We start from the raw sequence: 72,089 nt of genomic DNA on the forward strand, positions 1-72,089 counted from the left end.
TAGGAGCTCCTCAATGTCATCCTTACCCACACCCAGGTTAAAGTTGTTTGCCGTCTCAGCCACAGCCTTGTTGAATCTTGCAATCTCCCTATCCTTGGCAAATCCTTTGAAGTCATGGACAAACCTCTTAAATATCTTCTTCCAGATACCATTCATACACTCCTTGATGACATCACTCCAAGCCCAAGCAAGGGTCTTGATGCAGTCATCAATGTTGTAATCCTTCCTGAATTGCATCAGTGTCTTCTCAATGTCTTCCTTAGTTGCAGCAATAGCCTGGGCAAAGGTCTTTCTCCGAGAGTAGGCTTTAAGAGCGGCTATAACTCCTTGACCCATTGCTTGGATCAAAGAGGTGGCATTTGGAGAGACAAATACCATTTTATATTGGAATGAAGATCACCAATAAAAGAAGGATGCCCAGGAGCATTATCAACAATAAGCAAAATCCTGAAAGGTATGTTATTCTTCAAACAGGACTTCTCTATTTCACTGGTATAGCAATTCAGGAGGGCATCTTGGAAGAGGAGCTGGGTCACCCATGACTTCTTATTGCTCCTGTAGTACACTGGCAATCTGTGCTTATTGATATGCTTGAAGGCCCTGGGGTTCCCAAGTGCCAGATCACAAAGGATTTCAATTTGTAGCCTGCAACATTGCTCCCAAGCAGAATGTTATCCTGTCCTTAAAAGCCTTGAAACCTGGCATTGACTTGGCCTCCTATGGATGAAAGTCCTTTCAGGCATCCATTTCCAGAATAGGGAAGTTTCATCCATAATGAATATTTGCTCTGAAAGTAATTTTCTTCCACAATCAGCTTATCTAGAGTTTTCAAAAATTCTTCAGCTGCCTTCACATCACTCATAGACTCACCACTCATTTTCACATTATGTAATGAATAACAATTTTTGAATCATTTAAACCACCCCAAGCTAGCAGCAAATTCAACATGGTAATCAGGTCCAGCCTTTTCTTTCAACATCACAAACAAACATTTTGCTTTGGCCATGATTGTCATGGTGCTGAGAGGGACATGCTTCTGTGTCTAGTCTTCAATCCAGCTTATTAAAAATTTCTCTATGTCTGATATAGGACCTTGAATTTTTGTTAGTCTCGTTGCTTTCAATGAAGCAGATCCTTTAACAGTTTCCTTTACTTGTTCTTGTTCTTCAAGATCGTAGTTATGGTGGAACGGGTCATGCCTGGCTGGTAAGCAATAACCATCACCAATTTCCCACCTTTGTAGTCCTTAATCACTTTTAATTTTGTTTCCAGGTCAATCACTCCATGGGGCCTCTTGCCAGCAACATTAGCAGTGGATTTTGTACTCTTAGTGGCCATGATGAACAAAACAAAATGAGATTAAGTCAAGCAAAAGAGAAAATGATGCAATCAAGAGATGTGGTAAACATGATATGTATGAGGCTGCTGCCATTGTAACAGCATACTGTTTTTCAGTAAACTATTCTTTTATAGGCACAAAGAGTACACTCTAAAATAATGACAAAAAGTATAGTATAGCAGATACATAAACCAGTGACATAGTAGTTTATTATCATTATCAAGTATTATGTACTGTACCTAACTGTATGTGCTATACTTTTATATGACTAACAGTACAGTAGGTTTTTTTACACCAGCATCACCACAAACACATGAGTGATGCATTGTGCTATGATGTTACAATGGCTACGACGTCGCTAGGAGATAGGAATTTTTCAGCTCCATTATAATCTTATGGGACCATCATCATATATGTAGTCTGTTGTTGACTGAAACAATGTTTTGCAGTACATGACTATATAATGGACTCTTTGAGAAACTCTCTGAAAAGCCAGAGTGTCTATGAAGGTACATCAGTTCTCACTAAGCTCAAACTCCCCAACATGAAGACAAGTAGGATTTGAATCATCAGACAAATTACCTTTCAGCTGAGTGCAGTTTTTGAAAGGGATGCAGCTGTGTGCTGTCAGCCACCAATACTCTCAGTAGCTGGGGGAATGAGTGCTTAAGACCAGATGTGGGGAATCTGGGTGGTGCACCACAGCACCCATCACACTCATTTGTCCTAACTTCTTTAAAAACTCTTTTCTTCTACTCCAAAAAAGACAGGTGTACCAGACAAACATAAACTCACATGATAGCTTAAAGATACTGTCTTTAGTTATCTCTTGCTATTTAACAACCTACCTCCAAACTTAAAAGCTTAAAAGAAGGAAGATTTACTATCTCACAGTTTCACTAGGTCATTAATGTCACTAGTTGTGACATACCTTGGGGCCTCTGGCTCAAGTTCACTGATGAAATTATAGTTAGGCAGTTGGCCAAGGCTTTGGTCTCATCTGAAGGCTCTCCTGGGGGAGGATCCCCTTCCAAGCTCACTCACGAAGCAGTTGGCAGGATTCAGTTCCTCACAGGTTGTTGGATAAGGCCCCCCTCAGTTCCTTGATACATGGGTCTTATTATAAACTGAACTGCGTCCCCCCAAATTCATATGTTGAAGCCGAAAGCCTCAGTATTTCTGAATATAACTGTTTGGAGATAGGGCCTCTAAGGAGGTGATTAAGTTAAAATCAGGCTGTCATGGTGGGCCCTAATCCAATCTGAGTGGTATCCTTATAAGAAGAGGAACATTGGACACAAAAAAAGAGATCAGGGGGCAATCATGTGAAGAGGCCACAGGGGGACAGCCATCTGCAAGCCAAGGAGAGAGGCCTCAGGAGACACCAACCATACTGGTATCTTGGTCTTGGATTTATGAGAAAATAAATTTCTGTGGTTTAAGCCACCCAATCTATGGTATTTTGTTATGGCAGCCCTAGCAAACAAATACAGTCCTCTACATAGAACAGCTCAAAGATGGCAGCTGGCTTCCCTCCCTCAGAGTGAGGAAGCAAGAAAGTACACCCAAAATGAAAACCACAGTCTTTTTGTAACCAAATCTCAGAAGTAACACTTTAGTACTTCTGTTACAACCTATTCACCGGGAGTCAATAAGTCCAGCGCAAACTCAAATGGAGGGGATGGTATGAGGGCGTGAAAACCATGAGGTAGGAATCAGGTGCCATCTTAGAGGCTACCTGCCCTAGACACTTACATAACATCTATAATAACTTAGGTAATCTAACTTAGATGAAGCAAAAAGAAAACACAGAGAATATTATATGATAAATGGATTATATAGGAGCTGGGATAAACAGCCTTTATGAGTGTCTGGATGGAGCTTAAATTGGAGGAGAAATTTTAAACACAGGACAGCTGTACCCATTTTCTTCACATGGTGTTACATAAAAAGAAAGTTAGTAGATCCCTAGCAACCATCATAGTTGCTATGACGGCTAAATCCAATTTTGTTTCCTTTATCATCATGTGCGTCTACTATCTTGTTTTACAAGCAAGAATACAAGGTAGAAGGCATTTTAATTAGGTGAGCGTCATCAGTTGCCCTTGTACTGCTGCTTTGCATTTCGTTTTCCCTCCACCTCTTGCCGGTTTTCACGCTTGGCTTAGTAACACCTCTTCATGAGTAAAGTTTGCAGTCAATTATTATGTGACAGTACCAACTACTGCCCTAAATATATATTCAAATTAGGGGTTACATAGTGGGCATTTCTAAAGCAGAACATTCCTGTAAAACAAACAAAAACCAAGCCAGCTGGAACATTATTTTGGGTGCATCGTCCTGCCTCAGGACCATTATTAGTTTTTCGGGACCTAGCTCCAAAATTTCACTCAGAGAAAAGAAAAGGTAGATTTGGTTATAAGCAAATGCTAATAAAATATGTGCCATTGACGGTGAGAAAGGGGTGCTGAGAATCCCGAGCAGTCTTTCTTTTAGGAAAAAAAAGAGAAGCTCCACATATTTTAGGAGATAAAAAGACCATCAGAGACATATTTATGATTATTTCTTTCTACAGCAATTACAACAAGATAAAGAGGAAGAAGGTCATTTTGGAAAATTTTGGAGAAGACCAAAATTTTTGCAGGTCCCATTTTTTTTTTTTTTTTTTTTTGGTGAGAGAGATTGGCCGTGAGCTAACATCTGTTGCCAATCTTCCCCTTTTTGCTTGAGGAAGATAGTCCCTGAGCTAACATCTGTGCCAATCTTCCTCTAGTTTGTATATGGGACACTGCCACAACATGGCTTGATGAGAGGTATGTAGGTCTGTGCCTGGACTCCGAACCCGCAAACCCTGGGCCGCCAAAGCGGTGTGCATGAACTTAACCACTACACCACCAGGCCAGCCCCATGTACCACACTTTTTAAGTCAGTAGACCAAATTCCTAAGTTTAAGTTCTGAACTAAAAAATATGCTCACACAAAAAAAATGTATTTATACTTTTGGAATAGGCATATTTGGAATTGCTGCCTCTGAGGTTTAAAATTGGCATTGGGCAGGTTTAGCTCCATTACCAAAGCACTCCAAACTCTTTCACCTCCCAACTCCTTTTCCTGTGCCATTTAAGTGGCATAGTAATTAAGAGTATGGAGCCTGGGGCTGGCCCGGGGGCACAAGCGTTAAGTGCGCGAGCTCTGCTGCGGCGGCCCGGGGCTCGCTGGTTCAGATCCCCGGGCATACCGACTCACCGCTTCTCGAGCCATGCTGTGGCGGCATCCCATATAAAGTAGAGGAAGATGGGCATGGATCTTCCTCAGCAAAAAAAGAGGAGGATTGGCAGATGTTATCTCAGGGCCAACCTTCCTCACAAAAAAAAAAAAAAGAGAGAGAGAATATGGAGCCTGGAGTTGGACTGGCTGAGTTGGAATCCCAACTCTATCCTTTACTAGCTATAAGATATTTCTGGGACTCAATTTCTTAATCTGTAGTGTGGAAATAATAATGGTAATTATAGGGTGTTTATGAGGGATATAAGAACACTTTTTATCCAGCCTGACAGATAATAAGCATTCAAACCATATCTATCTATTATTAATATTATAAGTTGATTATTCTGTCTGAAATGCCCTTCTTCAATCTGTTGGCTTGTCAAATGCATTTTCCTCTTTCAAGATACAACTTAAATATCTCCTGTTCTAGGATATCTCTGAAAAGTTCTCCAAACTCCTTCTTCTGAGTGTTCATGCTATTTTATTTTATCTTTATTTTGGCACTTGTCACTTTTACCATGACTTTTTTTCTTTTTGACTCTGACTCTCCACTTGACCTGAGCTCCATGAGAGTATTGGCCATGATTTATTCCTTTGGTTCCACATGGTAGGTGCTCAACAAATGTTTATGAAATAAATGAATGGCCACTCAGACACTGGTATGACATCCTGTTGAGTAAGTGGATGTCAGAGTAGAGTAAGTTACTCTAAGTAGCATTTTTGAATGGAAGATTAAGAAAAATATCTTATTCTAAAAATATCTCGAATTAATATATTCTATACAAAACAAAAGCTACTCATCACTAATGTTTTGGCATGACTGGACATTCTGAACAAGGAGGATGTTTAAAAGATATGATGCTCATGCCACCAACATCACTTACAAAAAAAAAAAATGTGTGCATAAAGGTTCATTGTGGTTTGTTAGGTAGTCATTTGCATTTGGCATTTTAAGCCATTTATTGGAGTAATATATCATGGATCCAGATAAAAATAGCCTAAATTAAGAATGCTAGTCAGTGATTAAAAGGTTTTGAAAAGTGATATTTAAGGGACCACTCAAAGCAACTATTGAGCCTCTATATTTAACCACAACCAGTATTTAATATTACAGTTATTGATATCCATCCTGATGCCCTATGAACGAGCAATATCCATTCAATCACATCTTAGTTCAAATAAATCATTGCTCTGTGCTTCCACATCTTTCATCTAAATATCAAAATCTCAAAGCTTTACCTTCTAACCTGACCTTTAATGATATGTTTTCTAATTAACTTTGCACTTGTGTATCATTATCAATTCTTCAGTACTTGGTTTGAAATCCTAAGTAATTAGCACCTATCCAAATCAATGCTATTTCACAATGTAAACAAGATCCTCATTTGAATGAAAGATTTCAAACTTTAAAAATAATGTAATTTAATTATCTGAAAATGTTTTTAAGTGTTGCAAGTATCAGTATGTATCACAGTATGAATATTCAACTTCGTCAAAAGATGGTGATATTATATATGTCACTCACATAGTTGGATATCAAAGGATTCGAGGTATAATTAAACTGAGTACACTGAAATAAGAAATTTTGAATTAACTCTCCAAACCTACTACAGATGTCCTTATAATTGTTTGTCGGTCCCTGAGCGTGGCTTATCAGAGAAAACCAGAGTGAACTCAAAAAGAATCTAAATTCTTAAAACTCATGCCTCAAATTAGGATTCACTTTTTATTTCTCAATTTCCTCACCTACTTGGCCTCTACTTTTAATTCATTATAGAATGCTGTACCTGTCACCTCCAAATCATAACTAAAACTATCTTTTTCTTTCTTTTTCCACTGCCACCATCAGAGACTAAGTAACTCTCATTTTTTGACTCACTACTGGCAATCACTTTCTAACAGATAACACTAATGCTTCCCCTCTTCTATAGGTTTTTCTATAGTGAATATATTTTGACATTCAGTCAAATGTCTCATTAGACCTTTTTGAAATATTCTCAAACCAGTACTAACAGTCCCCAGTTTAAAGGAATGGTGCCGGTATCAGTGTGCTCGTATCTGAGCACACTGCAGAATAAACAGCTCCTCACCTGATGCCTCCCTTTCTATCTTAGAGCAATGGGTCACAGGGATGAAGCTGTAAAGGCTGATACTTAGCCTGACAACTATGTCATTATATATTTACTTTTTCATCTGATGGAGAAAAAAAGTTGACAGAAATAAAAACAGAAATAGGCAAATCTTCAATTATAGTTGGAGACTTTAACGTAGCTCTCTCAAACAAAACAAGTAAGCAGATATAAAATCAGTAAACATAAAGATTTGTGTAGCACGATTTAACCAACTTAATCTAATTTATACCAACAACTGCAGAATGCATAATTTTTCAAGTTCATGTGGAACATTTACCAGAGTAGTCTACTATCACCACATTTATTTAATAATGTATTAGAAGTCCTAAACAGTGCAATAAGGTAAAAAAGGAGAAATGGAAATTACAAAGACTGGAAAGGAAGAATAATGATTTTGCATTTTAAAAATCAAAATGAATCTTTAAACATGCTATTAGGAGTAATAAGTATAGCAAAATCATAAGATAGAATATTTAATTTTACATAAAAATACAAAACTTAATTGTATTTTTATGTAAAATAAAAAACAAATAGAAAAGGAAAACTTAAAAATATAAACATTTACAATAGTATAAAAAAGCTATAATCGTAGAGCTAAGAATCCTGTGGCTATAATCCTATAGCTATAATTCTATAGCTAAGAATAAGCTCTGCAAAAATATGCAATAATTCTGCATTTAAAACTACAAAACATTGATGAAAGAATTTCTAAAAAACCTAAACAAATTGAGAAACATATCATGCACATGGATTGGAAGACTCAGTACAGATAGTCCCAACTTACAGCAGCTCGACTACAATGGTGCAAAAGCGGTATGCATTCGGTAGAAACCGTACTTTGAATTTTGATCTTTTCCCAGGCTAGCAGTATGCAGTAGATTACTCTTTCACGATGCTGGACAGCAGCAGAGAGCGGCAGCTCTCAGTCAGCCACTCGATCACAAGGGTAAACAACCGATACACTTACAACCATTCTGTATTCAATAACCATTCTGTTTTTCACTTTCAGTAAGTATTCAATAAATTACATGAGATATTCAGCACTTTATCAGAAAATAGGCCTTGCATTAGATGATTTTGCCCAGTTGTAGGCTAATGTAAGTATTCTGAGCACATTTAAGGTAGGCAAGGCTAAGCTATGATGTTCAGTAGGTAAGGTGTATTAAATGCATTTTCAACTTACAATGGGTTTATCAGGACGTAACTCCATTGTAAGTCAAGGAAGATCTGTAATGTTAAGATTTCAATTCTCCCCAAGTTGATCTATAGATCCAATATAATTCCACTCAAAATCCAAGTGGGATTTTATTTCATCTTGTTAATTTATTTAGTTTTTAAATTAAATATTTCTTTATTGTTGAAATTGCCAAGCTGATACTAAATTATATAAGGAAATAGTCAAGAATAATCGAGAAAATCTTGAGGAGCAAGTTGGAGAGTTATGTTACCAAGTATCAAAACTTACTGTAAAGTTGCAGTCATTAAGCCAGTGTGATATTGCTATAACATTATATAATACACTAATGGAACAGAGTAGGGTTGAAAAAGGCTAACACATATACATTTTCCTGATTTACAGCAAGATGCCACTACAATTCAGTAAGGAAAAGAGGATCTTCCTAATAAATGGATAACCAGGGCCGGCCCCGTGGCTTAGCGGTTAAGTGCGCATGCTCTGCTGCTGGAGGCCGGGGTTCAGATCCCGGGCGCACACCGACGCACCGCTTCTCTGGCCATGCTGAGGCCGCGTCCCACATACAGCAATTAGAAGGATGTGCAGCTATGACATACAACTATCTATTGGGGCTTTGGGGGAAAAAATAAATAAATAAAATTAAAAAAAAAATGGATAACCACATGGGAAAAATGATCCTGGACCTCCTCTTCATACTATATATAAAAATTAACTCAAGAGGTATGATATACTTAAATGCAAATGGTGAAATATTAAAACCTCTAGAAGAAAACATAGGTACATATCTTTGCAAACATGAACTAGTCAAAGTTTTCTTAAAGAGGATATGAAAAGCACTAACCATAACAGAAAAGACTGGTAAACTACCTTTTTAAAAAATCAAGATAGCAAAAGGACAAGCAACAAAATGAGAAAAGAGATTCACAACAGAAAGCAACTCAATTAAACATTGGCAGAAAACTTGAACAGGCATTTCATGAGAAACTATACCAGAATGGCCAGTGAATATATAAATATGTGGTAAACAACATTAGTCATCAGAAAAAACGAAAATTAAACTATAATGTGATACCACTACACACCCATCAGAACTGCTAAAACTAAAAAGACGTAATATCAGGTGTTGGCAAAGATTTGGAGCAATTGGAAGTCTTTGTCAACGAGAGTGCAAATTGGGTTAACCAATATTGAAAACTCTTTGGTATTATTTACAACAACATACATATGCCCTCTACTCAGCAATTACACTGCTGAGTATACACTCCCCAAAGTAAGTAATTATGTTGACTGAAAGGCACAGTCAATAATATTCATAGCAGCTTTGTTTATAATGGCCTCATAATGGAATAAACCCAAGTTCTCCTCAACATGGAATGGATAAATAAATTATAGAATAATATTCATACAGAATACTGCACAGCAGTAAAAAGGAATGAACTATTATACACAGCACTAAAGAGAATGAACTCAGCAACATTGCGGAATCTTACAGACATAAAGTTTACAAAAGGCTTCAGACACAAAAGAGTACATACTGTATGATTCAATGTTCAAAAATAGGCAAGGTCAATCTTTAGTGTTAGAAATCAGAATAATCACTACGCTTGCTGGGTTGATTTGGTACTGACTGGTTGGGGCATAGCACGAGAAAGGCTTCCAAGTGATGAAATTTTCTTTATCTTGATAGAGAAAATACATATTATATGTAAAAAATGTATTTAGGGGGGCTGGCCCGGTGGTTTAGTGGTAAAGTTCGCGCAGTCCTCTTTGGCGGCCCGGGGTTTACGGGTTTGGATCCCTGGGGCAGACTTATGCTCGCTTATCAAGCCATGCTGTGGCGGTGTCCCATATAAAGTAGAGGAAGATGGGCATGGATGTTAGCCCAGGGCCAATCTTCCTCAGCAAAAAAGAGGAGGTTTGGCAACGGATGTTACCTCAGGGCTAATCTTCCTCACACACACACAAAAATGTATCTAGTGTAACTTCATGTAATTTATATTTCAATAAAATATCACTAAAAACAGGAACAAAAACAAAAAATAAATTCTGAGTGCATAACAGTAACTACCCTATGCGATTATTTTGGAGGCTGAAGAGAATGAATAAATTGGTAATAAAAATGCATTTACTATAATACCTAGCACATAGTAAGCACCCAATAAATATTAGATGTTGGGGGAGAAAAAGTAAAGATGGACAATACCAAGTTTTGTCCGTGATGTGCAGCAACTGGAAATCTGATACACTGCTGCTGGGAGCATGTATTGGTCCAGCCATTTTGGAAAACACTTTGGCAGTATCTACTAAAGTTGAACATCTATCCTATGATAGAAGTTCCTCTCTTAGGTACAGAACTAAGAGATATGAGTACATATGGCCCCCCAATAAGATGCATAGGATTATTCATTGCAGCTTTATTCGTAATAGCCAAACACTGGAAGCAATGCAAATACCTATCAACTGAACAGATTAATAAGTTGTACTTATTAATGAAATACCACCCAGTGATATAACAGAACAAACTACTACCACAAGCAACAACAAAGGTAAATGTTCAACAAAGAAATCAAGGCCAAAAAAAGAATACATAGTATGCACTTCAGATCAAAAGGGTAGATGCTATATGATTCTCTTTATAAGAAGCTCAAGAGTAGGCTAAATTAATCCACAGTAACAGAAAACAGAGTGGGTCTACCTCTTTGCAGGAGAGGTAGTATTATTGACTGCGAAAGGGCATGAAAAACCTTCTGCAATACTGGTAATTTTCTATATGTTGATATGGGGGATGGTTACACAGTTTTATACATATTTAAAAGTTGTGTGAAGCTGTACATTCAAGATTTGTGTACTTCTCCATATGTACATTCTACCTCAATACAAAAATTTTAATAAATATTTTAAACTTTAAGATATAGAATAAATAAAATAAAAAGTTTTACCTAGTTCTACTATGATTTTTTAAAATCAGAAATACTGTTGATACGTCTTATAAATATGCTACAATAACGTTTGGATTATATGACAAAAGCAAGGGTCATTCTTGGATAAAGAAGAACAGCAACATCAGTATGTTCACAATATTTAGGGCATAAGTCTGTGAGCATACTACATTTAATAATTCATGAGATGTAGGGATTGCTGAAATAAGAGGAAAGATAAAAATCTTACAATTTAATTACTATATAAAAACAAATAAATAAATTAACATAACCCATAAGTTTGTAAAAAAGAACATCACTCTTCTCCTCCAATCTCCAAATAAAAAATATAGAAAAAGCAGAAGGAAAGGATTAAAGTGAAAAGTTCATGAACTAGAAAAATATGACAATTCAATTGATTTAGACAAATCTAAGAACTGGTTCCTTGAGAATATCAATAAAAGAGATTTTCTACTTCTAGGTCAATCTAGAACAAAAAGAAAAAAGACAATTAAATTAAGAATAGAAGATTATATTAGCAAAGATACAAAAGATTCTTTGAATTTGTTATTTTCAGGCTCACTAATTTGGAACCTAAATGAAATGGCTGAATTTTAAGGAAAATATAAATTAACAAAATTGATCAAGAACAAAATGGATTATAAAAAAGCCAAAGGGAACAATTTAAAAAATTGAGAATGCTGTCAAACAACTACTCCTCAAAAAATAAAACACCATTCTCTGCCAATTTTCCTCTTTTGTTTTAGCAGTGATTTCATATCTTCAAGGAGCAAACATAATTTAGCATAATTTTGCAAAATTAATTTGGAGACTTGTGATAAAATAAAACCTCACTATTCTATTTACAGAAGTAGCATACATTGATAACAAACCTGAAAAAAAGCCCTTCTAAGATTACACACAAATATTACTACTAAATATAAGTTGAAATTTACAAATGAAACATTTGTATATATATTTTTCAAGCTAATTGGGGTTGTGGTGGTTTTGTACTCTTAATTTAGTTACACAGAAACTGCATTTCCCAGAATTCAGGCCCTTTTCTGGTTCTGGGCCAGGGTTGGCTGCAGGAAAAATTTGCATGAGATTTGGGAAGCAGAAGTGGAGCAGCAGTCATTACCCTCTGAAAGTCAAGGTAGGGATCCAGGTGCCACTGCACCTCATGAGTCATCTGCTGGCTCATTTTGCTGCCAGAGGCAGCAGCCAGGCCTGTAGCTCCTTCTGCTCCAATGGCACCTCCTCCTGCAGATTCTGAGTCCTGGGTCAGATGTAGCTTTTTCAGCCAATCACTTTATGATCAAGGTTAAAGATGGTGAATGAGAGACATCGGATTGTACTCATGGCTTGCAATTTGACCCAACTTTTGCCTGATTTTCTTCCAGACTGTCAACCCTGTCAATATACAGTGATTTCTGACCCATCACCAGACACAGAAGGATAGCCTTCCATAGCCTCTTTTACCAGCTCTCTCCTTTGGGATCCCTGGTTAGTGACTTGTTTCTGGTACTCCAACTACCCCTTTCCAGACCACTATTCCTCACTTCTCCCTTACTTAGTCCTTACAATAAATCTCATATTCTATTTCACTCATAATTGTTCTGTTTCCCTGATCAAACACTCACTGGTCAAGTGCTATTAATTCCAAGAATGTAAGGATTGCTTACATAAGGAAATCTACCAATATATTTCATCATACTAATATGTCCAAACATCACGTTTCAAAAAATCCTTCATTCTCAGAAGGCTTCCAGTAAGTTCTATAAAACATTCAATCTTATATCATCTCTTTCAGAGAATGAAAAAACAGGAAACAGTCCCCAACTCATTGTATGAGCTAGGTTAACCTTAGTATTAAAACACAGCAAGGACAATGTGAGAAGAAAAATATATGGATTATCTTTCCTCATTAACATAAACACAAAAGTCTTAAACAGAGTTTTAGCACACCAAATCCATTAATGTGTATGTATGTATGTAAATATATTCAAGTTAGATTGTATCCCAGAAAGACAAAGTTGGCATAACTCAGAAAATCAAATAATACAATTCCCCACATTAACAGGTAGAAAAACCATTTGACAACTTCAACAGATGTAGAAAAAGCATGCAATAAAATATACAAGTATTCATCCAAAAAAAACATAGAAAGAGGAATGAAGGAAAATCTCTTAAATTAAAGTGTATCTTTTTTAAAAGCCTTCAGTAAACACCATACAAATGCTGAAAAATGTCCCTTGGAGCTTAGGAATCAGACAATGAATGAGCTTCCGGGTTGGTGAACACATGGAGGTGCTGGGAGGGGCCCACCTGGAGAGAGCATAAAAGTTCCACGCCCCTTCCCGCATACCTTGCCCTATGCTTCATTTCCATCTGACTGTTCCTGAGTTACAACCTTTTAAAATAAACTGTTAATCTAGTATATATACAATGTTTTCCTGAGTTTTGTGAACAGCCATAGAAAGAAAGAAGAATTTGAGAAGTATGATGATGACATGGGCTTTGGTCTTTTTGAGTGAACCTCTTTTGCAACATGTTCATGGAACACGTTCAATAAAAAGCTGAACTCAAAAAAAAAAAAAGGAAATGAAGCTCTCTCTCACCACTACTATTTAATATTGTCTACACAATAAAGTAAGAAATATTATAAGCAAGATAAGGATAGGAAAAGAATACAAAAAACTGCCATTATCTGAAGATAATTTAACTGTATAAGTAGAATATCCTGAAGGGTCTACAGATAAATTAATAGATTTAGTAAGAGAGTTTAGCAAGATATAAAAGATCTGTCTATAAAACAATTTATTACTATATATTATTGACAATTTTAGAAAGTGAAATTCAGAAATATAACATTTATAATAGTATCGAATAATGTGAAGATACGTAAAATATTTCAGGAAAAATTATTAAATTTTATTGAAAATTATTAAAAGAGGAAGTATTTACATGGAGAGATATATTATGACCATAGTTTCAAAGAGTCAAAATTTTAAAGATGTTAATTCTCCACAAATTAATGTATACAAGCAGTTTTTTTCTAATTAATCTTCAAAAATTTATATAGAAATGCCTAGGTCCACAGAGGATCAAGATACAATAGACAAAAAGAACACATGGAAAGAGTTACCCTACCAGATACCAAAACTTATTATATGGCTCTAATAATTAAGACTGTGTGTATTGGCACAAGGATTGATGAAGAGATGAAGAGAATCTAAATAGAGACCCAGGAAAAAACAAACTCAGGAATATATGAACACTTGGTATGTGACAGAGTTAACAAAACAGACAGGGAGGAGAGAGTTTTGAATAAATGATGCTGAAATCATTGGATATTTATGTGTGAAAAAAATAAAATTAGATCCCTGCTTTATACTATACAGAAAAATCAATTAAAATGAATCAAAGATCAAAAATGAAAGGTGAAAGTATAAAGGTTTTAGAAGATAATATAGAACTTGAAGTTAGTAACATGTCTTTAACAAAATACAAAACTTATCTCCCCCTTCCACAAGTCAAACAATTGACAAATTGAACTATATTAAAATTAGGAATTTTTCTCCATTGTGATATGAATAAAAGAGAAGAAAGATAAGGCATACAGTGGGACAAGATATGTGCGATGCATATCATTGACAAAGGCTTAGTATAAGAATATTAAAAGAACCCTTACAAATTAATATAGAAAAAAACAAATAAAAATAGGCTAATTTGGAGTACTTCCCAGAAAAGAAAATCCCAAATGGCCAATGGAAATATGAAACATTGTTCAATCTCATTAGTAATCAAGGAAATGAACATAAAAATCGTTGCACACCCTCCGATTGACAGAAATTTAAAAGGCTGGTAATATCCAATCTTGGCAAGCATATAGAGGAAAGGAAATTCCCATACACTGCCAGCTTATATATTTAATTATAAGACAGTGTGGTTTTACTTACTTAAACAGAAAATCACCATACCCTGCTATGCAGCAATTCCATTCCTAGGTATATACCCTCAGAAGGACACATATATACACTTATATCTGTATCGAGTACCTATGTAAGAATGTTCTTAGCAGCATTGTTTGTAAAAGCCAAAACATGGTAAGAAACAAAAGCCCACCAGTTGTAGAACAAATACATTGTTACAATCTTTTAATGAGCTTCTATATAACAATGAAAATTAATAGACTACAGTTACTTGTAACATCATGGGATGAATCTCAGAAATATAATGCTGAATGAAAGACAATTAGCTCAGATATGTAGTAATGTATAAAATCAATGGATTTCTTATATAAGAATAATAACTACTTGGAAAAATAAATTGAAATAGATCGATAATGGCAATAAAAGATACAGCAATAAATTTATCATGAAGTGTTAGAGATCTATGTCTACAAAACATTACCCTCTAAGAAGGAAAATTTAAAATACCCGAATAAACATAGAGACTTCTTATTGTTGGAAGAAAAAACTTCAAATAATAGAGAAATAAGTTTTGAACAGACATTCATGAGTGATTAATGAATGAAGAAGTTCATTCAATGAACTTATGTTCAATGAATAAGTTATCTCAATCAGCATCCCAAAGGGATTTGAAAGTAATTCTAAATTAATCTGTAAAAATTAACATAGGAAAATACCCAGAAAAAATATGATCAAGAAAATTAAAGAGGAGTGACTTATCATATAAGATTTTTAAATTAAAGCAACACTTTTGAAAGTGTGACATCATCCCCCAAATAAACAACTTATTGCAGAACGCAGCTATCGAGTGACTCACTATGAGACATTAAATTGACATAAAAGTGGCATTTCGAACAAATGAGGGAAACATGAAATATTCAAAAAATTGTGTTTGGACAAGGATTAAATTTGGGAAAATTAAAAGCTAGTTCCCCACTTCACTTTTTAAACCAAGTACCACTGATTCAAACTAGAGTAAATAACATTATTATGATGACTTTACATTCCCTCTAAAACTGGCGCTTCAACTTTCCCCTTTCTGCTTATTTGCTTTACTAAATGTTGTCTTCTGTGCCCTCACCTAGTCTTCAGATATCATATTTTCTCCATCTTCAAAATACACTCAAAACTCAATTTCGCTTTCTTCTTTCTTTCTACTTATTGAATTCTTTGTTAATATAAAATTTCCCACCTCGCTGTCAAATTCATGAGAGATTTTTAAGGGAGCTCACATTTTCAGTTTAAATTTAGTTACACACTGCAGTACTTTTTGCTTACCGTCTCATTTCTCCTTCTAACTCCTGCTGCTAATACTAGAATCTGTTTTCATTTACACGCAGTCTGTGCCAGGTACACAGTGAGCACTAAACTAATCTGTGTTGATGATAATAAATGGAGAAATAAGGATTCCTTCAACAGTGGGGAAGAAACCTAGCCACTCCTCTGCTATCATGGCTTGCTTTCTTCAAGTCTAGAGCAATGACGCTTAGAGTTTTCACCGAGTAGGAACGTTCCCCCAATTAACGTGTGTCAAAATATTCCTTTTGCAATAGAATATTATATTAACGGTAGTGTAGCTATAGGTGAGGTTACAAATGCAAAAAAACTAGTTACTTTAATGTTAAATGAATTGTTTTCCTTAGATAACAGGCATTGAGTGAATCTCAGCAGGAGAACCATTTTCAAGTTTTGACAGAGTCAGGTGCAAGGATTGTTAAGATTGCAGATTGACCAGCCCTACCCACAGAGAGTCTGATTTAGAAATTCTTGGATGAGGCTTAGTGATCAATATTTTTAACAGGCAACACACTCATTCAGCAGATATTTTTGAGTGCATGACATTAATATTTTGTTTTATATGTAGCTGTGACCAAAACAGATCAAAATTCTTGCTTTTGTGAAGCTTACAAGTCAGTGAGAGATTCTGGCACAAGGGTTTGCAGGACATTCCCAAGCTTTCTAAATAGAGTCATGCAGCACATAATAACGTGTTCCTCAATGACAGACCGCATATACGATGGTGGACCCATAAGATAAGTACCATATAGCCTAGGTGTATAGTAGGCTATACCATCTAGGTTGGTGTAAGTGCACTCTATGGTGTTTGCACAAGGACAAAATTGCCTAAGGACGCGTTCTCAGAACAGAACATATTCTCGTCCTTAAGCGATACATGAATGTACTGTTGTTTTGTATTAGACTATCTAATATCTCACAGCATTTAGTGTGAAATTTTGATAAGGAAATATTTTGAGAAAGTGTAACATGCAAGGTTGATGTTACGATGACTCCATGTCTGTATGCTATATCCTGATTTCCTCTCTAATTTTCAAAGCCAAGTTCCTGATTTGTATCTTTTTGATTGTAGAATTGGTTCTCTCAAATAAAGCCATTAATGAGGTCTATGATGATATAAAATAAAAGAGGCTTTCAAATCTATTTATGAAAGAGTATTTAAACTCTCAACTATAACACTATAATTTTTAAAATGAAGTGATGGACACTGATGTCAATTAGAAAAACAACATTCAAATTTACCTTAATATCAGCATATTAAAGAAAAGAATGTTTCTTTCTAGTTCTGAACACCTTCATGTGGCCCTTCCTCCCCACCCTCTCCGACCCTCCCTGTGGAAAAAGACCAGTTATATGAGCCGTAGAATTTTAACAAGTGTTAACACACCGTTAGTCATATCAGGCTCCACAACTGGAAACAGGAGACAGGTTCTGATGCATAAGCATCTCACCCCAGGAAAATACACTTTTAGGCAGAAGGGATGAGGTGGTGCTGTCCACAACAGGAAATTGCCCAAAAGCCAAGAAAGTATAGTTGATCCAAGCAGATATGCCAGACTAATGAGAGACTGTACACTATTTGAAATGTTTAATTCAAATACAACCACAGTGTCTGTCAGTATTTTTAGTTACAATCACCAGAAGCTTTCCTAAGCTGACTGAAAGGAAAGAAATTTTGGGGAAGCTGGTGAAAAAAGACTTGAGGCTAATGTTTCGGGTAAAGAAATGACCCAAACTGCTGTGTAGCACCATTTTTATAAAGAAGCCACTGCCTTTGCCCCTGAGCATAGACACTGTGGTTTTCACTACTGTGCTGTTGCCCTTGCACCAGAGGCTCAAGTCTGCATTCTCTGACTCTTTGTGCCACCAATTCCTGAGAGTAACTCTGATGAGGGTGCATTTAATTGGCAGAATCCTGTGCCTTAGCTGCAAGTGAGCCTGGGAGAGAACTTGGCACATTTAGCTTCAAAAGAGGAGACTGTATTTGTCCCCTACCAAATTCATAAAAACAACTAATTCCTTAACTGAGTTCAGATGATGGACAAACTGAATGATAAAGGACAATTACCGTCATCTTCCTAATTTATTTTTATTTTATTTAGCTTTCCAATTTTGTGAAATGTGCTATGAGAACTCTGAGAACTTTGCTATGGAGATCATGACTCCATACTCTTAAAAACTTTCTAGATGAGTATCCTTTTAGGAGCAAGAAAGAGTTGATGATTTCTTTCTCAGTGAATTACTTGCCAAATGGAGTGATCCTGAGTTATATCTGAACAGAATAAAACGTGGCCACTGAAATGCAATTCTTTTTTTTTTTTTTTTTGTGAGGAAGATCAGCCCTGAGCTAACATCCGTGCTAATCCTCCTCTTTTTGCTGAGGAAGACCGGCTCTGAGCTAACATCTATTGCCAATCCTCCTCCTTTTTTTCCCCCAAAGCCACAGTAGATAGTTGTATGTCATAGTTGCACGTCCTTCTAGTTGCTGTATGTGGGATGTGGCCTCAGCATGGCCGGAGAAGCGATGCCTCGGTGCACGCCCAGGATCCGAACCCTGGGCCGCCAGTAGCGGAGCGCGCGCACTTAACCACTAAGCCATGGGGCCGGCCCTGAAATGCAATTCTTCCTGCAACATAAACACAAATAATTCAAGTGATTCTAAATTTGATAGAAGAGAAGGAAGATTTTCAGTGGGTTCTGATACTGCTTAGTGTTCTTCCAGTGGCAATGGTTAGTTTCATCAGAATTCTCTCAGAATGGAAGCCATGCCACTTCAGCCTTCCTGTTTCTTAAGCTGCAGTAAATATTTTTAAATAATTTTAAAAATTACATCATACCTCCTCTAACAGGCCTAAATTTATCCCTGGCTAGAGAGCAAATTAAAATCAGAGACTGAAATCTCAAACTTTAAGGTGCACATCCCAATTGCCTGAGTTGAAACAAAAAAATACGGGTTCTGCTTCCAAATGTGTGGGTGGGGACTGAGATCTGCATCTCTAACCAGCTTCCCAGTGATGCCAGCTGCTGGCCCACAGACCACACTTTGAAGAACAAGGGTTTCACTCTTATTAGCAATGGTTAATGAAGAATCCTGAGCACATTTATCAAGGTTGTTGTGAGAACTGGAAGGCCCTGAGCTAGCCATTCCTACCTAATTAAATTTGGATAACAGCTTGGGGCTCTTTTGAAGAAAATTTCTTTAAAAAGACTGAGAATAGGAATCTTAATTTCTATTGGAGTGAAGTTCTCTTTCTGTTCAATTTACACTTATTTTGTATCTTGTGACTGAAAGGATCACTACTGGTTTTCTGATAGTCCTCTTGAACTTATGCTCTGTAAATTACAACCCACTACCTCTGACATCACAGAGTTTATTCTAAAATGTATCTGGGAGATGAGTGGTTTAAATTTATATATTAAGAAGGTTCAAGTACTTTTGTCTCAATTTTCTCATCAGGCCTGACTATAATAAAAGTTATGACTAGCAGTTCTTTTTTCTCTTGAAAGTAATATAAATGCTCAGCTTTCCTTTGGTAAATGATTTGCTAAGTTATGATGTGACTAAAATACAGCTAATGTACAAAACAATTATACTAGGGGATAGGTAGAGACAATTACCTGCCCAAGTTTACTCCTGTGTAGCTGCTTTCTTCAATTAGAGAGGCAACATACTATAACGGAGAGAGCTCAGGCTCCGGAACAGGCAGAACCAAGCTCCTACCCTAGCTCTAATTTTCCCAGGTCACGTAATCTTGGACAAGTCACTTCACCTCTCTGAACTTCAGTTTCCTCATCTGTTAAATGAGGTTATTAACAGCAAGCTTGGCACAAGGCCTGTCAAATGCCTATTATTTTTACTACTAATTATATAATCTCTTAAAGAAAGAACAATAGTTGCATTAAAGTAATGAATACTTGATAAAATTTCATTAAGTTGACTAAAGGAATAATGGTGATGTTTGTAAAATTATGAGAAGTATTTTCTCTTAAGTTGTAAAATTTTAGATGTTCATGAAGCGAGGTAGCATATTGTTAGAAAATTGATGTAGATGATATAATATTGGTAGATGTATCTTGGTCCTGTTCCAAAGAAATAGAAACTTGAGTTTTTATATTCATGTCTCTTAGGCATGAACTAAATTAGCCAGTTACGTAAAGGTCAATTCTGCTTAAAGCAGTGCAAATGTATTCATTCACAATGATAAATTTAGCTGCTAAGAAGAGATACTCAAATCCTCTAGTCAGTATATTTTTTATCTATGAAGAAATTTACTTTGGAATTCAAGTTTTAATCTGAGGGTAGTTTAGGGGTTATGGAATCAAGAAGGTTGAACACTTAAGTAAACACTAGCCTAGTAATGCAGTTAATATTACACAGAAGTGAAAACTGATTTTCGGAGAGGCCATAACTGTCCAAACTAGTACAGCTATTAAGTGATTAAGACAAGATTCAAATCTAGTTAGGATGTTTCTCAAAAGTCTTATCTTCTGAATTCTGTTTAGTGTCATTGGAATAATAGAGTCCTTGCCATATGTAGCACTTGGATGCACTCTCAATATTGTATTTATGACTTTTTGATGTTCTAAATATGTCCAACCATGCTATTGCTAAGCATGTTCTCCCTTAAGAAATGTCAATAACGTCATCCAAATCTTACTCTAACCTGAGAGCCATTTTAGCTATGCATATTTCTCCTTTGATCCAATGTGGCTTCCTTTGTAATTTAAGTCTTAGAGAGTGTATTAGTTTTCTATTACTTCTGTGACAAATTAACAGAAACTTAGTGACTGAAATGACCCAAATTTATTCTCTTTTGGTTCTGGAGGTCAGAAGTCTAACATCAAGTAGTCAGCAGTTCTGTGTTCCTTCTGGAGGCTCTAAGGGAGAATCCATTTTTTAACCTTTTCGAAATACTAGAGGCCACTTCCATTCCTTGGCTTATGGCCTTTTCTCCAGCTTCAAAATCAGCAGTCTAGCATCTTCTCTGCTCTCTGACTTCTGCTTCCGTCCTTACATCTTTTCTGTGTATAGCTCTTCCTCCTGCCTCTCTAAGGACCCTGGTGATACACTGGCTCTGCCTGCATATTCCAGGATAATCCCCCAATCTCAAGACACTTTACTGAACCATATTCACAAAGTCCTTTTTACCATGAGGTAACATATTCACAGGTTCCTGAAATTAGGTCATGGCCACCACTGGGGTGCCGTTATTCAGCCCGCCACAGAAGGCAAATGACTTTCCAAATTCTTAGGGAGGAGTTGCCTGACGGCTTCATTACTGTGTTGTTTACACAAGTGAAGGAAAATAGGTTAAAGAAGTTGAACAGGTTGTTATTCTACTATAAAATTTACAATAAAATTCAACTCCTAATGAAAAGAACAATAAGTGAGTAAAAACATTTAAGAATAAAAGTATGAAGAGATTATAGAATCTATGTCATGGGTAATGTACTAATTTTGCATCCTTGGAGGATACTATGCTATATCATTTGATTACACAAACTTGTATGACAGTATTTTCACCTTGATATAATAATAAATAAAAAGCAAGAATGTTATCTAATATGTACTGTCAATGCTTTTCTGAGAACTGCAGCAATAAAGCAACAACAGCAAAAATGCCTTACCTGAGGGAATAGGCAGTTCCTCCCATAAATGTTATACTAGAAATCTTTGAAAAATTTTTAAAATTTAAACTGAGCACATATTTCCAGAATTAGCTGTTTAAATTGGTTATTGAAACCCATTAGGTTAAATCTTAGGATCTGCCCGAGTTACTGCATTCGTCTATAAAGCACTGAGGCTTGAGTCTATGCTTGTATCCTCACTGTATTCGATCTTGAGATTTAGAGTAGAGCAGAAAAATAATTCTAAGACTTCACCTAACCCATTTTGGAGTGGCCACAAGATTAGGAGTATCTAAGTATTTTGTAAATATTGCCTTAGGAGGGAAATGAAAAGCTATTTGAGTTGGAAGAGGCCATTGAACTTCCTTCAATTTTATGGATTTTTTTGTTTTTAATTTTACTTGAAGTTAATAACTTTACTATTTCCCAAAGAATTCAAGATGCCTACAATACTCAGCTCTATGCATCTCCTTCCTTTTGGTATTGTTATTATATATATTTATATATATATGTTATATAAATATATATAACATTTACTTATGTTATATAAATCATACAAACATTAATACTATTGTTGTTTTAAATGATCAGTATTAATTTATATTTATCTTTTTTGTGCTCTTCATTGCTATCTGCAGTTTTGTGTTTCCATCTGAGATTACTTAGCTTTAGCATGAAGAAATTTTGTGTTTCTTTTAGTGCAGGTCTGCTTGTAATGAATTAATTCAAAGGTTTTGTTCATTTGTTTTGTTTTGTATGAAGAGATTGTTACCTTGCCTTCACATTTGAAAAATACGTTCACTGAGTATAAAATTCTTGGATGGCAGATCTTCTTTTGCACTTTAAAAATGTCATTCTATTATATTCTACCTATTATAGTTGCTATTAAAAAGTTAGCTGTAAGACTATTGATGCTTCCGCAAAGGTAACATATCGTTTGTTTACTACTTTTAAGATTTTCTCTTTGCTTATTTTTATCAGAGGTTTGATGACAATGTGCCAAGGTGTGGCTTTCTTTGTATTTATCTGCTAAGAGTCTACTGACCTATTTGAATTTGTAGGTTGTTGTCTTTCATTAAATCTTGGAAAATTCTTGGCCAATATTTCTTCAAATAGTGCCTTTAGTCCCAGTTTTCTCCTATTTTTCTGGTCCTCCAGTAACATATATGTTAGATGTTTTGAGCAGATGCCTTATGTCTCATATTTAGTGTTGTACTTTTTTTCATTAATTTTCTTCTCTGAGCTTCATTTTGGGAACTTTCTACTGATCCGATTTTGCCCTTACTTCTCCCTTATTCTGTATGTCTAGTTTGCTGTTAACCCCATTCAATAAGTTCTTAATTGAAGATATTTTATTTAACAGTTCTAGAATAACCATTTAATTATTTTATTGATTTTAATCCTTTGTTGACATTTTACATTTCTTTATTCATTATGGCTATCTTATTGTCTATTTTCTTTAACATATTAATCATAAGATGTGAAATCCTTATGTGTTAATTCTAATATTTGGATCATCTTTCTGTTTCTATTGAATATTTTATCTTTTTACTATTGGTCACTTTTTTCCTGATTATTTGTATTTCTAGTAATTTTTGATCATATGCCTCATATTATTGATGATATATTGCAAAGGATCTGGATTTTGTCTTCTTCCTCCAAAGAGTGTTAAATTTTGTTTCTGTAGGCAGTTAAATTACCAGCAAATTGTCTTGATCACTTTGAAACTTGACTTTTATAATGGGCAAATTTTATTGGGCCTTTCTGTGGTCTTACCTAAAAGGCTGGGATATTTACCAAGGTATTCCCACTTAAATTTGGCTGCAACTCCAATATTTCCACAGCACTGTGCAGCATCTGAAATCTCATCTCTCCAGCCTCCCAGCATCTTCTAGGCTACCTGGAGTCTTGATCTGTGCAGGTACAGCATAAAAGACATCCAAAGATATTTGTTGCTATCCCAGAACTCCAATTTCTATTTGCTACATCCAGTGAGATCTTTGTTGTCTACTTGGACTCTATGCCACTATGTGGCAAATTTGGAAGAATATCCTTAGAAAGAAAACCAGGAAGAGTGTGGAGCTCACCTCTCTGCAGACTTTTCTGCAAGAATTTTATCCCTGAATTGATTTCTATCTGATGACAAGAAAAAAACGTTTTATAAATCTTGTAACTTTGATATCAGTCACTCAATCATGACTGGAATGGGAGGTCCTACTGCAAAACTCATTTTAATCATCTAGACCAGTAAGAGTAGTTTGAACACTCAATAAACCCTACGTTTCTGTCTAAATCATCAAAGTCTCCAAGAGTAAGAGAGACATCTTTCTACCTTGTACTGCTATTATAACTTTTTTCTCCTATTCCTATATAAAAAATATATTCCCATTTCAATAACATGAAGAACAAATACTTATATGTACCCACATACATACAAACACATATTCATATACACCTTTACACACATATTTACATACAGTAATTTGACTTCTATAATTTTTAATGAAACTAAAGGATTGGTAAGAACAAATAACTGATGTCTATTTGATAGTAGTTTTATGAAGCAGACACTAAAGAAAATCTGAACAGATATTTAACTTCAGTTTTTAAAAGATGATGGCAGATATAGAAATAATTTTCCCTTGAATTATTATTAGGATTTCAACCAAGCTCCTTTCATGTGCATCAATAGCACATATAGCCAGGGATAATAAATTATTTTCCCACCTAAAATTGTTACTATGTGTTTTTAATTGGCTCCTATAGTCTGGGAACCTGCCAATTAGAACAAGATATCACAAAATGGTCAACAAAGTTTGTCTGCCAAAAGTTGTGATCTGAAATTATGCTTCTCATCCCACTTATTTAATGTAACTAAAACCTAATTTTTTCCAAAGAGGAGATTAGAAGAACATGACAACCTGACTCTGAACTGATTTTATTTGTGCTACCAAATAATGATCAAAACACAGGGGCTGGCCCAGTGGTGTAGTGGTTAAATTCGCGCGCTCCGCTTCAGTGGTCTGGGGTTTGCAGGTTCGCATCCCGGGTGTGGACTTATGCACCACTCATCAAGCCATACTGGGGCAGCATCCCATAAAAAAAATAGAGGAAGATGGGCACAGATGTTAGCCCAGGGTAATCTTCCTCAGCAAAAAGAGGAAGACTGGCAAGAGATGTTAGCTCAAGGCCAATCTTCCACACCAAAAAACAACAAACAAACCCCACAAAACAATATTTTTTGTCAGATCCACTGTCATGGTTTTCAATTACTTTATTATTATTTAACAGTAGTTTTAAACAGTACATTGATTTTTTATTGGTCCATATAATCCATATTCTCAAATTAACTTAAAGGCCATTAAAGTAATTTGAAAATTATTATTTTGCTTACTATATACTCTAAATTAGAAAAATATTATGGTAGAAATTCATTGAGTAGAAATGAAAGGTTCATATTTAAAATATTAAATTTTGAGAGAAGAGACAATAAACCAGATTTCTAGAGAAGATACTTGTTTAATGTCAGAAAATGGCACAGCTAAAACAGAAGTTCAAAAATAAAAGAAATGCAACTTTCTTTGGATATTTAGTATGTGCTGATTACTCTGAGAAGAACCTCACATATATGGCATGATTTAACCTCTATAACAAGCCTACAGTGGTTATTTTCAGCCTTCTTTTGTAGACGAGGAAATAAGGCTCAGAGAGGCTACATAACCTGCTCAACATCATATAATTTAGAAGTGGCAGAGTTGGGATGCAAACAAAAGTCGGCCAGTCTCCAAACCCATGCCTTTTGCAAACCAATGAAACTGAATTTGAAACTTCGCTCTGGAGTAGAAAGTAGAGAATAACCATTTCTCACTTGTAGAAGTACCTGAGTCTCCTAATTTACAGCTGAAGCAAGCAATATGGTTTGCCTTTCAAAGCACTGTGTGTTCTCCACTCAATACTCATTCGGGCTAAATGTACTCCCAATTCGCTTTGTTGCTTCTATTTTTTCCCTCTGGCTACTATGCATCAGCTTGATTTTTCATCTTTATAATGTCAAATGTGGCAGGTTTAATGTGCCCTTTATAACATAAACTCTTCAGCTAAAGATATACCATTTGCCCAATACAAAATAAGTAAATAATTTCAAGATGTGTAAGTTCTGGGGATTTAATGTACAGCATGGTGCCTAAAGTTAATAATACTGTATAGTACACTTGAAATTTGCTAAGAGAGCAGGTCTGAAGTGTTCTTACCACACCCACACAAAGGTAACTATGTGAGGTGATGGATGTGTTAATTAACTTGATTGTGGTAATCATTTCACAATGTATTCATATATCAAATCATCACAACGTACACCTTAAATATATATAATTTTTCTTTGTCAATTATACCTTAATAACGCTGGAAAAAATAAGTAAACAGTATTTCATTTCATCTTTACTCATAATGTGTATGGTTAATTTTTAAATTAAAAAAAGAGTCTGCTTGATTCCTTTTAAAAAGTGGTTTATGTCTTGAAACACTAATTTTTTAACAGCATGATTGATTTACCACCTTCAGCTTGATGAAATAACAAAACACAGATGGCCAGTACACAATAGCAAGAGAAATCTATTTTTAGGAGAATTTTATCACCTCCCATTATATATTAAGCATGTTCTTGGTATCATAGTCTCAATAAACCTCATTCTTAATGGCTTGATATTCCGCTGAGTCAGTGTACCACAGTTTATGTAGCATTTCTCTATTCTTGGATATTTAGATTGTTCAAAAAATTTTCCTATCAAAAATCAAAATAATGCTAAGCAACAAAAGCAAAAATAAGCAAGAGGGACTACATCAAGCTAAAAGCTTCTCTACAGCAAAGGAAACCATCAAGAAAATGAAAAAGCGGAGAGAAGTCAGGATGGCGGCATAGGCAGACTCTGAACTCACCTCCTCCCCCGGAACACAGCCAATTTTCAACTATTCGTGGGAAAATTACCCCTGAGAGAGAACTGAAAACTGGATAAGAGGACCTCCTGCACCAAAAAACAATCCTAATTGAGATGGAAGAGGCAGAAATGCCCTTCTGGAGAGAAAAAAATGTCACCTTCACAAGCCGCAGGGCTTCACAGCCACCTTGGAACAGCTCAAAGGTGAGCAGCCCTCCCTGGAGGAGCGGGGCCCTGAGCCATGGAGCACTCCCGCTGTGGGCATTTTGTGTACCCAGCACAATAGAGACAAGTGGCATAATATCTGACTTTGCCTGCTACTAAAACATTGGGGAGTACCCCCAGAAAAACTGGTACACAAAGAAATTAAAACCGGCTCTTAAAGGGCCCACACACAAATTCACCCGTTTCAGAAAGCAACCTAAAATCACCAGAAAGAAAGGTGCACAGTGCTTTGGTGAAAATATACTCAACTGATAGGCTCTGAGTGCATCTCAGTGAGAGGTGAGACCTCTCCAGGGACTGGGACATTGGCGGTGGCCATTGTTGTGGCCTGGTGTGGGCATGCTGACACAGACACTGGCAGACACCATTGGAGTTCTCCCTGGGGACTGCTAGCCCGGGGTCTGCACCACCCACTAGAGCATTGATTTAATCCAGCTCAGCTGGGGCAGGCAGCCCACCCTAGGGACCGGCCCCATGCAACAACAAGCCCTCTAGCAACTTGTGGGCCTGCTAAGTGAGCTGTCTGGATTCTCCGCAGACTGGTGAGTAGGTCCAAGGAGTGGATGGAGAGTGTGGGGTGGTGGTGGAGTGTGTGGGGCCTGCCTTGGAGAGATGGGGTCCACTTCAGGAGGTTGGGGTATGCACATGGGGCAGGACTGTGTTGACTGTGTGTGTGGACCTGTGGGCGACAGGGCTGGTCAGCTGCAGAAAGACTTGTGCTTCTGATAGACCCACATAGGGGGTTTGCCCCACCTTCCAAAGCCTAAAACAATTGGGTGCTCCTGTGCCTGAGGCCAGCCCCACCCAGCTGCAATCCTCAGAGAGATGACAAGAAACCTAAAGGCTGGAGGCTTATAGCAATTGTAAGCCCCTGAGCCTAACAACATGCCATGCTGGGGGCCTACTCACCTAAAAGAAATACTGCAACACAAATGTGGTATTAGAACTTGCAGCCAACTGTGCTGGGGCTCCCCACACCTGATAAAGAGAGTGAAGGGCCCACAACAACTACAAGCAGCTGAGCATTACAACTGCTGGCCAAGGGCACAGCTCAGCCTCCCTGGGCATGGACAGGGAAAGCAACCACGCCACAACAGAAGGACACACGTAGCCCACATAGGGGTCACTCCTGGAACATTCAGAACTGAAGGGAGCATACTGCAAGACCTCATAAGGCATCACTTATATAAGGTCATCTCTCCAAGAGGGAGGAGATGTAGCTGACCTACCTAATACATAGACACAAGCACTGGGAAAGAGGCAAAATGAGGAGGCAAAGGAATACATTCCAAGTAAGGGAACAGGACAAAACCTCAGAAAAGGAACTAAGTGAAACAGGAATGAGCAACCTACCCAACAGAGAGTTAAAACAAAGAATGTTAAGGATGCTCACTTATCTTGGGAGAAGAATGGATGAACTCAGTGAGAACATCAACAAAGAAATGGAAGATATAAAAAAGAACCAATCAGAAATGAAGAATACAATACTGGAAATGAAAACTTCACTAGAGAGACACAAAAGCAGAGTAGAGGATATAGAAGAACGGATCTGTGAGCTGGATGAAAGACTAAATCATCCAAGCTGAACAGGTAAAAGAAAAAGGAATTAAAAGAGTGTGGACAGTCTAAGGGAACTCTGGGAAAGCATCAAGCACACTAACATCCGTGTTATAGGTGTCCCAGAGGAGATGAGCGAGACAAAGGGACAGAGAATCTATTTCAATAAATAATAGATGAAAACTTCCCTAACCTAAGGAAGGAAACAGACATCCAGCTACAGGAAGCAAAGAGAGCCCCAAACAAGATAAACCCAAAGAGGCCCACACCAAGACACATCATAATCAAAATGTCCAGAATTAAAGATAAAGGGAGAATCCTAAAAGCCACAAGAGAAAGGCAAGTTACATACAAAGGAAACCCCATAAGGCTATCAGCTGACTTCTCAGCAGAAACCTTACAGGCTAGAAGAGAGCGGCACGATATATTTAAACTCCTAAAAGGAAAAAACCTACAGCCAATAATACTCTACCCAGCAAGGTTACCATTCAAAATGGAAGGAGAGAGAAAAAGTTTCCCAGACAAGCAAAAATTAAAGGAGTTTGTCACCAAGAAACCAGTACTACAAGAAATGCTAAAGGGACTTATTTAAGGGTAAAAGAGAAGACCACAAATAGGAAAAAGTATATATTTCCATGATAAGATGGTAATGGATACAAATGCACAAAAAAGAGGTTAGATATGATATCAAAAACATAAAATGTGGGAGGAGAGAAATTAAAGAATAGAGCTTTCAGACAGAGGTCAAACCAAAGAGACCATCAACATAATACAGATTCCTATATATGTAGGTTACTGTATATGACCCCACGGTAATCACAAACCAGAAACCTATAATAAATACAGAAAAAAGTAAGAGAAAGAAACCGAAACATAACACTAAAGAAAGCCATCAAACCACAAGTGAAGAGAGCAAGAGAAGAAGAAAGGAACAGAGAAGGACTACTAAAATACCGAGGGAAAAAAGTTAAAAAATGGCAGTAAGTACCTACTTATCAATAGCTATTTTAAACCTCAGTGCACTAAATGCTCCAATTAAAAGGCATAGGGTGGGGCTGATTGGATAAAAAAACAAGACCCAGGGGGCCGGCCCCGTGGCGTAGCAGTTAAGTGCGCGTGCTCCGATGCTGGCGGCCTGGGTTTGGATCCTGGGCGCGCACCAACGCACCGCTTGTCAGGCCATTCTGTGGCGGCATCCCATATAAAGTGGAGGAAGACGGGCATGGATGTTAGCCCAGGGCCAGTCTTCCTCAGCAAAAAAAGAGGAGGATAGACATGGATGTTAGCTCAGGGCTGATCTTCCTCACAACAAAAAACAAGACCCATATATATGTTGCATACAAGAGACACACTTTAGACCTAAAGACACTCACAAACTGAAAGTGAACGGATGGAAAAAGATACTCCACGCAAATGGCAATGAAAAGAAAGCTGGGGTAGCACTACTCATGTCAGACAAAATAGACTTTAAAACAGAAACTATAAAAAGAGACAAAGAAGGGCGTTACATAATGATCAAGGGAACAATCTAACAAGAGGATATAACGCTTGTAAATATCTATGCACCCAATGTAGGAGCACCTAAATATATAAAGCAATCATTAACAGATGTAAAAAGAAAAATAGAGAGTAACACAATAATAGTAGGGGACTTGAACACTCCACTTACACCAACGGATAGATCATCCAAACAGAAGATCAATAAGGAAACATTGGCCTTAAATGACACAGTAGAACAGATGGACCTAGTAGATATATACAGAACATTCCATCCAAAAACCGAAGAATACACATTCTTTTCAAATGCACATGGAATATTCTCCAGGATTGATCACATATTAGGCCACAAAACAAGTCTCCATAAATTTAAGAAGATTGAAATAATACCAAGTATCTTTTCTGACTACAACGGTGTGAAACTAGAAATTAACTATAGGAAGAAAATCAGAAAAGCCAAAAATATGTGGAGATTAACCAAATGCTACGGAAAAATGATTGGGTCAACGAAGAAATCAAAAAATACCTGGAGACAAATGAAAATGAAAATATGACATGCCAGAATTTATGGGATACAGCAAAAGCAGTTCTAAGAGGAAAGTGTATAGCAATACAGGCCTATCTCAACAAACAAGAAAAATTTCAAATAAACAGTCTAACAACGCACCTAAAGGAACTGGGAAAAAAAGAACAAACAAAACCTAAAATCAGTAGAAGGGAAATAGTAAAAATCAGAGCAGAAATAAATGAAATAGAGACTGAAAAAACAGTAGAAAAAATAAATAAAACAAGAGCTGGTTCTTTGAAAAGATAAACAAAATTGACAAACCTTTAGCTAGATTCACCAAGAAAAAGAGAGAAAAGGCTCAAATAAGTAAAATCAGAAATGGAAGAGGAGAAATTACACAGACACCTCAGAAATACAAAAGATTATAAGAGAATACTATGAAAAGCTATATGCCAACAAATTGGACAATCTGGACGAAATGGATAAATTCTTAGAATCATACAACCTTCCAAAACTGGATCAAGAAGAAATAGAGAATTTGAATAGACCAATCACCAGTAAGGAGATCGAAACAGTAAGCAAAAACCTCCCCAAAAATAAAAGTTCAGGACCAGATGGCTTCCCTGGTGAAATCTACCAAACATTCAAAGAAGACTTAATATCTATCCTTCTCAAATTCTTTCAAAAATTGAAGAGGGGAATCTCCCTAACTCATTCTAAGAAGCCAACATTACCCAGGTACCAAAACCAGACAAGGACAACACAAAAAAAGAAAATTACAGGCCAATATCACTGATGAACCTCAACGCAAAAATCCTCAACAAAATACTAGCAAATCGCATATGACAATACATTAAAAAGATTATATACCATGAACAGGTGGGATTTATTCCAGGGATGCAGGGATGGTTCAACATTTGCAAATCAATCAATGTGATACACCACATTAATAAAATGAAGAAAAAAAATCACATGATCATCTCAATAGATGGAGAAAAAGCATTTGACAGGATACAGCATCCATTTATGATAAAAACTCTGAATAAAATGGGTATAGAAGGAAAGTACCTCAACATAATAAAGGCCATATATGTCCAATCCACAGATAATATCATCCTCAATGGTGAAAAACTGAAAGATATCCCTCTAAGAACAGGAACCAGACAAGGATGCCCACCCTCACCACTCCTATTTAACATAGTGTTGGAAGTCCTAGCTAGAGCAATCAGGCAAGAAAAAGAAATAAAAGGGATCCAAATGGGAAAGGAAGAAGTGAAACTGTCACTATTTGCAGATGACATGTTTTTATATATAGAAAACCTTAAAGAAGTCACCAAAAAACTGTTAGAAGTAATAAGCGAATACAGTAAAGTTGCAGGATGCAAAATCTCATACAAAAATCAGTTGTGTTTCTATACACTTACAACAAAGTAGCAGAAAGAGAAATTAAGGATACAATCCCATTTACAATTGCAATAAAAATAATAAAATACCTAGGAATAAACTTAACCAAAGAGGTGAAAGATCTATACACTGAAAACTATAAAACATTGCTGAAAGAAATTGAAGAAGACACAAAGAAAAGGAAAGATATTGCATGCTCTTGGATTGGATGAATTAACATAGTTAAGATGTCCATACTTCCTAAAGCAATCTATAGATTCAGTGCAATCCCTATCAAAGTTCCAACAACATTTTTCATAGAAACAGAACAAAGAATCCTAAAATTTATATGGAATAACAAAAGACCCCAAATAGCTAAAGAAGTCCTCAGGAAAAAGAACAAAGCTGGAGGTATCACACTCCCTGATTTCAAAATCTACTACAAAGCTATAGTAACCAAAACAGCAGGGTACTGGCACAAGAACAGACACACAGATCAATGGAATAGAATCAAAACCCAGAAATAAACCCACACATCTATGGACAGCTAATATTCAACAAAGGAACCAAGAGCATACAATGGAGAAAGGAAAGTCTCTTCAACAAATGGTCCTGGGAAAACTGGACAGCCACATGCAAAAAAATCAAAGTAGACCATTACCTTACACCATACACAAAAATTAACTCAAAATGGATTAAAGACTTGAATGTAAGACCTGAAACTATGAAACTTCTAGAAGAAAATATAGGCAGTACGCTCTTTGACATCAGTCTTAGCAACATATTTTCAAGCACCATATCTGACCGGGCAAGAGAAACAATAGAAAAAATAAACAAATGGGACTACATAAAACTAAAAAGCTTCTGCACAGCAAAGGAAACCATTAACAAAACAGAAAAGACAACCTAACAATTGGGAGAAGATATTTGCAAAGCATACATCTGATAAGGGGTTAATCTCCAAAATATATAAAGAACTCATGCATCTCAACAACAAAAAAACTACCAACTCAATTAAAAAATGGGCAAAAGACCTGAACAGACATTTCTCCAAAGAAGATATACATATGGCCAACAGACACATGAAAAGATATTCAACATCATTAACTATCAGGGAAATGCAAATCAAAACTACAATGAGATATCACCTCATGCCTGTCAGAATGGCTATAATTAACAAAACAGGAATCAACAAGTGTTGGAGACGATGTGGAGAGAAGGGAACTCTCATATACTGCTGGTGGGAGTGCAAACTGGTGCAGCCACTATGGAAAACAGTACGGAGAGTCCTCAAAAAATCAAGGATAGAACTACCATATCATCCAGCTATTCCACTGCTGGGTATCTGTCCAAAGAACATGAAAACACGAATGCATAAAGATGCATGCACCCCTGTGTTCATTGCAGCGTTATTCACAATAGCCAAGACTTGGGAGCAACCTAAGTGCCCATCAAGGGACGAATGGATAAAGAAGATGTGGTATATACACACAATGGAATACCAATCAGCCATAAGAAATGATGAAATCCAGCCATTTGTGACAACATGGATGGACATTGAGGGTATTATGCAAAGTGAAATAAGTCAGAGGGAGAAGGTCAAATACTGTACGATATCACTCATTAAGTAGTAGGTAATAACAACAACAAACAAACACATAGAGACAGAGATTGGATTGGTGGTTACCAGAGGGTAAGTGGGGAGGGAGGAGGGTGTAAGGGATACTTAGGCACAAGTGTGTGGTGATGGATTGTAATTAGTATTTGGGTGGTGAACATGAGAACATGACGTAATCCATGCAGAAATAGAAGTATAATGATGTACACCTGAAGTTTATACAATGTTATAAACCAATGTTACCACAATAAACAAAACAAATACAAAAAAAAAGAAAATGAAAAAGCAACCTAACAAATGAAAGAAAACATTTGCAAATCATATATGTGATAAGGGGCTAACATCCAAAATATATAAAGAACTCATACAACTCAATTGCAAAAAGACAAACAATCCAATTAAAAAATGAATGGGGGAGCCAGCCTGATGGTGTAGTGGTTAAGTTCAAGTGCTCCACTGTGGCCGCCTGGGGTTCGTAGGTTTGGATCCCGGGCATGGATGAACGCACCACTCATCAAGCCATGCTGTGGCGGCATCCCATATACAAAATGGAGGAAGATGGGCACAGATGTTAGCTCAGAGCCAGTCTTCCTCACCAAAAAAAAGAAAAAAATGAGCAGAGGATCTGAATAGATATTTTTCCAAAAGAAACATACAGATGGACAACAGGTACAAGAAAAGGTGCTCAACATCACTAATCATCAGGGAAATGCAAATCAAAACCACCGTGTGATATCACCTTATACCTGTTAGAATGGCTATTATCAAAGAGACAAGAAATAATGTGTTGTTCAGGATGTGGAGAACAGGGAACATTTCCGCACTGTTGGTAAGAATGCAAATTGGTGCAGCCACTGTGGAAAACAGTATGGGGGTTCCTCAAAAACTTAAAAATAGAACTACCATATGATCCAGCAATTCTACTTCTGGGTATTAGCCAAAGAAAACGAAAACACTAACTCAAAAATATATATGCACCCCCATGTTCATTGCAGCACTATTTACAACAGCCAAGATATGGAAACAACCTGTGTCCATCGGTGAATGAATGGATAAAGAAAATATGGAACATATGTACAATGGAATATTATTCATCCATATAAATGAATGAAATCTTGCCATTTGCAACAACACAGATAGACTTTGAGGGCATTACGCTCAGTGAAATAAGTCAGACAGAGAAAGACAAACCTGTATGATCTCACTTATATGTGGAATCTAAAAAACAACAACAACAAACTCATAGATACAGAAAACAGATTGGTGATTGCCAGAGGCAGGGGGTGAGGGTGGATGAAATGGGTGAAGAGGGTCAAAAGGTATAAACTTCCAGTTATAAAATAAATGTCATGGAGATATAAGGAAAAGAAATAAAAATAATGCTAATTAATTTTTATACAACGTTTTTAAGTTTAGAATTATGTACAGAGGCTAAAATAACAGGTAAATTCCTGGTCAAACATATTTTATATATTTGAGGCATTTGATTATTATTAACCACTCTTCGGAAATCCTTTTTATTTTCCAAAATTTAGTTTCCTACATTTCCTTGAATTTTCTTCCCATCTCCAAAAGTTGGCAGATGTTGAGTCTCCTGTAATACACACAATGATTACACTTGCTCTGCACCCTTGCGCAACAAAGGTCCCATTTCCCACTCGATTTCCCTAATTCATGAAACTAAGAGGACGGCTCTGCATATCCTGCCCTCAGGTCACTGTCTTGTCATTATCACTCAACAGTCTTTTACTTACTACTCTTTTGGAAGCTCTAATCTCTGCTTATTCGTCTATCCTTAACCTTCTTTTTCTCTCTTACAACCCTCCTCTTTCCTTTACGTGAACTTCTAGGCACTCTGGCTCCTTTCTCCCTGACTTTAGCATCTTTTTACTTTATCCTTTGACATCATTTTGGGGGATTTTTGTGTCTAAAAGGAGAAATAGACAAATCTACAATTATAGTTAGCAATTTCAATACTCTTCTTTCAGTAATGATAGAACAAGCAGATAGAAAAATAAGTAACAAAGCTTCGACCTTAAGATGCCAAAGAAAGGGCGAATTAAACCCAAAGTAAAATATAGAAAGGAAATAATAAAGTTAAACACAGAAACTCATGAAATAGAAAATGAACAGAGAAAAAAATCAATACAACAAAAACTGTTTTGAAAGATTAATAAAATTAATAAATTTCTAGACAAACTGATAAATTTTTAAAAAAAAGGAGAGAAAAGACACATATGTATTAAAAACAGGCAACTCAAAAACGTTAATTGATGGACAACTTCCCTAAGGATACAAAATGCCGGAAAAAACACAAATGAAAACAATAACTTGCTTCTTGTTTAACTGCCTTTTTGGCACCATTTTCACTCAGTTTAATTAAGTGAAATTTCACATGACATACAAAGCTTCAACCACAGTGCTCAGCCTGAGTCGCGTTAGAAGTTCGCAAGGTGTCAATGGCATTTCTGCGCCATTTTTGACCTCCTTCAAAAAGTAATTTAAGAGGTAAACACAATACTAAATGTCTGTATGGAAAATGCCTCAATCCAGAAAGTTCTGCTACCATTAATTTGATTAAATACTCCTATCAAGAATGTTGAGGAACCTTTCATTCTGAGGCGTTTCCTTTATCTCTGAATAGAAGTTGTTTAAAATAAAAGTAAGTGCCATATATGCTGCTTTATTTAATTACTTTTAAAAAGAAGGAAGCTAAAGCGATTATGTATCTTTTCAAAATCAAAGTCTATCTGGATTGACAAGAAAAGAGACAAATTATCTACAGTGGCAAAACAGTCCAAAAAAGAACCAGGAAAATATTATAATGGTACCTAGGGAAGGAAAATCTAAGTAAATAGTGTCACATCTTTGTTACCACGAAGAATTTCCCCTATCACTTCCTCCCCAAGATTGGCACATGTTATTAATGGAACAGCAATAGTACAAAATCTCAATAGAAAAATTATGATATAGAGATTTCAATGAAACATATGAAAGGAAGCATAGTATGATGTTTTCAGTAAAAGCTCTCTATTTCTTACATTACTTTTAGCCTATATATTTCAAATTAGAGAGAAAATGTCCAAGCACCTCTATTTCTGTGTTTATTACGGTGCCTTGCTCACAGTAGATCCTCCATTAATAATAGTTGGATGACTAGTATATAGAAAGATGTTTATCTTTTCTTCCACTATATATCCCTGTAGTTGGCCTTGATACTAGCCATTAAAAAAATTGCACCATTAGCCTTGAGAGGTAATATTTAAATAAGATAAGACTTTTACCAATATTCATTAATACAAACTCTTAGTGTGACATTGTATACAAATCCAACCAGTAAAACCCGGTTGGATATTTTCCTCAAATATCTTTTGCTTAACAGTATTGTTAGTGGAATCCAGATTATTAAAATTTGGAAAGTGAAATTTTAAAATTGAAAATATTTCTAAATATATATAAATCACTGCTAAAAGAAAATACTGAAAACAACTCAGAAAGGTATACATGTAAAACAAATTGGATCGAATGATTATTAAATTGAGTACCATCAAGTTTTGATTTAATATACAATGGCACTTTTCATTTTATCTTTAAGTTTAAAGTTTTATTAGATCAAATATATTCAAAACACCTACCAGATAGAACACATTAGGAGAATTGTCTTTCTTCTCCTAGAAGAAGGTAACTGAACCAGGAAAAAATAGATTAATTTTTAACTACATATTGTGGAGTCATAAAGACTAAGAGAAGGCCTAAAATTATATGACCGCAACTTGGAGCTGAATTAAGCTGCTGATAGAATTGCTCAGAGAGTAGAGATTGAAGACTTTGGTTTACTCCAGTCCACTAAGAGTGCAGTCTTTTAAAATTGCTACTCTGACCTGGGTCATTCCTCCCATCAAAGTTTCTCCACAGCCTCTGAATTAAGAAATCATTTTGAAGTAGAAGAAAAAAAATAAGAAAATATAAGGCTCATAAGAAAAATTATGTTCTCTGGACCAATGGTTTAAAAAAACCCTCAGGGTCACAGAATGAAAAATGTTGTAATAAATGAATTACAGTGACCGAGCTCTTAAAGCCTGATTTTTAACTTCCACAACTACCATTCACCCAAAGAGGCGGAGAACGTAATAACATGACTTGACTGCGATTCAATGGACTTAAGCAAGTTATTTCCTCAAATGATAGTTCTCTCATGATGTTTAACCTTTTTTCTTTTCTTATGTTCACTTAGTTTCTGAATTGGAAAAATCACCAAGCTTCTTTTTGAATAAACAATCGAAAGAAAGAAATCTACATTTCTCCAAAGAACCAATTTGAAAAATTAACATTGTATTTTTTCCTGATTTAAAAAAAATAAATCTTTTTTTCATTAACTTTTATTTCTAAAAGTAATGAAAATAAATTGGGAACTTGTTCATTCTTGGGTATTTTGACTTTTAAAATTATAACATTGAAAATCCTGCTCCTTCAATTTTCACTCAAAAAGATACAACACATCTATTTAAACATTGTGCCAGGTGCTAAGGAGAGCAGATGAATATGACACTTAATAGTGAGGAACTATAGTCATGTAAAATATTTACTCAAATGACATTCATCTAAAGTTAGAAAAGTCTTACAAAGTTTTCCAGGATTATTAACTAACTGTGACTATCTAAGAGGTTCTTGCGTATAACAGACCCTCTATGAACCCTTGTTGCATTAAATTGGTGGAAATTTTGGTAAGCATGATCACTTATTTTCTTTTCTTCCTTTACTCAAATGCTGATTTACATTCTTAACTTAACCTTTATTCTGCGTAGACTTCAAGTTTCTCGCTGACCACAACTTCATCTTTAAAATTCAGTATATTTCTATAAACTTCATTAGAATGTGTTTCTACAAAATTTGGCATGGGTTCAAATTTAGGCTCTTTCATCCACCAACTGCCCTGTAGAGTAGCTACCAACCTCTCTAAGTCTTCATTTTCTCGTCTATAAAATGGGAATTATTCCCAAGGGATTGAGGATTAAATAACATAATACTAGCGAAAATGTTTTGTGCATGAGAAAGTGATATATATTTTAGCGAAACTCAGCGTATTTCAATAACATGTTTTATCCCAGGTGCGGTCATTTTCTTAAGCATTCATTATGCTATATCCTGGAGGGGTTTCATCTTTTTCAAACTAACAAAATACTTAGGAAATTAACTTAATAGATGACGGTGTAAATCAATTATTTCATTGCTCATTACTTCATTGTTTGATAAAACAAAAATTTTAGCAAATGATTTAAATTGCATAGGCTGTATTTTCAATGAATCATTCTCTTGAGAATTTATTTTGTTTAGGATTTCATTTACTTTTAGAACAAAGTAGAAGGACCATGACTGGCTTCATGTACAAAGTTTGAAACGTATATAAGAAGGGAAAAAATGTAAGAGTTATTCAGCACTTACTATGTCAGATATTGTTCTAAACTTTTCACAAGTATTATTTCATTGACTTTCTGGTCAATCTCCTGAGGAAGGTATTATTACTATCATCATATTAAAGATGAGGAAACTGAGGCTCAGAGAGGTTAAATAATGTGGCCAAGGGGCACATTAAGTAAATTATAGACAGCAATAGGAAGAAGAATCTGGTTTCTAGTTTACTATTCAATATTTTAGAGTTCAAATACTATTTCTTAACACTTTCTTGAAAAAAATTCCACTTTAAAAGAGACAACCATATATTTAAGCTAAACATAATTTTAACAACTTCTGTTTGTATTGAATGTAAAGTAAGTGAATTTTCAGGCCTTTGTATTTCCATAATCCATACAGCTCTTAGGACATAAATGTACCCAACATGTATTAAAACAAGGGCTTATTTATATATGATCATTAAAGTATCACTATTATGATTAATTAAGTAATATAGGATTAATGGTAACTACCATCACATCATCCCACAAAGCACTCTAGAACACTACACATTTGACTCTGAATTCTCTTAATAACATATTATTTTTCCGGGTTTAATTTCAGACTTAGAAGACAATTTAAAGATCTCACCATGACCTATAAGGTCCTACATGATCTGCCCCTAGAAACCTCTCTGACCTCATTTCCTCCATCTCTTCCTCTTCGCTTTCCTTCCTCAAATACACAAAGCAGCTTTCCCCACAGGGTTTTGCACTGCTCTTATCGCTAGCTGGAACGCTATTCCCCCAGATACTCACAAGCTCCTCCTCTCACCTCACTGGGGCTGGCTCAGATGAGACCTCCTCAGAGAGGCCCTCTTTGACTTTGTCTATTGCCTCTGAAATTACACCTCCATCTATCTCTATCCCCTTACTTTGTTTTATTGATTTATTTTGTACTTAATTCTATTGTCATTATAGGATGCATTTATTTCTCTGTCTCCTCACTAGATTGTGATCTTCGTGAGGGCAGGGACTTTATTTTTTTTGGTTCACTGCTACTTTCCCACGGCCTAGAAAAGTGGCTTCCCAAGAAACACTTATTGGAGAAATAAAAATTTTTATTTGTTAAATGCCTCTGACAAAAGCCGTCAATTTTATTAATAGATTATTTAGATGATAATAAAAGTAATAAATTGAGATATTTATTTGAAAGGTATTATGTAACTGCATATCTTTTGCTTTTTGGCAGACTAGATACCGTGGTGTAGGAGGCCACAACATAGAGGAATAAATACCAGACCAGGAACTAAAAGACTGGATTCTAACACTGCATATGTTTATGGCTTTAGGAAACGCTTTATCTTTTTGGATGCAGTAGACTCAATGCTGTCAAAATTCCATTTCAAAGAAGTAAAAAACATATTCAAGTTCATAAACATATTATGGAAGAGTCTGGTTTATAACTAAGGTGTGTCTGTCTCTAAAGTTCATTCTCTTTTCTCAATAGCCTTTCTTCCACATTAAAACTGAAGAGGAAAGCTGACATTTATCTGATGATTTTAGTCGGTGAAAATCAATCTGTTTTTATAATAGTCAATCACCCAGGTATTTATTTCACAGGTTCAATTTTTGGATAATTTCCAATATTTACTTTTACTTGTTTTGTAGATCCTAGTGACAGAGAAATACTGATCTCATCTACTGAAATGGGTACCACAATCACTAGGCAAATAGTTAGGGTATCCTCAAGGGAGAAATACAAAGTTTCTTTTCTGCCTAAGAGCAGTTGCTTTATATCAAGAAAAGACTTCTAGCCAACAAAAAAAAATAGACATACAACAGTAATAATACATTCAAAATCAAACAAGATATAAAACTAAATAAAATCCATTTGGGATGTTCAAAAGGGCCTAAAGGTTTGGCTCATAACCGTCTCACCTCTGTAGTTTTTCTAGGATTGTGTGATTAATAGACGGGGTATCACTGGAGAATCCTTTATAATCTTGTTGAAATTTTCTCATTTCAGCATCTGAGGGCAGACTAAGCAACCATCTTGGTGCTATTGGAGTGGAGCAAATCTTATATTTTCTAACGTGTTTCTTCAGAATCAGGTGCTTGAGGCTGGAGTTGACTCAACACTTGATGCCAACAGTCAGGCGTTCATGTTGGCTTTGATTTTTGGACTTGTTGGACAGCATGGGAATGCGTTAAAGCAGCTTGTTTACCATTAAAATTTGTGAAAGCATTACCGTTTATTTCTAGAGTATGTTTTTTGATATGTTTCTCAGTTTTACTTGTAGCCAATTCCTTTGGAAGAGGCAAGGCATTTAATAGACCTTTTAGGTGGCTGCCATGTTTAATTGGAGCACCAGCTGCAATGATATAGTCACATTAGAAGCCACAAGCCTCTAAAACATACCAGAATAATGAACCACATCAAAAACACAGCTTCCATCTGTAAGGACATTTGTTCTATTATCTCTAGCTAACTGGTAGACTCTAGAAAGGTCTGAAGTTTCAGAAATTAGTGTAGATTTGGCCTTTGGGAGATAGTTGGATTCAAACAAGTCTGAGTGGGTAATGACAGCATGTCCAGTTTGAGAGCCTCCTTTTTTGGTTCAATTCACAAACAGTACAAAATCTGACTTGTTTTAAGGAGATTCAAGGAAGTCAGAGTGAAGCAAAAAACTTTAAAATTTATTAAATTTCCAAGTAAGTTTATAATAGTCAGAATGCTCATCTCCCTCTTAGGAAGAAAGTGAAATAGCAGATCAATTTCCAGAGATTTGGTGCCATTTTTTTCCTTCACATGAACACCTAATTCTTGTATGCCTTTCTTTCTTGAATTATATTTTGTCCAGTAGTCATACATATATTACAGATTTTCAGTCTTATAAGAAAGCATAAATGCCATCTATACCATTTCTACATTTATTCTAAGATCATAAAACTAATGTAAACAATGTAAAAATTTTAGAAAACAAGTATAGAGATAAACAGGAAATTAATAATGATTCTCAGAGCAACCATCTGAAAATCATCAATTCTTACATTTTGTTGTATTTTTTCATTCTTAATTCTATGTATATATATTTTTGTATAGTAATAATAATTATGTGTGTAAAATCAGTTCTCTGCCTTGTACACTAATCATTTTAAACAACTTTTATGTCATTATACTTTCATAAACATTTCTAATGACATAATGTTCGATCAAGTATAAATTCCACAAATTTCTAAATCATTGCCCTCTTTCTGAGTATTTATTTCAAATTTTTCAAATTTGTAGATGATATAAAAGATAATATTTTATGGGTATAATTATTGCATTAGAGTATACTTCCAGTAACAATACTATTGACTGAAGGGAATGAATTGCTATCATCTTTCAAGTCAGTTGCCAAGTTGTCTGCAGCATTATTTTTTTTCTTGGAAACAAAAAGCGTACGAGAGTGCCCATTACATCACTTTGCATCAGAATTAAATAATTTCATTAACATTGTTGTCAGTTTGATAGGAAATAGGGGAGGAAACAATGGCAGAGAAGTCAAAGGCATAGAAAGAGATCTGGCAGAGTGTTGCATCACAAAAATGAAGTGAGAAGAAGGATTGAATACATAAGGTATGGTCTTTAAAAACTAATGCTGCAAAGAAGCATTAGCTAGATTAACTGAAATGTCCTTGGTGACTTTCAAAGGGTAATAAAAGTGGAGTATGAGGCCAGAAATTAGACTACAAGGGGTTAAGAAGATTATTTGTGATTAGAAATTGGAGGAAATGTATGTACGTAAAATACCCTTTCAAGATTTGAGAGAGGATAGAGAGGGGAAGCTTAGGGAGATGACAAGGGAGAATATTTTAGAGTTTGGGAACTTGATCTTATTTTTAGTTGAAGACAAGGGGCAGACCAGAAGACAATGGGAATGAGAAAGAGCAGATGTTAACAAAAGTGTCTGTGAATAGCTACATAGAGTCCTACACATACAATTAAGTCATTCGTTTCTCCTTGAAAAATAGTTTGGAAGTAAGTATTTGTACAAACACATGTTTTGAACAAAACTCTCATTTGTTTGTTCCTGTGCTTTTGTTTTTCTTTATTTATATCTTGAATGTTCTTAATTTTAACATTTCTATGTTTCTGTGATTAATTGCATTGTCATCCCTGAATAAATTATATTTTCAATTAAATACATCTTAGGGAAGATACTGAGCTATTGAACATGTATCATCACCTTAAAAGAGGGACTTTTCTAAAGGCTTGTATTTTAATAAAAGTTCTAGGAATATTTTAGTTGCGGACATATTAAGTAGTATTTGATATTTGATATTTGATAGTCAACAGTCATTTCCCAGTATACATTGAAAAGAAATATGAAATGGGATTTTGAGCTTTGTCTAGTGATTTAAATCAACGAGGGCAGCAAATAGGATCATTCAGGGCTAAACTCATTTTGTCTTCAATAACTATTTGTTTGAAACTACTTTCTGAACCACTGTTTCTGAACAATTCATCACCTAATTTTTCTAGTGGAAGACAGAAACTTTGACAATTTCTAAATTAGTCAAGTTAAGAACCATATCTTGAGTCTAATTCCTCCTTGTGCATAAGAGTACAAATAAAAATCACTGTGCCTGGATGAACTGTGAAGCCCAATTCAGCCAGTCTCTACTATAATTTTTCTGCATAACAGCAGATATGTGACTATAAAAAGCATCTAATTTGATTATAGAATTGTTTCCCAAGTAACTTATTACTTGACTTATGTGAGAACCACATTTTCCATTATCACAGATAATCATGAGTTTGCTTAACTAAGACATAGTTTTACTTACAATTATTAGTAAAATAAAATGCCCAAAACAGGAGCAAGGTATCCATAAAATGCAAGTTATATGAAATTTTGTGATTGTAAAACACTGTGCATAAACACAGCTGCTGTGATAAAGGCAAAATAACTGATTATAAGAGATTTTACGTTGGTCAATAAAAGAAAACAGTACTCTAATTGCTACATTTACTAGCATCTTTCTTCATGCCTTACTGCATGAAGTCAAGCATCTCCTTACTGCTTTCCTGCTCACTGGACAAGCACACTTTGCTTCACGTGATAGATGTGTGCTTGACAAATCTTTTGCAAATTCAATCACGTTTTAAATAAATGTGTGCAATTTGCTATTTTAAGGTTGCCGTTACTGGACCATTTGTAATAAAGTAAATTCTATAGCTGCTTTCTAATCTGTTCATATTGTTACTGAAGCAAATCTAGATTTTCACAAGCTTCTTTAAAAAAAAAAGCACATTATTGAAACTTCCACTACTCTTGTACACCAATATGAAAATGTCATGCCATTTCCTGCAAAGAGCCACACTTATATATATTATGTATATTACCATATTTCTGTTTATATACATATACGTGTACATCTATACATTTTATATACGTATATACGTTTATATATATATAATATATATTACTGTCTTTTTAATATATACATATATATGGGAAAACCCTGCTAATAGTGCTGATAACAGAATCCTCTGTGCCTAAAATACATATTGGTTGATGGATTGGCATAAGTGGATGAGAGACTGGACTTCTGTGCCATTAACTCTTTGGAATAAAGAACTACAGTCTCTTCCTAAACAGAGGTAAAGCTCTGAGAACAAATCTGGGTGCCCCCAAACAAATCCAATTAAACATTGTTTAACAATAGTTCTATTTGCATGTGTAAATATTTTGGGGTGAAGAATATCTCCCTATTAGATTTAGGAGAAATTTTTATTCTTATAAAATCGGCTTATTGAACAAGCTGACCTCTGTAAAATACAATCAGCAAAAAACTTTTTATTTCCCACATCTGCTTTCAAATATGTTATGTTGAATCTCTATTTCTTGCTTCTAGATTATCTCTCTCACAGATCCGTATCTTTCTGATCATTTTCAGATATTAGAACCATTAGATTTTCAGGTATTAGGAAATCAAGTCCAGTTTAAATCATAACTTCCATGTCTTAGTCTGTTCAAAAATTTTCCACAACCTCTTTCTTCTAGTTAACACTTGCTTATCCTTCTGATCTCAGTTTAATCATCTCTGTGGCAGAAAGACTTCCTTGATGTTTTTTATCAGATCATATCAAAAGGAAACTCAGAGACTGATATGAATATTAATAAAAGTATTTTTACTTGTAGTGCTTGCAAGAGAGTCCAACCTTTGGAAGAACTGGACTTCATATATAAATAATATGGCAAGTATTTAGAGAAAAAATTTCTAGTTTGTTAATTATTCTCACTGTTCCCCAAAGGTCAATTTCCTCACATAATTATCACATCTGAAAGGCTCAATATTTCCATAGATGTTAATAATGAAAAAGACAGTGATGAAGTTGTTTTTATCAGGAAGTGAGCAACTTATTGCAAAGGTGATCAAGGCTTCATTTATTTGGGGGACTAGTGTTACATAGGCATTCCTTGTGTGTGTGTGTGTGTGTGTGTGTGTGTGTGTGTGTGTGGCTTAGCTCAAGATGCAAAGTCTTCTCTTACTGTGATCTGTGATATTCAGGCTTAGTAATAATGATGGCAAAGCAAAGGGTCAGTTTTGCTTTCTCCATCGTGGCTCCAACCAACATACACTCTCCTATGACCATGTGCCTCTCCTTCAAAGTACAGCTGTGTGTATACATTCCTTTGGCTGATTCTTTAGTTAATGGTTATTCCAAGCTTCATGAGGCCAGGCATCATGTCTAGTTTTGTTTGACACTTGTATTATGGTGTCTGGCAGACTACACACATGCAGGCAGGCAGACACACATACATCCGCTTTGGTTCAATATTAGAAAACGGAAATGTATGCCATCTCGAGAGTAAAACAATCTTAATTATGTTAAAAATACCTTTTCCACTTGTTGGATACAGTGTAACATTTGATACAATAAATATCCAAAGGCAGACTATCAACCTAGAGTTTATATCTTAACTTGGCGTATGAATATGGGAATGACTGGTTTAAGAAACTTCCAATTCTAAAAGTCCATGCTACTTCGGGTGTTAACAATTTAGTTATTTGGTTTTTTCATCAGGTTGTTTATTCACTCATTCATCTATTTTACATCTGATTACTGTGGCTCAGCAGTGTTAGAAGTGAGGTAAACAACTGGTACAGAAAGAAGATGCATGGCTGGCATGTGAGTGAAGATCAAAGCTGTTGCCTTCTTACACAATTCACCCTAGATCATGCATGATTCCTGTTTAAAAATCCATTTTTAACTCTAAGAAAAATATTAATTCCAATTATATAGTTTTCTTAAGATTTCTGACTTTTATTTATGAAAGCAAAATATGCAATGCTAAAAAAAAGTAATGCTTATTCACTCATTTAACCAATATTCATTGACTGCACAATCATTTTATACCAAACACATTTAGTTAAAAAACATTAATAAGCAAAGACACTGTCCTTAAAGAAATTTCTCTTCAAATCTTTCTCTCAAATTTTGTAATAATATACTCAAATACCTACTTGATTTCTCCACAGAGTTGTTACTTAGAAATCTCAAATTAACCTGTCCAAAACTAGACTTATTAGCTTTTCAAGATATCTTATATCTTGGTAATTGGCATCACCACCTGCCAAACTGCACAAGATAGAAATCTATATATCTCACCAGACTCTTTTTCTCCATCAACCCCCAAATTCAATCACTCACCAAAGGTCATCATTTCCAAATCATTCTTTACATCTATCTGATCTGGCCATTTTATCCATTCTTGACGTAGCCACCTTGATTTACGTGACCATCATCTCTTTCCTCATTCACTGTAATGGCCTCTTAACAAGTCTCCTTCACTCTAATGCAGAGCGCTCCCAAACAAACCATTCTTAATCAATCTTGCTGTAATTAGAATGATCTTTCTAAAGAGCAAATGTGATCATGCCATTCTCTACACACAAGGTCATTTCCAACAGTCTCCTACTTTCTTAATAGCTTCCTCTGTTCCAACTTCACACCTTACACTCTGTGTTGCAAACACACTTACATACTAATTGGTCTGCAAAACTCCCTGCTTTGTCTCACTTCCTAGCATTCAGATGAGTAAATACAGCTGCCTGATAAGTCTTTTCACCTCTCATTCATCCTTCACCCAGCTACTTCCCATGCATTCTTCAAACCTCAGTTTCGGCATGACTTTCTTCAGGAAGCCTTACCAGACTCCCAGCACAATGGTCCGACGGCGTAGCTCTACAGTTGTGGCCTTAAGTCTATGATAGCTCTCCTCCTACTACCCGTTCTTTATATATGCTTCCCTTAATACTTGGTGAGTTAAATGAGTGCAGAGGTCTTGTTTTATTTTCTCCTTTATCCCCAGTGCTTGGAGTAGATGGGCATTCAGTAACTAAATGGATAAATAAATTCAAAGGCTCACAGTATAGTTAGAGTGAAAGCTAAATGAGAAAAGAATTATACTGTATTTTGCTTGAAAAGACATATGGGAGGTATTATTGTGTAGTGATTAAGCGCAGTCAGACTGCTTGTATCTGAATCCCAATATGACTGGAAACTTGAGCAAGTGACAACTTAATTGTAGCTTAGCGCCCTTGTAAAATGAGGCTAATATACTGTGAACACTGGATAAGGTAAAATCTCAGTGCAGTGCCTTGTGCACAAAAAAGGTGCCCAATAAACATGGTTTATATGTTTTAAAAAATGCCATTGGGAGGATTGTGAGTAAAAGGACTAGATCAAGAAGTACAAGTAAGTGAAGATGTGAGTGAAGTGATTTTTTGAGCAAAATCTGCATATTTTGAATCATGAGTAGAATCTTGTCAAGTGGAGAGTGTAGCATACCCAAGCAAGTTGTCCCTAATTTGTAAAAAATTCCTTTGTACTTAAGAATAATTGAGTTAATCATGAAATTTAATTTTTTTAATTTAATTTTTTCAAGTGACATATTTCAGACAATATAAACTTACTTCTTTGCTTGAAACAAAGTTATAAAAAATTGTAGTATTTTTCTCCTTTCACTTTATATGATTTTACAACATATATACAACTTCCTAAATAATACATAATGGAAGGCAATTTGCATATTAGTACAGAGAGCTAGGTAGGGTGCACCTAGAATTTTATGAAGATCAAGGATAATGTTTCTTTTAAGTTTTTTTATCTTTTCTTTTTCCTTCATGAATTGTACAGAAGTGATATTAAGTGAAGTTTGAGGAGGTTACATTAAGAGAAATTGCATAGAGGTGACATTAAGTGAAGGTTTAAGATACACCACAAGTGTTGCCTAGAATTACCCGTGATAACAATTGATCCCATCTTTAATTTCCTTTTCCTCATGCCACTCATGTTAGTAAAAACTGAAGTAAGCAAATTGTTGCTTATCAATCTGATTTTGAAAACCTTTTTCCAATTCCTGTAGAAGTTAGAAATAAAATGTAGGCGTGTATTTTCTTGGAGTGGGTTACAAAATAATGTAACATTGCAGTGCTTCCACTGAAAAGCCTATAAAATTGAAGTGAGTCTTGAAATAAAAGGCAGAAGAATCTCCAGAATAAATTTTGATTTCCTTCTGATCCTTAAGTAAAAATTTCTCTTCAAAACCTAATTTATGAATTTGCACTTTAAATAGTAATTTGTTAAAAGTCTAAGAATGATTACATATTGAAAAATTCAAAATCATTCTTATTTAGGGGCTGTAAATTGTATTCAATATTCTTGATCCACTAATATTGCAGCCCTTTGGTTTCCATCATCAGAGAATAAATGAAAGGGAAAACTTAGACAAGGCACTGCTTAGTTAGAATCATTTATCTCACCTTTTATTCATAGTTCCATAGCCTTATTTGATCTGACTGTAAATGAATCTGTTATATTGGAGACAATTCTAGGTTAGTTTTCATTCATCATACAGCAACAAATAAGTTTTTATGAAGCTTAAATAACTTGAAAATAAAGCAAAGCTATTCTTCCTATACTTATATTGCAATATTCTACTCCCCTGTAATAACTTTCCTTTTATATACTAATGATATGGAAAAAGACAATATTTAGGATTTTGTAGCAGCTAGTCACATTTTTTCTTACCCTTCCATACACCCAGCCAGCAAGTCTGTCATAAGTATAGTAGGTTGAAAGATGGGACACCTGTCTATCACCCACAGGGTTCAAACTCTTGTCCCTATCTTCCCCCAGAACACTTTTCCATCCTGACCACCTCGTTCACCTGCAGGCACATTAATTTCCAGCAATACTAAAGTTTCCCACCAATTTTGTGTGATTTCATGCCTCGGTACATTTGCACACACCATTAACTTCATCTGAGGTAGGTTTTCCCATCTCATCACTTGGTAAACTCAGTCTTTAAGAGCAGCTTACTATTGCCATTTTGAAAACTTCACTGACTCCTCCAAGAAGCCTAATCTGCTTCCTAATTTTTGTTTCCCACAGTGCTTTCTTTATTTCTCCCTTTAGCACTTCTCATATTGCATTGTAGTTTTTTGTGGAAATGTTAGTTTTCCTTACTAGGTTGAAGACAAGGATCATGTTTTGTTTGTCCCTTTACCTTCACCACTTAGCACAGCATCTGGGCCCTTGTAGGCACCCAGTAAGTATTTAAGTGTTGTTAGAATTAACAGAGCCATGGGGTGAGGTGTAGCGCTACCTAAATATATATCCCAGACTACATACCCTGGCAAAAAACAGGCCTAGAATCATGGGAAAAAAATAAAAAAAGATCTGAACCAAAGTGAATTTGAATTTTCTTAAATGTTTCTCTCATTTGAATCATTCATTCTTTAAAGAGAATATTTTAACTTGACATTTGGAGCTATCTGAAATAATTCCACATTATAATCCTTCATGTACATAAAAACCAATATCATATTACTGTTGATTGTTCTATCCTTCCCACTAAACCTCTCCATTTCTTTTAGCCAATCAACCAGTCCCCATTACATGATTTTCAGTCACTAAACCATTATTTTGCTGTCATCCAAAATGGCCTTTAGTTTTATTTAGAGTACAGTAGCAAGCACTTACTGCAATATTTTAGATACAGTCTGACAGTGAAATGTAACACATTTTCCAATCTTGACCTAGAGCTATGGATTATAAACTCTAGGAAGAGATAGGATTCCACGGAAAAGATTCAAGGACTGTTTTGGAGTGGGTTCAGGGAGGCAGAGAGGAGGATCACCAAGTTGTTTCACTTTAATAAAATAGGTTCCCTTTTATTGTCTTATATGCTTGGAATTTGTGCATGAATTTGCTTGGAAAAATATTTGTTTGGTCAAACTTCAAAATATGTAGATTCTGACTAACATTTTCGTTGTGATATAGTCTAGATATAGTCTAAGATTGCATTTCCTAGTTTGTTTGTATTTTTTTGCAGGGAAGGATTAGCCCTAAGCTAACATCTGTTCCCAATCTTCCTCCTTTTTTTTTTGCTCCTTCCCTCCCTTCCCCCACCCCACCAAAGCCTCAGTAAATAGTTGTGTATAGTTGTAAGTTCTTCTGGTTCTTCTGTGTGAACCACTGACAGACCATGGCTACTGACAGATGAGTGGTGTGGTTCTGTGCCCAGGAACCAAACTGGGCTGCTGAAGTGGAGCATGCTGAAATTAACCACTAGGCCATCAGGGCTGGCTCCCTAGTTTTTCTTTAATTTTTAATTTAAATTAAAAAATATTTTGTAGTCACATCATATTTTTTTCTCACTAGGGTGAATTTAAAATAAATACTATTTTTTCTAATTGTAGTGTTGCTGTTACCTCACCCAAATGTAATTTTTAGAACCCAAATTCACAATGTCGCATTCATTGCTTCAAAACTTCAGCTTGCTGGGGCTGGGGCCTGGTGGCATAGTGGTTGGGTTTCCACCCTCTGCTTCAGCGGCCCAGGGTTCACGGGTTTGGATCCTGGGCACGGACCTATGCACCACTTATCAAGCCATGCTGTGGTAAGCGTCCCACATATACAGTAGAGGAAGATGGGCACGGATGTTAGCCCAGGGCCAATCTTACTCAGCAAAAAGAGGAGTATTAGCAACAAATGTTAGCTCAGTGCTAATCTTCCTCACCAAAAAAAAAACTTTGGCTTACTAAATTCTACCTGTATTTTCACATCCCTACTTTAATTTATTTATAAATTTGATATTCTCCTCTTTTCTGTTTAGATAAAATAATTTGTAAAAGAAAAACATTAAAAACAGACAACACCCATTGACACACCATCAGAGCCTGATGCAGGCAAGATTATTGTGGGAACTTATATATGAATTAAGAAAATTAGATTTATAATAAGGCAAGGGGGAAAGATATTTAAAGATTTTGAATTAGGGGTGATGTGATTAAAGAGGTACCTTAGAAATACCAATCTATTATCAATGAAGAACTGATATGAGAAGGTCGGTTAAGAAAATCTTGGTGTAGTTAAGGTGGAAGGAGATGAGAACTGAACTGGAGTGATGATAAAATGAAATGGGAGGTTTGCATTTGAAGAGCATTATGAGAGAATACTTTAGTAGATCTGTTAATTCAGTACATGGGGTGAAAAGAAAAAGAAAAAAAAAAGTTAAGGAGAATTCCAATGGTTTAAGCCTGACTGCCTAATGATAGTACCACTAACATAAAAAGGGGAAGTTGAACTGTGGAAAAGAATAGAAGTTGTAGATTTATTGAGTTTCAGATGGCAGACATATGTCTAAGAAATGTATGCATGTGTGTATACACATACATATTAATATACATATAATTATAATTAAGAAGTATTATGTTGGGGCCGGCCCCGTGGCTTAGCGGTTAAATGCGCGCGCTCCGCTGCCGGCGGCCCGGGCTCGGATCCTGGGTGCACACTGATGCACTGCTTCTCTGGCCATGCTGAGGCCGTGTCCCACATACAGCAACTAGAAGGATGTGCAACTATGACATACAACTCTCTACTGGGGCTTTGGGGGGAGGGGGAATTTATTTAAAAAAAAAAAAGTATTATGTTGAAACTCTAAGGGAGATTTCAGAGTTGTAGAAAGTAGATGATGTCCACATAGGCAAAGTACTTAGTTGGAACAGTGGTTATCTATACTCTATCTAACTTCGGTGCTTTCTTCTCATATTAGACCACAAGCCCAAAACCCCTATTTCCAAGCATAAGCGAAGTAAGTGAATCAGGTTGAACCAAATATAGCCTCCCTGTCAATTACACTAAATAGTCCTGGGATAAGCAGGCTGTAGAGGATGCTTTGGTGCCCCACATAGATCTCTTTAATCACCTGTGAGTAATGGCTGCTAATAGCTCGCTGCTGCATCCCAACCCAGAGAATTGCTCTTGGCCAAGAGGAACCACCACATTCAGAGATGTCTGGGATCCACAGAGCACCCCCCTCAAGAAATGCCTCTCATCCCATGACTGAATGTTGAGGGAGGCATAAAAGCCTGGATCAGTTACTTCATGTGGGAAAACTACAGCACCAGTAAGCTCCTCTGGAATTAGGCGGAGGCTGGGCCCCAGTTGACCCTACATTTTTGTCTAGCTTCTTCCCCTGCTCTATTCTGATAGTCTCATCCTCTATAGGTTTTGTCCAAGAGCATTCCCTCACTAAATCACATGTACAAGAATCCTCATCTCAGCCTCTGCTCCTTGGGAGCCTGACCTAGGATACATTTGAACCACTCCAGGATAACTGGAGTCATTCACCAGGACTTACCTGGCAGGATTGGATAGAAAGACTTTTTCTCTGTAGTCGGGAAGTGAAAGAGCATTATCTAAAAATTGTGTGTACTCATATCTATTAACAGTCAACAAAAGTGAGGAAGTGGTGTAGATGTGCAGAGAGAAGGAGGCGGGGAAATGCAGATAAAGAGGGGTGAATGGAAGTGTTGGAGAGCTCCTAGCGGCATGTAAATTCTCTATGGCCAGACACCAAGGTTCCAGAGCATCCTGGATGCTTATAGCTTGCCTTTTATTACTGTGATAAACCTCAATTCTCCAATTGTCTCATTCTGGTAAATTTTCTTGTTTGTTTACATGGGTTACTGTAATTGAAACTGGAGCCTAAATAGCAGAGTAGCTTTATTACATTTGGAAACTCCTGATAGCCATGTCTTCTAATCCACCCACCAAGAACTTCAAATAAAGTGCCATAAATTTGGCCACAAATGCTTCCAAGTGATAAATGGCTTTGCTAAAAATACTCCTAGTTACCTGGTTCTGCCATTAATTATTAATTAATAACCTTTTGCAAGTTACTTAATCTTTCTGAGTTTGGATTATATACTATATATAACAGGGATAAAAGTATGACTTCATATGATTCTTTTAAGGATTAAGTAATATAAAGATTAATAATACTGTGAAGTGCACAGTACATAGTAGATGCTCGTCATTGTTTTAATTTCCTTCACTACCTAGGTTTTTGGAGCAGACTCTCTCCGATTATATTTTTCTTTTTTTTTTTTTTTTTTTGCTGAGGAAGATTCACCCTGAGCTAATGTCTGTGCCAATCTTCCTCTGTTTTGTATGTGGGTTGCTGCCACAGCATGGCCACCAACAAGTGGTGTGGGTCCACGCCAGGGAACCAAACCCGGGCCACCAAAGCAGAGCATGCTGAACTTAACTACTAGGCCATGGCACTGGCCCCTCTCCCACTCTTTTTACTTTCCCTTTTGGGAACTTCAGTCAGGGCCATGTTATACCTTCTTTTTCTGTCTCCATTTTTTTAACCTCTTTTTCCTGCCTTCAAGGTAATTTTAGTTTTGAAATGTCCATTATTTTTCATTTCAATGATTATGTTTTAATTTCTACAAGTTCCATTTTTTAATCCAACTTTATTTCCCATCTCTCTTGTTCTTTCATTATTGCGTTGATGTCTTCTTTTATTTCTTTAGTCATAAAAACATATTTTATTGCCTCTTTAAATTATATCATTATTTTTAAGTTATTCAAGTACAAAATCTCCTATTTGTTCTCCCTCTGGGATCTCCTTCATAATACTTATTCTTTCATCTGGTTTGTAACTGTCTTATGGGAGCCCATCTTTAGCAGATGTTCTACTATGTGCTCCTCCCTCCCCGTGTCAAATGATCTTGTTCACCTCCAGATGTGGAAATATCTAAATGGGCTGATTTTATGTTTGCCTCTCCAGGGGTCCCAGGAGTCTTGTTGTTCCAGGATGATTTTTATTTTAATTTCTCAGCTTGGAAATCTGGCAACATGTGGTGGTATGAATTCATATCTCTCACCACATGTATCAAAGGCTTGGGGTTTCAATTTTCTGAGGGGCAATTTTTCTTTAAACTAAGAACCCAGGGAGACATATTACCTTGCCATATCCCTTGCTATTGAACCAAGTTTTTCTAACCCCTTTTACATGAAGGGAACAGCTCCTCTATGGTACTGATTCATGCACAGACCCTAGTATCAGCCATACCTCATCCAGGGCAAGACCATTGAGCCCTGTGAACCATAGAAACACAATCCTTAGCTACTTTAGCCAAGTTCTACAGTCGCCTGAAGCACATTCTTATTAGATCATATGCTTAGCACTCCAACTTTCACTTTTGGGTTCCGGCATTGGGGATTCCTTTTTAATTTTGAACTCAAATATTTACTTTTTAATCATTTTAATTAATTTTATTATATTTTATGTGGAATTTCTGGTGTGGAGATGTCACAGTTATCTCAGTCTTCCACATGCTAGAGGTGAAATCTCCATGCTTGTCCCTTTCAGCACATGTCCTCAATTATTTTGATTATCTCTCTTTCTTCTTTCCTATTTGTTCAGTGTCTTTGTGATTCCCAGTATCCCTCTGCAACCTCCCTCTACAGGGTTAATACTTGACCTAGGTTACATCCTGCTATCTGGACCTTTTTCCACCTTCTACCTTACAAAACTCTTTCTATACTATGTACCACTTTTACGGGAATGGTTTGTAGCTGACCTATGACTTCAGAAAACAACAAAGTTTTTGTAAACCCAATCAACAGTTATCCAGCTTTCCATATACTTCAGTCTATATGCTCCATAAGCAAGGAGAAAAAGAACTACTTAAGATTCCATGAAAAATCAGGCATAGTATAAGTTCTGAGTGCCATGTGAGTACCACAGTCTCAATATGCATAATCAAAACTGAGATTATGACTCACCACTATAGTAACCATGATAGGTGACCACATGAGAGAAGCAATAACAAAATCTGTAATACTTAAAGTCACATTAACTGAACTTAACACAGTACGTTCTAACCCACCGCTACCACACCTCACCATTTTACTACGTACATCTAGAGATAACAGGTTCCTTTATCTCTCTTCCTGAACCATCTCTTTGAAAGTTTTCTGTCTTCATTACAATTTTATTCTTTCACTCAGGGGAAATTCTTCCATATCGTTCTGTACTCCAAGTGCACAAAAACTTTACCATCATAACTGTTAACTATTTAGGTACCAGTTAAGGTCAGTTGGAGCAGGGTCATACTTTGAGTGGCAACGATTTTATAACTGAGTTTACAATCCTCCTTCTATCTCAAGTTGTAAGTTTGCTTTATAAATGAAGGAATATTCAAGCTGATGAAAGTACAGCTTAGGAAACAACAGGCGATGAATTCAGTTTAGGTACTTACGGGACATGTAGGAGCAATTGTCTAGGAGGCGGTTGGAAATGAAGGGCTGCCTATGAAACTTCAGACGGGAAGATTAAACTGAACATTTCATTTAGAGAGTCATCAATATATAGGTGATAATTGAGATCACGGAAAGGAATAACTTATTTACTCTAAGGTGTTTTTTATCAATATGTCCTTAATGTGTAACTTTCTTTTAAGATATTCATATTTTTCATTAACAACATGGTAATCCATATAAAAATATATTTAATGCTTAAAATTCAGAGAACACCAGTAGGTAATATTGGAAGGGCCAGATTTTTGTCTCTTTAGAAATAAGATTGTATCATAAAGACAGCTCTATTCTCAGCCAATCTTTAGAGATAGACATACCTGCAGGTATGCCATTCATTAAATATCTTCATAAAGTAATCTACCATAATGCTGTTCATATATCTGTTTGTTTTTCAGATATCAATAGAAAATAAGAAAGAACTGGCTTGGACAAGATTTGCTAATATATAGAAATTTAGAAAGAATATGTTTTTTAAACTTATTTTTAAAATGCTTCAATCATATTTTGAAATGTCTGAAATATATTCTGTGCTATATAATTGTAAAATACCCTTTTTTCACTGTTTAGTTTGATATTCAGATGTAATGTAGTTGTCAATATTAATATTACCATTCAGATATATAGCAGTTTCAGTAACTCAATTTTCAGAACTTTTAGAAATGCTTTTAGGAACGCATAGTAAAGAACAGTAAATGGTACATACAACCTTTTAGAAGCAGCACATAAATGTTTACTTTGGGTTCAACATTGAGCTTAAGATAGTTTAAAAAGTGGAGAAATCAAAAAGATTTAGCCATGTTATTCCTTTTCCCCTAAACACATCAGTGTACATTTCTTAAAACCAAGGACTTTAGTCTTCTACAAATCACAGTACAATGATCAAAATCATGCAATTAACTTTGATACAATATCTAATCTACAGACCTCATTCCATTTTTGCCAATGGTCCAATTAATACCTTATATACCATTCTTTTTGGTCCAGGATTGCAGATTGCTTAATTGCCATGTCTTTTTGGTTTCTTTTAATCTGGAACATTCTTAAGTCACTTTCATTTCATGATCTTGGTATATTTAAAGAGTACTGACCAGATACTTTGTAGGATGTGTTTTTCTGATATTTACGCATTATAAGACTTATGCATTATTTTGTCAGAGATACCACAGAAGTGATACTGTTTCCTTCTTAGTGCATCATCTCAGAGTACATGTGCTGTGCATTAGTCCATTACTGGTGATGTTAACTTTGATCACTGGGTTAAGGTGGCATGGTTCCAAATTTCTTCACTGTAAAGTTATTCTCTTTACCTTTGTGTTTAATAAGGATCGTGAAGGGAATACTTTGATGCTTTGTAAGATCCTGTTTCTCATAAAACTTTAGCACCTATTTGTTATTTTTGTTTGAAAAAATTATTGCTTTGGTTGTTGTCAAATGATGTTTCCACTTTCATCATTCCTTCAAGATTTATTAGCTAACAACCAACTGTGAGGAAGAGATTTGCCCTCTCCCTTATTTATTTATCCATTTAAATATCAGTATGGACTCAAGGATTCTTTTTTTAAAGTTATTTTTTAAATAACTTTATAAAGGTAAAACTGGCATATGATAAACCATACACATTTTAAATTGACAATTTGAAAAGTTTGACATACGCACATGCATGTGAAACATCACCAAAACCAACATAATGAACATATTCATCACCCAAGAAGTTCTTCTTATTTCATTGTTAATTCTGTACTTTTCCCATGAGAAGGAAAAATCATGATATAGCCAGGTCAGAGATTTTCAAGGTCCATGATGGAATTTCCCAGAAAGTCTCCCTTGCTACAGCCTTATTTATTTGCTTGCCCTTCAATTTTCCAAATTGCTTCTTCCAGACATTTTTATCTTTAAATTCTCTTATGTATCCTTTAAGTTAAAATTGAACTCCGCAATCCACCATCTTTCTTGGAGTCTCCAATTACCGATGCAATTCACATTAACTTCTCATTCTCTTGAATTAAATGTGCTGAACATTTCCCCACTAATTTTTGTCATTCAGTTGGAAACATTAATACATTTTATTATTTACTATTTCTTTTATATCTAGGAACAGGGGACATGCTTTCTATTTTGTCTGTGTTCTTTGCAACAATAAATATAGCTTATGCTTAGCTGATTCAAAAAGAAATTTGTATTACAAATAGTCAAAGTAAAGATAAATATTTGCTATGCAAACGAAAAATCATTAAAGATACTTCCACAAGGAATACATATTTTTGGAACACTTTAAAAGATTATATTATATCATCTCAATAAGCACCAATATTAAACTACACTGGTGATCCTCAATTTTTAGGGTTCATAAGAATCACTTAGACAACTTTTAAAATGTCAGATTCTCAGATGCTGCCACCAGTTTGTGATTCATTAGTAATCCGATTATTCACTCAATCTCCTACGTTTTAAGAAATACTGATCTAAATTTTACCTTAGCTTAAAATGAACTAGGATAGTTGCCTTTATGACAAAAGGTATAAAAACATATCAGGAGCTGAGTGTCAAAATAAAACTATGATTTCCAGTCAGAACCATCATAAATGAGTAATAATTTTTAAAGGAAAAGATTGGTTAGTAATTTTGTTTATTGTACACATCCCTTGGTGAAGAAATAAAATAAAAATATAGAATAACTTGCTCTGTCTTGATATAAATTATTTATAAATGCTTACCTGGAGTATTTTGGAGGTTTTAAAGTAGATGTTGAGTTACAAATGATTGTTCTTTCTAGAGAAAAATTATTATATCTACAAAAGGCATATTTTCTTCTTTCAAACTAAACTCACAAGTTTGAGAAAACAATTTCTGGACTCAATTTAATAAATAGGCAATCAATACTTTAATAAGCAAAATGTCACAAACCACAGTTGGTTCTTTGACCTTTCCTGACCTGGGGTTCCTGGGGGCAATGCAATAGAAGCAAAAACTATTAACAGCAATTTCCACTGGACCTTCACAGACCTAATAGTGCAGATTTGAGCTTTTGTCATACTCACAGTACAAGGTGATAAATTGAACAATTATTTGGTCAATTTGACCTTGACATAGAGTTACTATGATAATTCCAACTGCACAAATGACTTTCTACCAAATATTGGATTTTTATATGTCTTCTGTAAAGCCTTCCATGTCTGCCCCCACCTCCCACCCCGCCAAGACTTAAGTGCTCCTCTTATGATAGATTATCACTTTGTACATATCAGTATCCTTCACAGAGGGGATTAAAACAACCAGTACGTAAATTACTTAGGGTTAAGAATAATTTTTTCAATATGCTCTGTGCTTAGCATATTGTTTGCGTTATTCTTAAATTGAAAAAATGGGGGCCGGCCAGGTGGCACAAGCGGTTAAGTGCGCGCGCTCTGCTGCTGCGGCCCAGGGTTCGCTGGTTCGGATCCCGGGCGAGCACTATCGCACTGCTTGTCAGGCCATGCTGTGGCGGCGTCCCATATAAAGTGGAGGAAGATGGACATGGATGTTAGCCCAGGGCCAGTCTTCCTCAGCAAAAAGAGGAGGATTGGCAGATGTTAGCACGGGGCTGATCTCCTCACATACAAAAAAATAAAAATTGAAAAAATGAATAAATGATTTCAAATGCCCACTTTGCATGCAAAAATACAACTTTGTTGTACAGATGAATGTGATTACACACATAAATTATATAAAGGGTCATTTATGCCAACGGTTTAAAATAAAAAGAAAGTATGTTCAGCTTTCTCATTTGTGTGCTCTGGTATGGATTTTATTTTCTGCATTTATACAGCAAGAGATAGGAAGATTCAAACATCTGTAATACTAATAAAAATACTAATAGTTGTCTTGCTTTTAAAATAATTTGTACTTATATCTATGCAAAAAGTCCAAAGATCCCCCTTCTTGGGTTTTTTCTTCGTCTGAGTCCATCTATGATAAGGGTATATAAGGATAAGCGGAGCTTATTCTTCAGAAGTTGCATTTTACCTATTGTGTTAATGGCGAATATAGATATTTCTAGTCAAATAAGATCCAAAGTACGTTAATAAAGACTAGAAGTTTTAAAACATATGTGATTATTTCTGAATAGATAAGAACCACCTTGAGGATATCTAAATTGGTTCTTTCAAGGCGTTCTTTTCTTGACATTTATTTTGATTTTTTGTTTGTTTGTTTTCTTCAATCTTGTGTTTAATAGAGGGAAACGGATATTAAATGGTACCAGAAGGGAAGTGTAAATTAATAAGATTATAAACCAAGTTGATGGAAAGTGATTTATAGAAGATTACTTGTCAGATCTGAACAATAAAGCTTTTCATTAGTGAGAACTAGATACCATCCCCCTAACTCTTCAAAGCACTGAGTTCATGATTTTTTAAGGAAAATCTTTTTTCATTTAGTGATCTAAATGATGTTTTGTGTTTTAGCTCTCACCGATTATTTCATATTATATTTTTTATACGTTTTATCCTATTTTCTGTGTCTTTCATGATCCAGTCTTTGCTCTATATTTTTGTATTTTACTGGTATTTGGGAAGTTTCGTATTTTCATTCTACTGGTTTTCTTTATAGTATAGAATGCTTCTCATCTCCCTTTTCTTACCTTTGCCTCTTTTGCTTGGCTTGTCTCTTTTACATGATATTCTTACTCCCAAATATTATCCATGTTGTGATCCAAGACCTCATTCTACTTTCTCTTTTCTTTTTTCTTTTTTCTTTTTTCTTTTTTTGTGTGAGGAAGATTAGCCCTGAGCTAACATCTGTTGCCAAACCTCTTCTTTTTGCTGAGGAAGACTGGCCCTGGGCTAACATCTGTGCCCATCTTCCTCTACTTTATACGTGGAATGCCTGCCACAGCATGGCTTGATAAGCGGTGCGTAGGTCTGCACCTGGAATCTGAACCTGTGAACTCCGGGCCACCAAAGTAGAGCACACAAACTTAACCACTACGCCACCGGGCCGGCCCTACTTTCCTTTTTCTTGCTTCCTTCTCCTACCGTTGTTTAGGTTGGACTATATCTAATTTATCAAGATGCCTAATGTTTACCAATTATTCTTCCACCCTTATCTCCATCCTACTTTTAGCCTTAAATTTACATTAAACTGTATTCAACTCTTATCAACTGTCTTTTTGCCTATATTTCCTTAATCTTATCTTAGTTGGAAGAAGTTTACCATAGATAGCCTATTCCTATGACACAGATTGTGAGTTCTATAGTCTCTGATTTCTTGCATAGTCAACATGATTTTTCTATAACCTTGATATTTAAAGATAGCTGGCCTAGGTAAAAATTCTATGGCTCACTTTGTTTTCATTGAGTTTCCTGAAAATTTTGTTCCACTTTTAACCTCCTTTGCATTTTGCTGTTGAGATAATGTCAACCTGATTCTCATTCCTTCCTCAAGTTCTACTACTCTCCTCGTAATTCACTCAGCTCTGGCCATACTGGCCTTTTGTGATTCCTGGGTCACTTCAAGCTTGTCCCTGTCTCAGGGCCTTTCCACTCACTTTTCTCGTTAGAGCACTCTCTTCCTAAATCTTTTCAAATTATCCTCACTTCATTCAAGTTTCTACTCAAATGTCACCTCTCAAGGATACCTCCTCTGAGAACCCTATTTAAATTGTTCCCCGTCGTTCTATATTTCTTATCCTGATTTATTTTCTTCCTGGCATTTATCATAACCTGAATCTGGCATTTTATTATATGCTATTTTATATGTTCTTATGGGGCAAGTATTTTGGTAGTTTATTCCTACTAAACCCTTAGTGTCTGGGACAGTATATGGTATGTAGCTGGTTCTCGACAAATATTAATCGAATGAATAATTAAGAATTACAGTATGGGGCCAGCACCGTGGCTTAGAGGTTAAGTGCGTGCGCTCCGCTGCTGGCAGCCCAGGGTTCGGATCCCGGGCACACACCGACGCACCGCTTCCCCGGCCATGCTGAGGCCGCGTCCCACATACAGCAACTAGATGGATGTGCAGCTATGACATACAACTATCTACTGGGACTTTGGGGGGGAAAAATAAATTAAAAAGAAAAAGAATTACAGTATGGACAAGGTAGAAATATTCATTTCAGGAAGCACATCATTAGCAAAGATATAGAGCCATGGGGAGGAGGGGCAAGGGAGGTGGCTGGATCACAGTTGCTGTGGGAATTACAGTGGTTTTGGACGACTTGAACATAAAATAGAAGATAAAGGCTCCTCATGGGTGAGTAAAAGAAGACTAAGACCAAACCACTGAGGGCTCTTTGTCTCCTGGTAAGGAGTCTGAGCTTTGACCTTTAGGCCCTGGGCAGGCATTGTAAAAGTCAGGCAATCAGATTTGCTTTTGAGAAATCTCACTCTGTCAGAGGTGTGGGAGACAGAGTACAGAAAGCAAACATAGAGGGTGGGAGACCAGTTAGAAGAATATTAAAGTAGTCAGAATAGAGCCTGAATTTAACCAGGGGAAGTGGAGATGGAGCAAAGCAGATGGATATGAGAGGTTCCACAGAGGCAGAGGGAACAGGACCCCGTGATTGTGTGCAGAAGCGAGAGAAAGAGAGGTGACTAGGTTTTGGCTTCAGGGACTTGACGGAAGGTGACCCAACAGGGCACATATAAACCCAGCCTTTGGGAAAAAATTTAGACTTCATTTTGAATGTGTGCTCAGGTTGTTTATGGAATAGCTACCTAAAAATATCTTGAAAAATTTAAGAATGTAGGTATGGGACTCACACAAGAAGTCTGGTTTTTATTTGTAGCTAAGTAGAAATGCAGGGCTAGAAATGTGGAAACACAATGTCAGACAATAGGAGCAGAGAGGGAAACGGAGATCCTGTCTTCTTAATGATGACTGGGTTAAATGCATTATATGTTGTTTGTGAAAATAAATTATACGTTAACTGGGATTTTGTGGTTGTCTTGAGGAGCACCAATCACTTGACTTAATATTGCATTAATGGACAAATTACCAATTAAGTTACAAACTTACAGAATACAATCTTTCTGTAAATTGTGGGGTTCTCTTGAGTATGAACACACATTTGGGTACACAAGTGTAGAATTTTATGTTTAGTGGAAAAGCTCCCAAAAAATGATATTCATATTTCCAAAAAAGTATAATTGGAATTTATTTGGTAATGAAAAAAGGGTAAAACATTTACTGTGTCATTTTACTGATTTGAATGTATAGTTACGTTAGGAGGTTAAAGCAAAGTTAGTTATGCATAAATAGTTTTTAAAATGTTCATAAATCTACTTTAATTAACCCAATATATATAATACCATTTTGATATATAGCTGGTATTAAAATAGTAATTATATTTTACAGTTCTTACTTTTTTATTATTAAGATTTTTTTTTAAAGAAGTTTTCAGTTCACAGCTAAAGAGGAAGGTTCAGAGATTTCCCATACTCCCTGTCCCCACAAATGCATAACCTCTCTCATTATTAACATCCCCCACCAGAGCGGTACATTTGTTACAATTGATGAACCTACACTGACACAACATAACCACCCAAAGTCTCTACTTTATATTAGGACTCACTCTTAGTGTTGTACATTCTGTGAGTTTGGACAAATGTAGAATGCCATGTATCCATCATTATGGTATCAGAGTAGTTTCACTGCCCTAAAAATGCTCTGTGTTCTTCCTATACATCCCTACCCTCCCCACCCCCCACACACAACGCCTGGCAACCATTAATCTTTTTACTGTCTCTATAGTATTGCCTTTTCCAAAATTTCATTCAGTTGGAATCATACAGTATGTGGGCTTTTCAGATTGGCTTCTTTCACTCAGTAACATGCATTTAAGGTTCCTCCATGTCTTTTCTTGGCTTGATAGCTCATTTCTTTTTAGCACTGAATAATATTCCATTTTCTAGAGGTACCACAGCTTATTTGTCCATTCACCTACTGAAGGACATCTTGGTTGCTTCCAAGTTTTGGCAATTATGAACAAAGCTGCTATAAACATGCATGTGCAGTTTTTTGTGTGGACATAAGGTTTCAACTCCTTTAGGTAATTACCAAGAGCAAGTTGCTGGATTGTATGGTAAGAGTATGTTTAGTTTTGTAAGAAACTGCTAAACTGTCTTCAAAGTAGCTCTACCATTTTGCATTCCCACCAGCAATGAATGAGAGTTCCTGTTCCACATCCTCGTCAGCATTTGATGTTGTCAGTGTTCTGGATTTTGGCCGCTCTAATAGCTGTGTAGTGGTATCTCATTGTTGTTTTGATTTGTATTTCCCTGATGACATATGATGTGGAGTATCATAACATTTTTACAGTTGCTCAAAACAACATACTAAGAAAAATAAATTTGTGGAGCTATAAAAAGCAGAACTAGGGTGAAATGGATTATCAAACAGTTTTTACATTTTATGTAAGCCATTGCATTTTTTGCACTTGTTCTTCCTCTTCTTCTCATTTCAAATATCGTTTGGAAACATATGTACAAAAATAAAATAAAAAGGAAAGCAAATAAAAAGAAAGCTTACTACAAGAACTTTCTCAATTCATGCTCTCATAGCAGTACTGTTTATACATCAAAGAAAGGTCATGCCTTGTCACATTTTTATCTTAGCTGACAAGCTGTAAAGAATCCCTTAAAAAGGAAAAAGAAGTATAAATGTCAAATTGTCTTCTCACCAATTTGAATAGGATACAGTGCACTTAGTGGTGAAATTCTGTCCTGAAATGATGAAGAGATTATTCTGGGAATAATGTACAAATATCCTTCCTACTAACCTGCTTTGCTTAGAATCTTATAGGATTGAATACATATTTAATAATAGTATAATATATCACAGGAGAGTCAAATGAACTTTAAGCAACTTGAGGTGAATATATCACAAAAGGATTATACTCCACCCACAGATCAGTGTTTCTGATGTGTAGTAGCACATGTTCATTTCTGTCAAATGCTTAGCATTGAGTGTTTAGGTAAAAGGAAGTCATTTCTGAATAAAGGTTTTGCAAGCGTGGACAGTTTGTCTTGAGCATAAGCATCTGCTGTTACGGAAGAAAAAAACCTGTAGATGACTCAGTTTCTCCCACTGACACAACACCAGCCCCACCCGACTGATCTCCTTTGAGAACCTTTCTTCTCAAAAAGCACAGGAAGTGGGGGCCGGCCCAGTGGCGCAAGCGGTTAAGTGCACGCGCTCTGCTGCAGCGGCCCGGGGTTTGCCGGTTTGGATCCCGGGCGCACACCAACCCACCGCTTGTGGAGCCATGCTGTGGTGGCATCCCATATAAAGTGGAGGAAGATGGGCATGGATGTTAGCCCAGGGCCAGTCTTCCTCAGCAAAAAGAGGAGGATTGGCAGATGTTAGCTCAGGGCCGATCTTCCTCACAAAAAAAAAAAAAAAGCACAGGAAGCACTTCTGGAACCTCTTCTTACCCCCTACCTGCCACTGCCCCCCACACCACTGTTGGGAGCCTGGAAGACTGAAGGGCTGTTTGCTACTCCTTGCTCTTGGCAGATCCAGATTTCTCTCTCTGACTATTACACGCAGTACATCTGTGCTCAGAGACCAAAAGTAACATTTGTGAAATTCAACCCAACTTATCAAATATAAGTGAAAATCTACATTGATTCAGGAAAATCTATAATGAGCCAGGAACAGGAATATAGTTTCTCTCTGAAAAAATTTAACAGTTTAGTTCAGAGGTAACTGTGCAAATGTCTAGAACTGCAAGATGAATGTGATAAGAGCTTTAATAAAGGTATTTCATAGGCCAGCCCCAGTGGCCTAGTGGTTAAGTTTGGCACGCTCCGCTTCGGCAGCATGGGTTTGGTTCCCTGGGCGCGGAGCTATACCACTTGCCTGTTAGTGGCGATGCTGTGGCAGTGGCTCACATAAAAGGAAAAAAAGAGGAAGATTGGCAACGGATGTTAGCTCAGGGAAAATCTTCTTCAGCAAAAAAAAAGAAAAAAAATTGTATTTCCAAATTGCTGTGAATATGAGGAAAGATTCTATGTAGCCCTGACTTTAGCAAGACCATTTTAAGACTTTTGTAGGCCCTGGGTACTTTCCTTTTTAGAAACCCCAATTCAAATCATATCAAACATGTTAAAATGTAACCACATCCCACTAAACTTTTGCTAGGCCTTTGGAAGCCTGTATGTCTTTGGCACTGCACCCATAGAGCTTAATGAACAAAACAAAAACAAACCAGCCCAGAGGAGAACAAGAAAACTGCATATAAAAAATAATAACTGAGCCAAATTTTAAGAAGGCATAATTTTTTGGAGAAGTTGGAGAAGATAAAAGTACGGTTTAGAAAATGCGGGCAGCGTTTGCAAAGGCCTGGAGGCAAGACAAAGCTAGTGCTGAGTATAGGAAGATGGGTGGGGTAGTAAGAGTTGGAAAGGTATCAGATAATTACCGAAGGTCTTTATCTTGTGATTGATGAGACATCATTAAAATGTTGGTAAACAGCTAGATATAGCCATCATTTTTTTTTTCATTAGAAGGTCCACTCTGTAGCAATGAAGAGTAGTTTTAATTGGTATGTGGGGCAAGACTGGAGATAGAGACAGTGACATACAAGAAATGCTGTCCCAAAGACCCTTAGTTCTTGAAGTCCAACACAGCATTACTGGAATCAACTGGGGTGTGTAAGTATGGCTCAAAGTAGGTAGGAGAGCATTCCCTACAGGATCCTGAGAAGAGAAAAGATGTCTGGGTTGTGCTTAATGCAGCAGAGAATTGGTACAGACAGAATTTCCTTTCCATTCTTTCATAGAAGTGTGCCTTGCTCCAGCTCTGACTCCAAACAAACTCCATCTGACCACTGTCCTGAAAACCACAAAATCCCACTGCTTCTTCCTTTTAATGAAGCAACTCTTCTATCTTTACTCTGTAACTAGGTTTGAGCTGAAAGACTTTCCTCCCTGCTGTTTCACAAAACCAGTAAAAAGCCCATGCGGCTGATTTTCAACAGAGAGAGAATTCTGGTGTCAGAGGAAGTATCCTCCAAGCTACAACTGTGTGTCTTTCTGTCACCTGAGATTGCAGCGTGTACAGTTTTTTCTGATTAGCTTGTGCCCATGTGAAATGCATGTGGAGTACTCACAATTCAAATGGCAGCAGCAATCAGTATTTCTTATCTAAGCAGCTCTCCCCCCACGGCTTCCTGCTGCTGTCTGCAACTTGCTGGATTATCTTCATTCAGTAGTCAAAGTACGCGGAGCTAAAAATCATTGGCTCGAAAGTCAGCCTTGGATTCGGGTTCCAACTTTGACATTAACTGAATGTGTGATTTTAAGCCTCAGTTTTCTCTTCTACAAAATGGCAAGAAAATAGGTTAAGCGATGTCCAGGATTTCCTTTTCCAGGTTTATTATTGTAGTGGGAAGATTTTGCTGAACCTTGAACCTAACAGGCATACCCGTGGCAAAAAGCACATCCATTGTTGAGATGGCTTGTATAAAATGAGTATTATAAGTGTGTGTGTTTAACAATAACCATTTTGTGATTCTTTAAAATGCTGAGGATGGAATTTTTGCTTTCAAAATTCTAGCTGTCTCCCAAGACATGTGCAAGTGCTTAGTATTTTATTAGCCAAAGCTCTAATGCTTGCCTTATATATTAATGATGTTATTTACTAGATACCCTTGCTGTCATAGCTGGGAGGAAATATCTCCCTTCACCTCTTTTTTTTACCACTTTTCAGTGCCATAAACTCACACTCTGCCACTCAAATAACGACCTTGACTGTAGCTGTGCTTCTGGTTGTCCAACGACTAGGAAAGAAGTCCAAAGAAGTTCAAATAGCATGAGCTTTCAGAAGCTTCTACTTTGCTTTCTTTACAAATTCTTTGAATTTTTTTGTTTCTAAAATTTTTTAAAAATATTCCCCTAAGAGAGAATTTAAATAAATTTGGTAGTTCATTTATCATGCTAATCAAAACATCATGTATTTGTAACACTAATCTTAGGGGGTTTTGTCTTGGTGATACAGTTCACAGAGCAGGATCCACTTCACAGCCACTGTCGACTCATAATCTTATACTACAGGTCAGAGCAACCATTCAGAGGTTTAAATGTCTCCAAATAAAATAGAAAAAAGAGGAAGTGAGTTAGAACAAAAGTTTAGATTGTATGTCAATTTGCTGTACAAACCATCTTTAGAAGCTTGAAAACAACTGAAGAAGGTTCTTGGTATCAGCTAATTCCGAAACCATCTCCAATTAACTTTGCCCCTGCTTGAAATTGATATTTTAAGGGATCAGATTTTGTATTTTCAATTATAATAGCACGACAATGCAACTGCTGCAGGTGTACTTTTTACACTTTCCATATCCACCCTGTACGAATTTTGTTTCTGAAGATTTAAGGGCATTTATTTGTTCACTAGTTTGCAAAGCTTTGCCTAAAAGCAGATAGAGGGGGAGGTTGGAAGGCTGCCTCTAGGACATGTCACCTGTTATGAGGGCCACCATAAACACATGCCTTCTCAATCTTCCTCTTGCCAAGCACCAGTGACCTCTTCATCTCCATTGTTTAGAACCCTGGTCTTGAGATCTACTTTGTCATGTACAAATGTCTCAGTTACTCTATTCTAAGTGTAAATGAATCTGATATGATTGAAGACGTCTATGGGCAAGAGCGCTAAGATTGCAAAAATGGAGCAGAAGATGGGATGTAGAGTAGCCAGGAAGACACATAAGACCAGACAAGGACCAATATATTAAGGTATGCTTTCTAAGGAGGAAGAGTCCGTTGATGCTTGGCACCTACAGGATCTGAGCTTCTATTGAATAGTTCTGAAAGGTAAAAGTCTTACCAAAGAAGGTAAAACTCTTTTTCCCCCCTTTGAATTCAATCATTCAATGGGCAAAACGCAGAGCAAAGGAGAATTTTTAAGGCATTTTAAAGAGAATAGTGGAGAGAAGGATGAGAGATATGTGAGGAGCTGCTATGAAGACTTCGTGCAAACGGATGTACAGATAGGATTTTTACAATATTTTGATGTCTGTAGTAATATAGGTTTCCTTATTTTGCCTCTTCAAGAGGCTCCAGTAAATACTGTTTCTTTGAATATGAACGGGCATGGAATAGCTTTTATTGGATTAAATGCATTTTACCAGCTTTTAATTTTTCCAGTGGCCATTCGTTTTATGCTACTGAAGTATAGTTGTGGTTTTCTTCCACAGGACAGAATAAAGTTCATATGTAGAAATAGAAACACTATTTCAAAATTTTTGTCATTTGGACACAAAAACTGATTAAAAGTGGGGAATGAGGGTAGGAAATACCTAATATTTCAGTGTAAATCAATTACCAAGATATAAACTATAGCAGATAAAACATGCTAAGGATTTTTTAAGGAGGAAGAAGATAAGATAAAGGGGAATTCTAAAGACAAATATACATATTTATGTATATATGCATTTATATATATATAAATTTATATATATATTTAAATCTTTAAAAAGCTAATGAACATCTCAATTCCCATGTTACCAAAAAAATAAAGAATTTAATTTAGATTTTCATAAAATATAGAATGGCTTTTTATCAAAATCAAAAAGCGAAACAAGTAAATCAGGAAGAAACCATTTATGAGCAATAATAAAGTTAAAACTTAAAAGTAAAAGTAAAGTATGTAAGTATCATTTTAAGTTAAATGTTAATTAGCTCAAAAAATGAAACTCAACTTTCCCCTACCACACTATTAGATGAGAAACTTTTATTCTGCTTTTAATTTCTCTTATGTCCAAAGTAGATAATGGCTAAATTAGTTGGCACTTATGTCATCATGAATAGCTGGAAAATAAAATAGTACGGGAACATTTTAAGTTGTCACAGATTCCAAGGTATGGCAACTTTCTCATTTTGATTTTAAATGTATAGAAAGGGAAGGTTTAACTGAGCAAATATTTATATTTATATAGATAATTCTAAATTCTGATAAAATCAAAGAACTCCATAAAAATATCAAAGTGAAGAATACTTCAATCAAAGCCTGTAGACTTGCAGAGCCTCATGATTGGAATGTACTTGGCATTCCATCCAAGGAGGCATGGGTGGATATAAAACAGTCGGTAAAGTGAAAGAGAATGGTAGGAATTGAGGTTGGTAGATATCCACGACCAGGACCTACAAGGCTTTGTAGGTAAACCATGTAAGGTCTTTAGAGTTTATCCTTACTGTCGTGGGAAATGATTGGGATTATTCTGAACAACTCACTGATGTTATCACCTTTAACGTTATGGCAACAACATTTTCACTAAGAGATAGACTTCTCCAGAAAAATATCAGTGACAGACCACACTACTAACTCTATAAAGTATGGGACCCAGAGTCAATATGTGATGCTGAGACATCCTTGGAAAAACAAGTCAAATTACTTTGCCTGAAGTAAGATTCTTGTACGATGATGTTAGGGATAGAAGGTGGTGTTGTTACTCTTGCTGTTTTTCTTTTTCCTACCAATAAAAAGGATATTTCAGCTTCAAATTCTGCAGTCTCTACTTGTGATACATATCCCATTCATCATTCATTCGGCTATTCAAAAGCATTTGCCTTGTACCAAATGCTGTGCTAGGCACTGGATATAGTACTGACCAAAACAAGCCTAGTGTCCAACGCCAGTAAACTAGTCTACTGGTGGCCCTTAAAATCTAGGAACCATTTGCAAGCTTTCCAGTAGTCAATATCTGCCACTATCTAATTGGAGACAAAACATCTACCAACTCAGCTTTGCAACTCAGTTTTGTATCAATGCATTTTTAAGACTCATCCTGAGCATCAAGTTTATTCCAATAGTTGACAGTTTTAATGAACAAGATAATCACATCTTCAGATATCAAAGTAATATGTTACAAATGGAAAAATGCTAAGCTCAATGAAAATAAAAATTATGTCATAGATGGGAGATTTTCTATTCAGAAATGAGCTTTGAGGAATAAAATGTATGATGCTTCCCTGGCAGACCAACCTACATTTGAATTACTAACTTGTTTCATTAAGAACCCTAATTTCACAATATAGGAGAGGGAGGTTTACTTAGATGGGACTTCTATTATCAGAAGTCCTGTGCAGTGCCTCCTCTTTCAGGAGTTATGTAGAAATAGGTCATGCTATTTTTATTCCATTACTATCATTGCTTATACCATTATTTATTTTTAACAGGTTTATTAGAGGTATAATTGATATACAATAAATTGCAAATATTTAAAATGTACAATTTGACATATATGTGCATTCATGAAGTCATCAATGTAATCAAGATAATAAAGATGTCTTCCACACCTCCCTCCGCAAAAAGGTTTCCTTATTCTGCTGTGTAATTCCTGCTTTCTGTCAGTTCCTGCCCCCGTCTCATATGGGAACCACTGATCTGCTTTCTGTCACTATAGATTAGTTTGCATTTTCTAGAAATTTATATGAGTGGAATCATAGAGTATGTGCTCATTTTTGTCCAAATTTTTTTATTCAGCATGATTTTTTAAGATTTACCCATGTCGTGCATATCAATAATTCACTCATTTCTGAGTCATATTTCGTTTTATCGATATTTCACAACTTGTTTATCCATTCACCCTCTAAGTACTTCTTTAGCTGTATCCCACAATTTTTGATGTTTATTTTTTTATTTTTATTCAGTTCAAATCACTTTTTAATTTCCCTTTAGATTTATTCTTTGTCCTATGGCTTATTTAGAAGCATATTATTCAATTTTCAAATATTTGGGGATTTTCCAGATATCCTTCTGTTATTGATTTCAAATTTAATTTCATTGTGATAAGACAGCATACATTGTATGACTTGAATCCATCAAAATTTATTGAAACTATGTTTTATGGCTCACATATGGTCTATATTGGTAAATGTTGTATGTGAACTTGAAAATAATGTGCATTCTGCTGTTGTCAAATGAAAGGTTTTATAAATGTCAACTAGCCAGTTTGGTTGCTATGTTGTTCGTGTCTTCTGTAGTTTTACTGATTTTTTTCTTGTCTACTTATTCTATCAAATACTAAGAATCTGTTTATTTCCCTCATAGTTTTATTTGTTTTTGATTCATGTGTTATGAAGCTCTGGATTTATGTGCACAAACATTTAATATTGATATATTTTCTTTATGAAAGGACTCCTCTATCATTATGAAATGGGGCTTTATATTCCTAGTAATACTCTTTTCTCTGAAATCTACTTTCTGTGATTTTAATATAGACAGGGTAGTTTTCTTCTGGTTAGTGCTAGCATGGTATAGCTATTTCCATCATTGCACTTTTAATCTATTTGTGTCTTTGTATTTAAAATACATATCTTTTGGGCAGCATATGGTTGGGTCTTGTTTTTTTATCCTATATGTAAATCTCTTCCTTTTAATGTGATTATTGATATGGCTAGGTTTAAAAGTACCATTTTTCTGTTTATTTTCTATTTGTTCCATCTGTATTTTATTCCCTTTGAGCAATTTGTTTATGATGTGCCCTTGGTGTAGTTTTCTTCATATATCTTATGCCTTCTATTTTGTTTTTTAGTTTCTTGAATCTGTGAGTTTATAGTTTTCACCAA

This window comes from Ceratotherium simum, chromosome 17 (assembly GCF_057802395.1).
Source record: "Ceratotherium simum simum isolate JZ-2026a chromosome 17, ASM5780239v1, whole genome shotgun sequence".
In the NCBI taxonomy this organism is placed as follows: Eukaryota; Metazoa; Chordata; class Mammalia; order Perissodactyla; family Rhinocerotidae; genus Ceratotherium; species Ceratotherium simum.